Raw genomic sequence first — 64,697 nt, 5'->3', positions numbered from 1 at the left:
GGAAGCTAAATCCCCAGAAGCCAAGTCTCCAGAGAAGCCAGCATCCCCCACCAAGGAGGAAGCCAAGTCTCCAGAGAAGCCGGCATCCCCCACCAAGGAGGAAGCCAAGTCTCCAGAGAAGCCGGCATCCCCCACCAAGGAGGAAGCCAAGTCTCCAGAGAAGCCGGCATCCCCCACCAAGGAGGAAGCCAAGTCTCCAGAGAAGCCGGCATCCCCCACCAAGGAGGAAGCCAAGTCTCCAGAGAAGCCGGCATCCCCCACCAAGGAGGAAGCCAAGTCTCCAGAGAAGCCGGCATCTCCCACCAAAGAGGAAACCAAGTCTCCAGAGAAGCCGGCATCTCCCACCAAAGAGGAAGCCAAGTCCCCAGAAGCCAAGTCTCCAGAGAAGGCCAAGCCTCCTGTGAAGGGTGAGGCCAAGCCTCCAGAGAAAGAAACAACCCCCCAAAAGGAATTGATCAAATCACCCCAGAAAGAACCCAAGATGTCCATAAAAGAAGAGATGCCAAAAAAGAGAGAGGAGAAAGCCCCAGCCAAACCGGAAGTGGAGGAGAAGGAAGACAGCAAGAAAGAGGAGGGGCCAAAAAAGGAAATCCCAGCCAAGGAGACTCACAAACCTGAGCCTAAGGTAGAAGAGAAGAAAGAGGAGGAGAAGCCCAAAGAAGATGACAAGGAAAAAGCTGCCAAGCCGAAGCCCCCTGCCCCTGAGGAGAAGAAAAAGGAAGTTGTAAAGCCTGAAGAGAAAGAGGTGAAGGAGAAGGAGCCGGCCAAACCAGCACCAAAACCCAAAGAAGAGAAGATGGAGGAGAAAGCTGCTAAGCAGAAGCCTGAACCTAAACCTCAGGAAAAGGAAGCCAAGGCCAAGGAGCCCAGCAAACCAGCAGAGAAGGAGCCTGAGAAACAGAAGTCTGAAGAAAAGAAGGAAGAACCTAAAAAGGAGAAGGCTGAGCCCAAAATGGACCAAGAGGAGAAACCCAAAGCTGAAGCTAAACCCAAAGAAGAGTCAACGGCTGCCAAGACAGAATCCAGCAAAGACACCAAGGACACCCCCAAGGCAGAGACACCCAAAGATGCGCCAAAGGCTAGCAAGCCCAAGGCAGAGAAAGTGGAGAAGTCCTCCAGCACAGACCCAAAAGAGGGCAAACCCACAGAGAAAGCTGCTGCTGCCGACGACAAAGCCGAGAAGAGCGAGAAGTGAAGAGCAGAGGCTGGGACGTGCGAGGAGATGGACCACCAAAGAGAACTCGGAGGCTCTCCCTGCCAGGTGGTCAGTTATATTTTTGTTTTCACAAGAGGAGCCTTTACTTAGATGGTGGGTGCCCTCCCACCTCTGAGCTGGAGCTCACGTTAGCAATATGTTTATGTGAAAGAAATCAAAACCCAGTACCTGAGCCTCCACCAATGATGTTATGTTATGATAGCTTCAATAGCAGAATGTGATACATGCAGAATGCCACATTTAAACACTTGAATTATAAAAGAAACCTGCCCCTTTTCCAAATAAGTGCATTTATTTACTGTATGTGCAATAGATGGACAAATGCAATAAAGAATGTACACAGTTAGAGCTCTGTTATACCGCGGAGAAGTACAGTAAGGTAGGAAACTCAGAGTTGTAAATGCCTTTTCATTTTACAAAAGGAAATTATTGAAATCCTCCTTTGTACACTGCACCATCTGTGGTTGACTTAAAGGGAAGCAGGTTAGACACTAGTTGCAGAAACACACAAAGAAATAAGAAGTGCACTATACAAGTCCACTTTCAATTGCTTCTGTGCAATAAGAAATAAAATGCTTACAGACTAACTACTCTCTGTCTCCTATCTGCCAGTTCCTTCCATAGGAGAACAGGACCACAGTTCACCACTGTTGAAAGGCCACTGAGCAATGGAGGGCAGGGCTCTATGGGAATGTGTGGATTGGGAGGATTTGATACAAACAGCTGGAGTTCCCATTCAATCACCCTTAGACACTGGTCCTTGTGACAGGACTTGGGCCCAGGTGCTCAAAGGAATGTAGGCTCCTAACTTCCATTGGAATCAATGGGAATTGGGCACCCAACTACCTGGGAGAATCTAGGCCTTGGTCTCTAAAGAAGGAAGTTCTGCTGTTGAATTAACAGATGGGCTAGATCTAGTCCCTTCCACAGTGCAGTCCAGCGCTCTTAAGCATTCACCAGTAGCACTGGCAATGGTTCCATTGCTCTGCAATGCTCCGGCAAGCCCTCCTTTAGAGTGTGGGAAGCCCAACTTGCAAAGAACGTGGAGCGGGGAGAGGTAGGGGATTCAGTCTGTGCCCCAGGCCACTGGCACTGAAGGAGGTACCCCAGCAAGGAAGCCAGCTGTGTGAAGGGAGTGCCTGCAGGAGCCTACATGGCTCCACAAACCATGGGTTTGAGGCTGCCACCCAGAGAGAGGAAACTAGCGGAAGAGGTTCAGATGAACAAAAGGACAAGGCAGAACCACTGCTTGTGGGAAGAGGCAGCCCATGTGCAGGGCTCGGAGCTATGGCATGTGTGTGCATAACCACAGCATGGGCAGGGGCTGCTGTGGCAGCAGGGGTGTGTTCCAGCAGCAAGGAGAGAGAGGGATTTTTAATAGTGAGAATCCTAGGGGTCGCTGGGGACTGGTCTATTACAACAGCATCAGCGCAGTCCCACACTGCAATGCAGACTGGCTGCTTGGCCTGTGTTCTTCCCTGCCCAGAGGAGACATGGGAGAGCAGAACCGAGAGAGGGACCAGCAAAGGCCAGGCACGAGAGGATGTAGGACAAGCTCAGGAAATGCCCTAGTTTCCAGGCTGTGTGTGCGGGGGGGGGGGGGGGGGAGCCCATGCCATCTGCCTCACACTGCACAGGCCAGCATGGAGCTGATATTAGAGAAGCTGGTGCTGCCGTTCTTGCAGAGGAGGCATCAGAGAACTGGGGGCCTGGAGCACTATGCATTATGGGGTGAAATGGAGGAGCTAGGTCCCACAGAGACACTGGGAACTCATTGACCATCTGCAGGTCACCAGCCTCTTCAGCAAGAGGGGAGTGAGTCCCCGAGGGATTAATAAGACCCTCCTTACAGGCAACCCACAGGGAGGGCCATTATCCCCCCCCCCCCCCACAAGGCCTGGTGGGGCCGCCTGCACTGAGCAACACTGCACATTAGCATGATCTCAAAGCACTTTCCAAAGGTTGGTCAGCACCATTAAACCCTCTTCCTCTGCGCGTTTTACACATGGGGAAACCAAGGCACAGAACAATAAAATCGCTTGCCCAAGTTCCCACATGGCAGTGTGAGGAACAGAACCCAGGACTCCTGACTCCCAGTTCTGTGGTCTGACCCCAGACCAAGATCTGCCACCATCTGTGCCTTTCACAACAGGAGTCCTTGCACGTCTCACAAACCAGCAATGAACCCCCACCCCCGTATGGTGGCAGTAACACAAGTGCTTTGTCATTAAATGAAAGGGAGCAGGGCAGCACTGAGAGTGAGCTGGGATAACTAGAGAAGGCGGAATCCTGGAGCCATGACCTCAGATTTCAAGGCAGCCGGCCAGCCTGGAGTGACAGCTCCACCCACACAGACTTGGTGATGAAAACCAATTTTCATTGGAGGTGCTGGTGCTAGATGGCAGGGATCGGTTTCCGAGGTAGTCTGGTCCCTGTAGCCTCACTTCTCTTCCCAGGGCAGCACCGTGGCCAGGTGGTGAGTGTTTGCCTCACCTGGTTTTAGCAGTAGACTGAGGTGGTGCCAAGCCTGGGCAGCTCTTGATGGGTTCAGGCCACTGATCTGGAAAATCAGCGGCTTTCCTGAACCCATTCACAATGTTTCTAAGAGACTGTGCAAGGCTGGGGCTGGGCTTGCAGAGGAATCTCTCCCCACCAGGCTTAATTTGTAACGAGAGAGGTGCCAGGGCTCACGCAATTTTTCACATTCATAACTGATGCACCAAGCCCAGGGGTGCTGGGGCTCCGCCCTGGCAAGCCCCGCACAAATTAAGCACTGCCAAAGGGGGTGACATCACCCGCTGAGCTCCCGGGGAGCAGTCAGTCATCCAGGCTCTGAGCTGCAACCATACTGCGCTGTAGCTCAGAAGCCCAGGAGACAGCCCCGTAGCGGACAGCTACCCCTATCCCTGCCCACCAGGCTCCTCCTGCCCCCATTCTCTCGGAGGGACCCCTCTTTTCATTGTATAACCCCACTGTCTCCCAGGCCTTGCTCCTGTTCCCATGGGTACCTCCTTCAGCTCCAGGACGGGCCGCCTCTCTCATCATAGAATCATAGAATATCAGGGTTGGAAGGGACCCCAGAAGGTCATCTAGTCCAACCCCCTGCTTGAAGCAGGACCAATTCCCAGTTAAATCATCCCAGCCAGGGCTTTGTCAAGCCTGACCTTAAAAACCTCTAAGGAAGGAGATTCTACCACCTCCCTAGGTAACGCATTCCAGTGTTTCACCACCCTCTTAGTGAAAAAGTTTTTCCTAATATCCAATCTAAACCTCCCCCATTGCAACTTGAGACCATTACTCCTCGTTCTGTCATCTGCTACCATTGAGAACAGTCTAGAGCCATCCTCTTTGGAACCCCCTTTCAGGTAGTTGAAAGCAGCTATCAAATCCCCCCTCATTCTTCTCTTCTGCAGACTAAACAATCCCAGCTCCCTCAGCCTCTCTTCATAAGTCATGTGCTCTAGACCCCTAATCATTTTTGTTGCCCTTTGCTGGACTCTCTCCAATTTATCCACATCCTTCTTGTAGTGTGGGGCCCAAAACTGGACACATCCTCACTTAGGGCTGGAGTGCCCCCTCCTGCAGGCACACCCAGGGGAGAGCACTTGCAGGGAGGAAATCTTCATGGGGTCCTCTCAGCGGGGAGGGCTGTGGCTGGGAAGGCTGTGATCATCAGGCCAGCTCCCCCAAGCCCATGGATCCCATAGACTCAGACCCTCCACACAGAGCATCCCCAGTGCTGCAATGTCTAGCCACCGTGGGCTAGAGCGAAGAGCAATGTGTGGCTGAAGGGGCAGCGAGCAGCAGGGTGTGGAGAGGTCAGGTACCACACCTAGGCTCATAGAAATGGGCTGACTCCAAGCTGGGGCCTTTTGTTTCCTCCTCCCTGGTGTAGTCTGCTCATTTCCAGCCCCTGTGCCCTAAGGGGTGAAGGAATGTTCTGACAGACACAGTAAATTTTCTTCTGCCCAGTCCCCCTGGCCATTCACCCACCTTTAGCTCGTGGACAGTGGCAGGACAGGCCAAAGAAGCTTTTGTTTTGCCCCCTGGCACTCACTGTTAAGAACAGCCCTCGTGCTGGGTGATGTCTGGGACTGGCATTGTCACATCACCATGCCAACAGGATGACGTCCTCCTGTGACGACAGCATCACAACCAGAGGGGCTGTTAGCATCCAGCATCCCAGGTAGCCCCGCCCACAGCAGATCAGCTCCTGGCTGTCCTACATTTGCCCAAGGGTGACACTTCCCTGCCAGATCAGCCCAACCTCCTGGCCAGGGCCCCGGGCTGGGAACCAGGGCTCTGGAAGCGCTGAGCACTGGAAGTCCCGTTGACTTTCCCTGCAGTCCTGGCTAATCAACAGCTCTGAGAATCAGGCTCAGGGCTCTTTCCTCCCCGACACTGCGAGGCCAGTTCAGATCTGCCTGTCCAAGAACATCAGTTGGCATCAGCTCAGGACACGTGGCCCTGGGCAGGGCTGCACCACCAAGGAGAGAAGCACAAGACCTCCCTTTTCTCCTTCCCTCCAGCATCTAGTATTAGACACTTCCTGAGATCCCTGAGAGTCGGCACCTGGGGGACAGACAAGACAGCTCCACCATGGCAGCCAGAAAAGCTTCTAACAGTATGTTGGTTTTCCCCTACACCATCTATCACTGTAGTACGGGAGTGCCTCCCACACATGAATGCATTTATCCTCACCACCCACCTCTGAGGTAGGTCAGGACTGTTATCCTCACTGATGGGAAACTGAGGCATGGAGGGGTCAAGGTCACACAGTCTGTAGCACAGCAGGGAACTGAAGCTAGATCTTCTGTGGCCCAGCCCCTTCCTACTGTTGTTTATATTTGTATTCCAGTAGCAGCTAGAGGCTCCATTGTGCTGGGCACTGCACAGAGACATGCTAAGAGCTGAACGGCTAAAGAGACCAGACAGACAAAAATAAATATTTTCCACCCCCCATTTTACAGAGGGGGAACTGAGCCACAGAGAGATGAAGAGTACACTGCAATCGGAGGTGTAACTGCAGCTTATGTGGACATAATCTAGCTAGGTAGGTCCCAGCCCTGCAAAGCTGGAGGATTCCTCAGGCCCACGCTGTGGCGTTGCTGATCTGGCACTCATGCTCGCTAGACTAGTCTGCTTGAGCCCCGCCCCCATGATCCCTCTATAGGTAGCCTTGGGCCAAGGCCACAAGGGGCGTTTGTGGCAACATTTGGAATTGAATCCAAATTTTGGCAGTTTTTAACAATGTGGGTAATTAACAACTGGAACAACTTATCAAGGGTCGTGGTGGATTCTCCATCACTGACAATTTGTAAATGAAGACTGGGTGTTTTTCTAAAAGCCCTGCTCTAGGAGTTATTGTGGGGCTCATCTCTGGGCTGGGTGATGCAGGTCAGACTAGATGATCACAGTGGTCCCCTCTGACCTTGGAATCTGGGAGTCCAGATCTCCTGAGTCCCAGGCCAGTGCATTCACCCCACAGCCCTCCTTCCTCTTCCACCCCATGAGCAACCAGGCACTTTGGGGCTGCGCTGACTTTTCATACTAAATACAAAGAGCAAGAAAGAGCAAAAGTCTTTGCTGGAGAGCAAAGGGTGCGTGATGCCACTGACCCAGACTCAGAGCTCGAGGCAGCTGCCTCTGCAGACAGGCAGGGTGCTCAGCAATTTAAACAGCAGTGCACAGAAAAGCAAAGCATTTCTGTGTCTACAGCTACCCATGCCACACTCCGAGGCTGGTGTTCTCCCATGCTGAGGAGAAGGGCCGTGGGATCTCACGGCCACACAGAGCAAAAAGGGAAGCGGACTTTGAATATTCATCCCTTGTAATTCATCTGCTGTGAAGGGCTGACTCAGTGCTGCTGGGGTCAGGAATGGGCAGTTCCAGGAAGGCTAGACACTTCAGACCTGATGGTTATGGGATTAAATCATCCCCTTGGGCCATTTGGAATTGAAGTCGAGGCCCATTTCCCATTACTGATCTGGGATCCTACTGAGGTTTTTAATTAATCATTTTATAATAAAGTCACTTTCCTAGTCTCTCAAATGAAGTGGGAAGAATTCCAGGAAGCAAAGCTTTGATTGTCAGAATGGAGGGAAGATGTACTAATTATTTTTAATATTTCTTCATAACCTCCCGCCACCTAATAGAGCTTTAACACATCCCAGCCATCTGCTGCATGCCGGCCTGGCCTGCCACCGAGCTGTCCCCAGGGGTCTCCCAGTCACACTCGCTGAGCTCCTCAATTTGCTTCAAAAACACATCAGTTGCTTTAGAGCAGGGAAATGTGCCAGTCCTACATAACGGAGGCTCTGCTGTTCCCTGGGAAGAGGGTCATTCAGGGGAATCACCACCATCACATCAAAGATGAAACAAAGCAGCAATTTCATGATGGAGATCCAGGACAAATTAAAGGTACACGATTGTTTAACTATTAATTGGTGAGCTGGCTAATTCTCTCCACACTGGTAGACAAATTAAGTTGCAGGCAGCTGAACCGTGTAGGATTGGCTGAGACAAGGAACGAAGTGAGGAAGGCTGGGAGTGCGGACGGGGATTCAGGAGTAGTGGACTCAATTCCTGACTCTGCCCTAGACTTCCTGTGTGATCTTGACCAAGTCACTTAAACTCTGCACCCCAGTTTCCCCATATGTAAAAATAGGGATAATGGTACTTCCTTTGTCTGTCTTGCCTATTTACATTGCAAGCTCTTTGGGGCAGAGATTGTCTTTTACTACATGAAAGTACAGCAATGAGCAAAATGGGGCACAGATCTCAGCTGGCTCCTAATCCCTAGCCTAATAAAGATGGTGTTCAAACAGAGCTTTGACACTACGGCTGCCATGCTGCTTTCTTTCCTAAGGCTCAGAGATTGCCCAGTTTCCTTCCCAAATATTTTACTGCCCCCATCCTTACCCAGTCATGCAACATCCTACTCATGGGGTAGGCCTAGGAGCGGCTGAATCACTGTGGGGTTGGGCCCTAGCCACAGTGGAATAGATCTTTCTTGGCTCCCCACTTAAGCAGTCCCATTGCCTGTGGTGGGGGTTACATGCAAGAGGCAGACTAAGAGGGCAGCACGGCTCAGTTTGTACAGCCCGTTGGGACCGTGGGAGAGTCGCGGCTCTCTGGGAATACAAGCTAAGAGGGCAGGTGAGGATATGAGCGCTCACTGCAGCAGCGCCCCTCGGTGGCTGCAGGGCGCGGTACCATTCAGCACACGGCACTTGCAGTAGCTGCTCTCTCTCTGACGGTACTTACAGATCTTAGTGGGGCTCCTCGAGGCGGTCCATGGAACACTTGCTTGTGATCCAGAGGGAACCGGCTCCCCTCCTCCTCTCAAGCTGCAGGCTCCTGGTTGCAAAGCAGAACCTGATCCCAGGTGGACAACAAGAGGGAACCTAGCTGCCTTTGTTGTCCCTAGCAGAAGGGGAATGAGGCACGTCCATCGGAGAAGAGGACTATGGGAAGGATTTTCAATAGCACCCAAGTGATTTAGAAGTGCACGTCCCATTGAAAGTCAATGTGTCTGGGCAACAAGAGCAGAGGGAGAAGACAACGAGGCAATCAGAACAGCATGTGCAGAGGGAAAGTAGATGGGGCAAAACTCAGCCTGCACGCTTGGAATGGAGAATAAAAGGAGCCAGCGAAAGTTCCCAGGCCAACACACCTAGTGCAACAGACAGCTCCAAAGACACACCCTGCCCTGCTGTCTGCCCTCGTTAGCAATTGCTGCAGGAACGCAACACAATTGCCTGTGGAGCACGGACTGGCCCTACTGCAGCCTTGCCTAAGGCCTTGTCTACACTGGCAGGTTTCTGCGCCGTAAAGCAGCGTTCTGCGCTGTAACTCCCCAGGCGTCACGCGGCCAAGCAGCTGAGCGCGCAGACACTGCACAGCTGCAGGGCTGTAAAAACACCACCCCGACGAGAGACGTGCAGCCTTCTGCGCCGGGGGTACAGACACCCTGGTCGATCACAGCCCTGCGATTGGCCTCCGGGAGGTGTCCCACAATGCCTGTTCTTGCCTCCCTGGTCATAGGTTTGAGCTCCACTGCTCTGTCCTCAGGTGACGAACCGTGAGCCCCACCCCGTAAATTCCTTGGGAATTTGGAAAGTCCCCGTCCTGTTGGCTCGGTGGTGCGTGCAGTGGTCTCAGCGCATCTTTCCAGGTGGCCAAGCCTGCTCCATGCACCAGGCGATCCCCCACTTGGCGCAGTGCCGAGCTGCTGGACCTCATCAGCACTTGGGGAGAGGAGGCTGTCCAGCCCCAGCTGCGCTCCAACAGTCAGAATTATGATACCTATGGACAGATTTCACGATGCATGACAGAAAGGGGCCGTGAGCGGGACACAGTGCAGTGCAGGGTCAAAGTGAAGGAGCTGTGGAGCGCCTACCACAAGCGCAGGAGGCAAACCACCGCTCCGGTGCTGCACCCACGAGCTGCCGGTTCTACAAAGAGCTGGACGCGATCCTTGGTGGCGACCCCACCTCCACTGCGAAGGCCACTGTGGATACTTTGGTGGCTCGCGGGCCAGTCGAGAGTGGACAGAGCCAAAAGGAGGAAATCTTGGACGAGGAGGTGGACCCAGAGGCAGAAGACGACTTGCAAGTCAGAGATGCATGCAGCCAGGAGCTCTTCTCTACCCCAGAGGAGCCTAGCCAGCCACAGCTGTCGGATCTTGGCGAAGCGCAAACAGGAGAGGAGGCCCCTGGTAAGTTGCTTTGATTTTTGGAATTACTGAAGTGAGTTGTTGGGGGCAGGAGGATTGGAGAAAGCAGGCTTGTGTCTGTATGTTGTGGGTACCACCACATGCCTAGTCTGAGCGGTGGAACAGGGTGTTGATTGACTCCCTCACTTCACGGGAATCTGCCTCAGATCTCCAGGAAACTCTCACGGAGATACTGGGCAATCTGCTGCCACAGGTTCTTTGGCAGAGCTGCTTTGTTTCTTGCCCCATTAAGGGTAACTTTCCTGCGCCATTCTGCCGTCACGGGGGGTGGGGACCATGGCTGCGCACAGGTGAGCCAGGGCCCGGGTGGAATCCACAGTCTTGGTTCCGTGCTCACCCTCAGCAGCGAGATCTTCCATAATGAACACAGCCTGTGAAAAATGTGGGGACCATAATGATTAGAAGGCCCCCCTACAATGCCGGCTTTCCCCAAGAGCCACATGCCCAGTGTACAGCAGGGTCCAGGAACAGCGATTTCCCCTGCCCCTGCGGCTACTCACCGTTTTGGGGGTCTTGTGGCTCATGTGTGCTTTCCTGGGGTCAGCCACTTAGTGACAGGTATGTGAATAGTGGCTGTTTTAAATCACTGAATCAGTGGTCTCTGTGTTGCAAACAATGCTGCTTCTGTAAAATGTTGCATTTTGGCTTAACAGATATGACCTTGGGAGGCCAGCCTCCCTCTTTGTTATCACCAGCTGAATGGCTGTGCAGAATTAGAAAGCGACCAAGAAGAACTAAGGAGAACTTTCTGCGTGATGTCATGATGCACTCTGCGGCCGAAAAACAAGAACTGAAGTAGTGGTGGGACAGCGAGAAGAGGGACTGAAAGGAGAACACGGCGCACCAGAACGAAGCCATGGAGCGGCTCTTAAACATTATGGTGCATGAAGCAGACACACTCCAGGTGTTACTAGCAATCAAACCAAGCAGCTCTGCACCCGCCCTCCCCTGCAGCCGCTGTCACAAAACTCTTTCCCATTGCACCCCCCAGACACCACCACCACACTCTTATCAACCTCCTGGCTCCAGTCTGTACCCGCTGCATTCCACTCCTGCCCCGTCACAGTCCAGCCCTGCGGACTCCCACTACCCACTGCACTCAACACCCGTCCCTCTGCAGTTTAGCCCTGCTGAAGTACAGTATCCACTGCACTGTACTCCAAAGGAGAAGGATGGATATGAGCCCTGGACATACACAAATTTTTAACTGTCCCGGGACACCTCCTCCTCTTGAGACCTTCCCTTCTACCATCCCCCTCAGTGCTGAGGTGTTCTTTTGTTTCTCTCTCCCCTCCGGTTGTTGTTTTTTAATAAAAGAATTGTGTTGGTTTGAAAGCAATCTTAATTCTATTAATTGAAAGCAAACCGAGCCCTGCAAAGCAACAGATAATTTTCTTAAACCTTCACAGTGCATCATCTGCACCAATCACAATCACCTCCTAGCATTACAAGCACTGCACTCCCGAGCACAGCAACAAATATTAGTGGCTTTCAGCTTCAAACTGCTGCCTCAAGGCACCCCTGATCCTTATGGCCCCGCACTGTGCCCCTCTAATAGCCCTGGTCTCCGGCTGTTCAAATTCAGCCTCCAGGTGCTGAGTCTCAGCGGTCCAGCCTTGAGTGAAGCTTTCACCCTTCCTTTCACAAATATTATGGAGCGTACAGCACGCGGCTATAAGCATAGGAATATTGTCATCGGCGAGGTCCATCTTCCCATATAGGCAGCGCCAGCAGGCCTTTAAATGGCCAAAAGCACACTCAACAGTCATTCTGCCCTTGCTCAGCCTGTTGTTGAACCACTCCTTGCTGCTGTCAAGGTGGCCCGTGTATGGCTTCATAAGCCACGGCATTAAGGGGTAGGCAGGGTCTCCCAGGATCACAATTGGCATTTCGACTTCCCCTACGGTGATCTCTTGGTCCGGGAAGAAAGTCCCAGCTTGCAGCTTCCTGAACAGGCCAGTGTTCCAAAAGATGCATGCGTCTTTCTGGACCAGCCTGCGTTAATGTCCGTGAAATGCCCATGGTGATCCACAAGTGCCTGGAGAACCACAGAGAAATACCCCTTGTGATTAATGTACTCGGTGGCTAGGTGGTCTGGTGCCAGAATTGGAATATGCGTCCCATCTATCGCCCCTCTGCAGTTAGGGAAGCCCATTTGTGCCTAGCCATCCATAATGTCATGCACGTTGCCAAGAGTCACGGTTTTTCGGAACAGGATGCGATTAATGGCCCAGAACACTTCCATCAACACGAGTCCAATGGTCGACTTTCCCACTCCGAACTGGTTAGTGACAGATTGGTAGCATTCTGGAGTAGCCAGCTTGCACAGTGCAATCGCCACGCGCTTCTCCAGTGACAGGGCAGCTCTCATTCTCATGTTCTTGCACGGCAGGGATGGGGCGAGCACATCACCCACAGTCCCATGAACGTGGCTTTCCTCATGCGAAAGTTCTGCAGCCATTGCTCGTCATCCCAGACGTGCATGACGATGTGATCCCACCACTCCGTGCTTGTTTCCCAAGCCCAAAACCGGCGTTCCACTGTGGTCAGCATCTCCGTGAATGCCACAAGCAATCTCCTGTCGTAGCTACTACGTGTGGCGAGATCAATGTCACACTCCTCTTGCCTTTGTAGTTTCAGGAGTAACTCCACTGCCACTCGTGACGTGTTAGTCAGAGCGAGCAGCATATTGGTCAACGGTGCGGGATCCATTCCTGCAGAGGCAGAGCGCGCAGTACACAAACCGTTGAAAGATGGCACCGAATGCAGACGGAAGCCCAGGGATTGCTGGGATGCGAAGCCAGGCATCATGGGGCATTGGGACAGGACCCAGGATGCCCCGCGACCCCCTCCGTCTTCCCAGAAGTCTTAGCAGCAGAAGAGGAAGAGATGCTCTGTGGGATAGCTGCCCAGAGTGCACCACTCCGAATACCGCTGCATTATTGCACAGGCAGCTGTCAGTGTGAACACACAACAGCGGTTTCCCTTCTGCGCGCTCTGAGCAGTGCTGTAACTCTGCCAGTGTAGACATGCCCTATGGCAGGCAGTCCCTCCATTGGCCACTGGCTGAATCCTGAGCTGAATGACAAATTTCCCCCAATTTTTTAATTTTGAGATTTCTGGAGGCTCAAACCACCTCAGGGATTCTCTCTCTGGGGCTGCAGCACCACCAGATGCACCAGCAGGGCTCGTCTACACACACCAGGACTTTAACTATGCTGGGAAAAAGCAGTACAAGGGCCCAAGACTGACCACAGTTCTCCAGGGGACCACAGCTATTCCCAGACAGGAAGGGGAATGCGCCATACTGGGTTAAGGTGCCTGTCACGATTCCACCTCACCCCAAATCCCCTCTTGCAGCTGGGGGCAATAATGCCAGGGTTACCTCTCCCATTTCCCCTCTCAGATTCCGTAAAACTGCCACATCACCACTACCCTTACCTGGGGTGGCTTATTGTCCAGCCCAGTGCAAACTGGTCCTTGGATGCCCCATCGACAGCCCTTTGAGAGCTTCCGCCTCCCCAAATGCAGCTACAACTCAAAACACAATCCAGCCACTCAGCCCTTTGCTGCCTCCTGGCATTGGCTTTCTGGCTCAGAAAGGTCCACAGACTGGCCCCTCTTCCCTAACGAGGGTTAATCACCCTGTGCCAGCACGTCTGCACTGGTACAACTGCAGCCAAACTAGGGGCTGTATTGGTAATATCTGTATCCAACTCAGCCCCAAACTAATGTGGGCAGAGCAGGCCCAAGATCCAGGCAGGGGCTGGGGGTTTGCAGCTACATTCCCTGACTGCAGCAGAAACGATAACCTCCGTGCTGGCATCCAGGGGGAAATTCTGTCGAGTGGCCAGAACAATGCGTTAAGGTAGCAAAAGCCCCAACTGAGCCAAGTGCCTCAGATCTGCGTGGATGAAGTGTGTAAACCTGGCCTGTCTCAGCACATTTCGTCCCCTGGCAGACAGCTGGCAAGAGCGGCCCTGTCGCCTGCACTAGAGCCGAAGGCAAGTTGCCATCGCCTCGCTGCTCCAGAAGTTTCGATCCAGCCTTCCCCGCTTCAGACGCTGTCCTCAACGGCAGCCTCCATTCTGGGGCGGAGGCTCAGCAACCTCCTCTTGTTCCTGCATGGGGCTGAGATGGGTGTGCTGGGCCCCAGCCTCGGGGGCACGTACCTGCTTGCTCTGATTGGCACTCAGAAAACGCACCAGGCAGAGGAAGCAGCAGTGAGAATGCGGGGAGTGGCTGGAGGAACAGGGCCAGCTGCTGGGTGATCAGGACCCCCCCGAGTGCCACTTGGGAAAAGGGGGCAGAGGAGAGCTAAGGGGTGATTAACACTAACCACCTTTATGGCACTTTCCCTCCACAGCTCTCAAAGTGTGTAAAGTAGCATCATCTCCATTTGACAGATTGGGAAACTGAGGTTAAGCAAGTCAGTGGCCGTCAGCAATAGAATGCAGGTCTCCTGCCTCCCAGTCCAGTGCTTTGTCCACTCTACCCTATTGCCTCCCTGGGACAGAGGAAGGCTGGGAGAGGTGCAGGAGGGCAGAGCTCTGCATATATGAAGTGGGAAGGCAGCCAGGACAGAGGGAAAGTCCCCTAAAGACCCCAGAGATGGAGTTGATGAGACCCCCCCGCCCCCCGCTCTGGCTACCAGGCCGAGTCAGCTGAATAGCTCCACATGGAATCCTAAAGCCTGAGACCAGGTTACCTGAGCTCCCAACCCCCCGTCACAAACTGTAAACTCACAGGAATTGCTTTGGCCCTGGACTGCCGCCTCCTGTGGGATGGACAGGCTCAGCCCCAAGACACAGAGCCAGAAGGGTGGGGAGAGGATGTACATCTGGCCAAGGACATAAGGGAAAGCCCTCCTGTAACAGGCAGCACCATGAGATTTCGAACATCTATGCAGTGCAGACGGGACCCGAGTGAGAACGTGGCAGAGGCCCTCAGCACAGCAAGCAGCATGGGACTCCATGGGCTGCTTTGGAGGAGAGCAGAGCTGAGCCCAGAGTGGGATTAGCCCAGCTGTGCAGAGTGCCGGTGCCTAGCTTTGCAGGTGATTAAATGTCAATGCCGCCAGTGGCAGGCAGGAGCAGGTTCACCCTCCCTTCCCGAAATCCATTTCCTGCTCTGCGAGAAGTGCTTTTTCTCTCTAGTCAGCTGGCACGCTGCCAGCAAAGGAGGGTGAGAGTCCAGGCTGCAGTGCAGGTTCCATTAAGGGGATATTTTTATCCTCTGTCTCCATCTTATTCAGCACAGTGGGGAGGGCAGCTGGGAAGAACAGAGCGAAACAAACAGAGCAGCAGGCGAGACAGGCTGGGGGGAATCAGTGGCATTTCAAGAGCGGGAGAACCAACAGAGCCAGGCAAGGGGCAGCGCATACCAGGAGCCCCCCTTCTGAGACAGCAGATTTGCTGCTAGGTTTCAGAGCAAACCCCGAGCTAGCTCAGACATGCCACCTCCTCTGAGCCCAGCCACACTCCTGCAGCTGTGGGCTCACACATACACCCATTCCACTTGCCATTGCCAGGGGCTCACAGCAAAGGAGGGAAGTGGCTCTGGAGTCAAAGGAGCCGAAGCTCCTCCCACTGGAGCTGGGATAGGATTTTCCATCCCTGATCAAAAGAGCTTCTTCAAGGCCTGGAAGTGCTGGTGCAGGGGTGATCAAAGTCCTCTCTTGGGCCCAGCAGAAGGGCAGGACAGAGGGGCAAATGGGGTCGGGTGGCTGAAAAGGCCCGCATGGGCACAGAGAATGAGAAGGGAGTGACAGTCCAATGACATCTCCTCCATCATGTCTGTGTCCCTAGCGCAGAAGCCTGGGAGCTGCCACTCTTCATGGGCTATTTGCTAAGCCATGCCCTTGGGACATCCACCTGGGACCCTTTAGAGAAGCTGTGAGCATAGCTCCCCAATAGGCATCGCTAGCAATGATCCAGCCGCTCCCCTCAGCTGGGCCGCCTCCAGACCCACCTACCAAGGTGCAGCTGGCATTCACACACATGGATCAGAGACGGACTTTTCTTCATCTACAATTTAATACTTTACAACACCCCTGGGAAGCAACGCTGGAATGAGAGCGCTGCATGGAGGGGCAGGGGAGGTTCCTGGGGGATGTGGTTGACCCCCAACCAGCTGAGAACAACGGTCACACAGAGATTCAAGTGCTGGGGGAGTTCAGTGGCTGGAGGCAGGACAATCCGGGTGATGGGGTCAGCGATGACTGAAGAACCCCTGAGGATGGTTGTACTTGAACGGCTTCATGCGGTTGGGCCCCCTGAAAAAGGGGATGAGAGAACGGGGAGGTTAGGCTGCAGTATGCACTAGACCAGGGGTTCCAACGTTTTCTGAGGCCCCCCAACATGCTATAAAAACGCCACAGCCCACCTGTACCACAACCACTGGTTATCTGCATATAAAAGCCAGGGCTGGCGTTAGGGGTTAGCAAGCAGGTCAATTGCCTGTGGCCCCATGCCACACATTTTCCCCGTGAAGCTAAGTTACTCAGGCTTTGGCTTCAGCCCCAGGTGGCAGGGCTCAGGGCTTCAGCCCCACACAGTGGGACTTCGGCTTTCTGCCCTGGGCCCAAGTCTAATGCTGGCCATGCTTGGAGGACCCTCTGAAACCTGCTTGCGGCCCCCCAGGGGGCCCTGGACTCATGGTTGAGAACCACTGCACTAGAGGGGGATTTTTATCCTATGTCTCAGTCTTATTCAGCACAGTGGGGAGGGGAGCTGGGAAGAACAGAGTGAAACAAACAGAGCGGCAGGCGAGACAGGCTGGGGGGAATCAGTGGCATTTCAAGAGGGGGAGAATCGACAGGGGATGAGGGAATCTCTCAAGTGTGGGTGCAGAGGAAACGAACCAGGAGCCTATGGGCTGAGCCTCATTCGGAGTCACTACTGCAGGGAGCTTCACAGTCTCATTCCAAGAGCCATTTGCCCCAGTGTAAAACTGCCAGGACAATTAGGCTCAAAGGCAGTAGCTGCTCAAGCTGGCCAGGGAGCTGCAGGGCAGGATCACGGAGCAGGGGGAGAGGGATTGGGAGGATGCTCAGACTGGAACAGCAGTACTATCTGGGGGAAGCCTGCCCAGTGACTGTTCTTTGGCTGAGTGTGGACTGGGGCGACTGGTGAGCGTTAGTCCAGTGCTCGGAGAAAGGGATAAAAAGGCAAGAGGCACCTGCCAGAGCAGGAGAACCTGCTTGTTGGAATGAGGTGCGTGTGATGGGTTCAGCAGGAGACCCCTGACCAGGGGGATGCTCCTGAGAAACCATTTCTTGGGGGTGGGGAAGAAGCTTCTACCTAGTGGCAGGACAGACCATGGGAATGCACCGTTTTAAGGTCCGTCACTCATGGTTAAGGGCCAGACCATGAGGCTTTTTTGGAAAGCGTAGGGGACAATTTCCTGGTGCAAGTGCTAGACGAGCCAACTAGGGGGGGGAGCTTTTCTTGACCTGCTGCTCACAAACAGGGAAGAATTAGTGGAGGAAGCAAAAGTGGATGGGAATCTGGGAGGCAGTGAGCATAAGATGGTCGAGTTCAGGATCCTGACGCAGGGAAGAAAGGTAAGCAGCAGGATACGGACCCTGGACTTCAGGAAAGCAGACTTCGACTCTCTCAGGGAGGGGATGGGTAGGATCCCCTGGGGGACTAACATGAAGGGGAAAGGAGTCCAGGAGAGCTGGCTGTATTTCAAGGAATCCCTGTTGAGGTTACAGGGACAAACCATCCCGATGAGTCGAAAGAATAGTAAATATGGCAGGCGACCAGCTTGGCTTAACGGTGAAATCCTAGCGGATCTTAAACATAAAAAAGAAGCTTACAAGAAGTGGAAGGTTGGACATATGACCAGGGAAGAGTATAAAAATATTGCTCGGGCATGTAGGAATGAAATCAGGAGGGCCAAATCGCACCTGGAGCTGCAGCTAGCAAGAGATGTCAAGAGTAACAAGAAGGGTTTCTTCAGGTATGTTAGCAACAAGAAGAAAGCCAAGGAAAGTGTGGGCCCCTTACTGAATGAGGGAGGCAACCTAGTGACAGAGGATGTGGAAAAAGCTAATGTGCTCAATGCTTTTTTTGCCTCTGTCTTCACTAACAAGGACAGCTCCCAGACTGCTGCGCTGGGCATCGCAACATGGGGAGTAGGTGGCCAGCCCTCTGTGGAGAAAGAGGTGGTTAGGGACTATTTAGAAAAGCTGGACGTGCACAAGTCCATGGGGCCGGACGAGTTGCACCCGAGAGTGCTAAAGGAATTGGCGGATGTGATTGCAGAGCCATTGGCCATTATCTTTGAAAACTCGTGGCGAATGGGGGAAGTCCCAGATGACTGGAAAAAGGCTAATGTAGTGCCCATCTTTAAAAAAGGGAAGAAGGAGGATCCTGGGAACTACAGGCCAGTCAGCCTCACCTCAGTCCCCGGAAAAATCATGGAGCAGGTCCTCAAGGAATCAATCCTGAAGCACTTACACGAGAGAAAAGTGATCAGGAACAGTCAGCATGGATTCACCAAGGGAAGGTCATGCCTGACTAATCTAATCGCCTTCTATGATGAGATTACTGGTTCTGTGGATGAAGGGAAAGCAGTGGATGTATTGTTTCTTGACTTTAGCAAAGCTTTTGACACGGTCTCCCACAGTATTCTTTTCAGCAAGTTAAAGAAGTATGGGCTGGATGAATGGACTATAAGGTGGGTAGAAAGTTGGCTAGATTGTCGGGCTCGATGGGTGGTGATCAATGGCTCCATGTCTAGTTGGCAGCCGGTGTCAAGTGGAGTGCCCCAAGGGTCGGTCCTGGGGCCGGTTTTGTTCAATATCTTCATAAATGATCTGCAGGATGGTGTGGATTGCACTCTTAGCAAATTTGCGGATGATACTAAACTGGGAGGAGTGGTAGATACGTTGGAGGGCAGAGATAGGATACAGAGGGACCTAGACAAATTGGAGGATTGGGCCAAAAGAAACCTGTTGAGGTTCAATAAGGATAAGTGCAGGGTCCTGCACTTAGGACGGAAGAACCCAATGCACAGCTACAGACTAGGGACCGAATGGCTAGGCAGCAGTTCTGCGGAAAAGGACCTAGGGGTTACAGTGGACGAGAAGCTGGATATGAGTCAGCAGTGTGCCCTTGTTGCCAAGAAGGCCAATGGCATTTTGGGATGTATAAGTAGGGGCATAGCGAGCAGATCGAGGGACGTGATCGTTCCCCTCTATTCGACATTGGTGAGGCCTCATCTGGAGTACTGTGTCCAGTTTTGGGCCCCACACTACAAGAAGGATGTGGATAAATTGGAGAGAGTCCAGCGAAGGGCAACAAAAATGATTAGGGGTATGGAACACATGACTTATGAGGAGAGGCTGAGGGAACTGGGATTGTTTAGTCTGCAGAAGAGAAGAATGAGGGGGGATTTGATAGCTGCTTTCAACTACCTGAAAGGGGGTTCCAAAGAGGATGGATCTAGACTGTTCTCAGTGGTAGAAGATGACAGGACAAGGAGTAATGGTCTCAAGTTGCAGTGGGGGAGGTTTAGGTTGGATATTAGGAAAAACTTTTTCACTAGGAGGGTGGTGAAGCACTGGAATGCGTTACCTAGGGAGGTGGTGGAATCTCCTTCCTTAGAGGTTTTTAAGGTCAGGCTTGACAAAGCCCTGGCTGGGATGATTTAATTGGGGATTGGTCCTGCTTTGAGCAGGGGGTTGGACTAGATGACCTCCTGAGGTCCCTTCCAACCCTGATATTCTATGATTCTATGACCAGCAGTGTGGATGAGCCCAGGACAGACTGCTTGGCAAGGAGCAGCTGCCATCTACGCTACGCCATGGCAGAGAGCAAGGGGCAGCTACTAGAGAAACAAGAGCCTCAGCTCACAGGGCACCATCCTGAATGGCTCCGCCCAGGATCTCCACTGCTCAGGTGCAGGATTCAATCAAGGGCCTGTGTGGGGCAGATCAGTCGAGGAGGTGGCAGGGAGGAGAGGTATCAGCCACAAAGACCAAGGCCTGGAAAACAGGGAGTAAATGGCATTGGCTGATCTCGGAGCAGCCCAGGCTGGCTCCTGGGTGGAACTGTTCTACATGCCAAGAGCAACAGGAAGAAGCCGGGGGCAGGAGGAACTGCATCTCATGGGAGGTGGGGGAGAGATCTTTCTGCAGGCAGCGAACGAGATGCGCCGAGTGATGCTCAGCTGGTATCAGGTGTATGGTGGGAGGAAGGGAGGAAGCGGTTTGCAGAGCTGCACACTTCAGGGAACAGTGCAGACAGTGAAGCTCTAGAAACTGCCTCATTAGATGGCCTCTGATTCACTTCATGTTAATCGTTTACCTCCCTGGCGTGTCCCCCACATGGAGTCTTGCTGGCCAGAGAGCTATGTACGGTCCCTGTGTGTCTGCCTTGGCTCCAGGGCAGCCCTCTGCCCGTTCCCCAGGGCCTCCTGGCAGTGGGCTGGGCCCTCACCTGACAAGACGCAGGCACATCTTCTCCTGGGGGAACTCCTTGGGCCCTTCCACGCTGGTGTCATGGGATTCTGTTTCCAGGTAGACGTCCAGCACAACGCACAAGCGCTGCAGCTGATTGGTCAGCAGCTGGTAGCCAGGCCTTGGCCCACACAGCTCCTTGTAGCACACGTTGACCTCGCTCTCCATTGCCTGCAAGAGCCGGGGGATGGGATCAGTCTCACAGGGAACTCTGGCTAGCTGATCACTAATTACTTTCCCTTCCTACGCTATGGACAGTGTCTCCTCCAGGGACCCCCGATCTGCTGCAGGAACCTCGCTTTCTGGTGAAGGGGCTGGCTCGACACCCCCAGAAACCCCAGATCTCTCCGTCTTCCCCCATTCCCCTCCAGCAGGCCTGGCACAGTTGCTACCAAGATGCTTCAGCCAGGCTACCTCCAGAAGGCAAGAGGGGAGTTCAGACTCCACCGCCCATTCACCCCCTGGCCTCTGCCGTGCTTCCTGATCTACTCTTTCCAACAGGCCAGCAACTGGCATCACACAACAGTGGCTCTGGCGCTTCCAAACCACATGAGATCTGACCCAGTGAGAGAAGACTCTTCTCCCCTCCAGTTTACCCGAATGTTGTCATCGTTGCTATTGGTTTTCTCCCCTTTCCAGTTCAGACACAGGTTAAAGATGGGTGGCACGGAGGAGTAGCCCGGATTCAGCACGACAGCTGCCTGGAGTTTGGCTGAGACATGCAAGGGAAGAGATCTAGGATTACACACTACCCCTGAACCTCCTCCCCGCACCAGCTCCCTAACCCTCTCATCCAGTTTGGCTTGTTTCCAGCGCACTGGATCTGCTTTTCAGAATCTAGGTTGATGGCCTGGGAGGACTCTGTCTCCCCCAACCAGCCACTCACAGTGATAGAGCCAGAGCATTCTGGAGAGTGACACTGGTGCCTGTCAGGGAGGCAACGATGGAAAGAAAGCCAGCATAGCTTCCAGGCATGGTTATGCCTCCCAGGATTCCAGGGAGAACCCAGGGTGCGGGCTGAGTGAGGGAGGAGGGAAGACAGCTTTGCCTGGCCCCCCAGATGGCAGACTGGAGCTGTGCACTGGCCCAAGTCAAAGTCTAGAAGAGCCCACGCCAGTCACTTATTGGGGGAGGAACAGTGGCAGATTGCCACGGGGCCACTGTCTAGTGAAAGGGCCCAGTTGTCCACAAAGGTTGAGACCCACTGATCTAACTGTCCCAACAGCTTCTGCTGCCGACACCTGCTAGTGACGTCTCAGCCTTTCAAGGACAATCACCACGTGCCAGCCTCTCCTCAGGGCTTGAGGGCTGCAGAACAGATGGCATGAGGACACCACTGGCTGCTTCTGAGTGTAATGTCAGAGGGAACAAAGAAAGCCACACGCGGCACTCCCTGGAGCCTGAGACCAAAGGAGGGGAAACACACCCACCTGTCCCTCTCTCTACCAGAGCCATATAATAGAGGTGAGTGTCTTCAGCCAAGCCAGCCTCCACAACGTCTTTGGTGTAGGACAGCTCCTGCAGGGGGAGACGCCGGGGAATGGGGATAAACAAAGCTGTGTGCTCAGATCTGCAGCGTGGGCACCGAAGACGGGAAAGTGCAGGGTTATTGATCTGCTTCTGCCAGGGGAGTGGGAAGCTGAAGCTGGTCCCTTGCTCTGGCGTTGCACCTAAGGCTATCTGCACCTACCAGGTAATCCTCGTAGGGGAGTGCAGCCCATTTCACCAAGCGTGACACGACCTTGGAAGGGAAGAGATGCTGGCACTCGCTGGAGACCGGCAGGATGCCATGCTCTGAAAGCAACGACAAACCCAGTTGAGCTGAACTGAAAACCCACAGGCAGGATCAAGCCCCACTACCACTGTCTGGAACAACCAAGACAGAACGGGGGAGGGGGGAAGAAGCTCAGGTACAGTCAAATCTGGAGTCCATGGGCCTCTTTAGTTGCAGCTGATGTCTACAGACACTGAATAGAGGGGCATGCGAGAGCATCCGGCAGCTCACCAACCTGTGCCGTGATCCCTCCAGAGCCCACAGGCTGGGCAGGGTGGGGCAGGTCTGCACATGGATGGGAGAAACTTTGGCAAAGTGCAGGCTGTGAGGTGAGCAACTCATCGCTCTCCACATGCCAAACTGATTCCCAGTGTGCTGTTTGAGGGCAGAGTGAACGCAACCCAGTCCAGCTGCTGGGAGCGAGCGAGCTGAAGCAAAGCCTGCCTCACACTTTATCAGTAAAACCGCCAGCTACACGCTATCTGCAGAGCCTTCACAGCTGGTGACAGCACCAAAGGCAGAAAGAACAGCTGGACTTTCTGAAGCCAGGTGGAACTTGCAGCACTGGCCAGTTCGACCAACCTTCCACTGAGTATACGGGGAGTTCGATCTGGCCAGACACCCCCACGGGGCCATTTGTACAGAGCCACTGTAAGCAGAACTCCAACAAGGGGGGTCAGAGACAATCACTACAGGGACCAGAGTCTCGCTTTTCTGCTCTGAAAGCAGGAGCCGCGTACCATGTCTGTTGGAAGGACGAGGGCCCTGGAATCCCTTCAAGGAAACATTATTGTCACCTCTTCTAAACAGGATTCAAATGGACAACCCTGCCCTGATGGCCAATGTCCTACGCTCAGGGGAGGAGGGAGACCACTGGGAGGGTGCAGTGTCCTTACCAAGTGAAGCAAACTGCTTGTGGAGAGCCAGGCGGGACTGCAGCCTCGTCCTGAGCAACTTCATAGTCATCTCCATGTGGCTGGCACTCAGCGAGTTATCTGCGGTCACTGTGTGCTGCGGACAGGAAGGACTGTGACCTAGAGCCTGGATTTCTTTCCTTACCCACTAGCAGGGGCCGACAGCTGGTTGTACTGGAATCTGTTAAGCATAGTATTCCACAGTGCACAGCACACTGGGAAAATACATTTCCCTCTGGAACATGCTCATCTTCCTCCATCTAATTAGCCTGAAGGAGACTAACGCCCACTTGGGAAGAGGAGCTAGATTTGGCTCCCAGCAAACTAAGAAAGGCTGGGCCATTGCCAAGCCAGACTGTGGTAAGACCAGCCTGTCCTTGCCCCAATTCAGCCCCTAAAGCTGCAGTTAGATTCCTGAGCTCAGGAGTGACTGCCTTTTGATACTGCAGGAGCCACCAAGGCTGGCTGCACCTGGCTTTGGAGCCTAAAGAATGGCAACCATTGGCTTGAGATCCCAAGTGTGAGAATAGCCATCGGGTAGAGCAGAGGGGATGACAGCCTGGCAGGGCCTTAGGAAACACCTTCCGTCACTAGGGTTTTGCTTTCCGGAGGCTGTGCCTCAGACATACCTGAGGCTGATCTTTGGGGAAATGCAGGCCACCCAGCTTCTGCACCCACATGTAGGGGTGCCCCAGATCTGTCACATAATCACTCAGGGTCAGGATGCTTAGGAGACAAAAGGAAAATATCACAGTGCCACCTAAGACAGAGGGGGCGGTCTCCCCAGTGTGTGAGAGCCAGACCTGAAGTGCCGGAAGCAGCAGACAGACCCACCTCCCCGATACTTACCAAGAGTATGACTCCAGCTCCTGATGCAGCCATGCACACACCAAACGGGCAGGCATGTGTGTCCCGAACTCCAGGTATCAGAGTTCTTTTCCCAGCTAAACAAGGCTTCCGTTATAGACGAGCCACCATCTCACCCAGCTGTTCCAGAAGCAGCAGTCCAGCCGAGTGTAGGATATTGCCATCTGGCCTGGCTGCCCCAGCTGTCCTGGGCTAGAAAGCTTCCCCACAGCACACACTGGCAGAAGAAGCCCTTTAGGTCCCACATCGCGATGGGAACAATGCAAGCATCCTAGTCTCCTGCTCTAGGCTGCCCTGCCTGACTGGCCTCCATGGATGGTGCTGGACACGACTAAGGGCAGGGGCAGGCGTGCAGCCGACTCACCCGACTTTATCGAACTGGAACTGGTTGGCTGGATTTGGAGTTCTCCTCCCATGATCCCCAGGATACAGGCAGTTCAGCAGGGAGCCTGGAGACAGCAGATCTCTGGGGGAGAAGGAAGGCTAAAGTCAGCCACAGAGTTTCCAGAATGACAGTGCTCTTTGGGATCATTAAGAGCAGAGTGCACTGGCAACGGACGAGGCGCATTTCAGGGCCCCACAGCCACGGATTTCACCCCTGGCTGTAGAACTGGAATCAGAATCTCCTTTTCCTGGAAGCTGTTTCCCCTGTCCAGCTGTAGCGATAACTGAAAACACAACCCACGTGTAACCTGATGCACTGATGTGCCGAGTTTGTGGGAACCTGGAGGAGCAACTGGGGGGTGAGCTTCGCCAAGCCATCTAAATGGGTTGACGCTGAAACCTAAAGACGGCCAATCTGTGGGCTGCTGAAAACAAACTGCAGAGCTGGTGTAAAAGAAATGGCTGCTAATCTCCCCGCAGACAAGAGGGGCAGCTGGCTGATCACACCATGCAACAGAAACCTTTGTCTGAAAGGTGTTCTGCACTTGCCACAGAATCAGCACCACACCCCAAACCACGACAGAACACGGGGCCGGCTCGCTGCAGAGCACATGGGGCCCTGAGGAGGGGAGGCAAGTTGGTGAAGGGCAGCTGCAGGCGACAAAGGACCCAGCGGGGAGAGTCTGTAGGCAGCCTGCTGCCAAGTACGACTCCAGCAGATGAAGCATTTGCTGCACAGGAACATCCCTCCTCCCTGCCCGGACCAGCAAGGGGGCACTGCCATGGAGAAAGCACTCCAAGCCGGGGGAATCTGTCCACTGCCATGTGGAAGCTCATGCTATGAGATGCACAGACAAGCAGCTCCCACTTCCCATCTCATCCCTGGAGCTCCTTCAGAACTGGGCATTTTCTACTGAATTAACGTCCAGGGCAGGTTTTTGCAGCTGCAGTTTCAGCCCAGTTCTCACACTAATCAAACTTGGATGGGTTCTCCAGCAGAAGGCATTATCCACGGCTCTTGAGACAAGGTGACCTGGAGAACAAGGAGGTGGAGGGAGAGTGCCAGACACAGGCCTGGGGAAGGGAAGGAAACCATTCATCTGCAAGATGGTAATTAAATGCGACAAGCAGATGAGATGCCCCAGCTCCTCCTCTGCCTGTGCGCTAACCTATTAATCTGGGCCCGCTGGCCGTGGCAGCAGACACGCGGTACTCCAAGGGAAGCAGATTTGTTTTCCCAATGATCAAAGCCACGTGACCGTCTCCTTTTACCCTGATCCCTCAGTCTCACTGCAAAGGATAAATCAGATTAGAGAAAGACTCTGTCTCTGTACCGACAACTCAGTCCCTCGCCTCCCGAACTGTAGCTGCGTGAGCAGCTGCATCACCCTGGCGGCTGGCCGACAAAGGGCTGCAGGACGGGTCCCCCTTGCTGAAGGGAAGGACGCTGCATGAGCAATGCGGCCCACTGCCTCGTTCGGGAGGGTTTTCAAGTCTCCAGCTCCCCTTGCTGGTGGGCGCTTCACGCTCTGCCTCACGCAGGGCAGGCTGAGATAAAGCCGCCAGGTCCCAGCTCCGCTGGGTTGCTCAAGCGGAGCAGGAGAAATGCAGGCAGCATTTCAACGGAAAGTAGCTTGTAGCTTTTCAGCCAGGGAAGGGAGGAGCGAGGCACATCCTGACAACAGCTTTCACTTCGCAGCCCCGCGGCTGCTTCTTAGAGGCCAGGGCGAAGGAGTCCTGCTAAGCACTCTGCTGCGCTCAACCCCAGTCAAGCCTCTGTCAAGCGGGGGGCTTGGCACGTCCCCCTAGGGTCACTTTGAACAGAGAATGCGGAGGACAGCAGCTCCTCTGCGGTGAGATCAAGGTCAGACAAATTCCATCCCCAGTGCAAGGACTGGGAACAGACTTGGCCTTGACACCTCTGTGGGCTTGGCTTACCCAGCACTGATGGGCGTGGTCATCTCCGTAGCAGTGGTCACCTTGGTTTTCACCGTCATGACATTGAGATTTATCAGGTAGTAGAAGATCAGGTGGAGCACGCTGTCGTCTGCGTGGTGACATTGGCGATGGCATGGGAAAGAAAAGCCATTTGTGGGGATGAAGGAGCAGGGCAGACAAGAAAGGAAGAAAACAGTCAAGAGGAGCAGAAACCCCATGCTGCTTTCACTGGTTCATGTGGCTGCTGACTCTGACTGGCCAGATGTGGACATGGACACCAAATCGGGGGAGGAAACTATGTACAATTCTAAGCTAGAAATCTGGGGAAGGAAACTTGAGATAAGGGAGTCAGTGATCCAGGTGAACTGAAAGTGCAGGGGCAGCATACAATATCCCAGCCTGGGATCTGGCCAGGCCACTGGAGTGAACACCCCTTCTCTAACGAGATGTGCTGAGGATCTTGAATAAGCATAGGTGGGAGGCCTGTGGTTCTAGGTCTCCTCTGAAAGGTAGTTTGATCCCCTAGCCGCAGGCCAGAGCCCTGGGGCAATGCTGACGCCAAGCAAAGTGTGCCCCTTGCTGAGCTGCCAGCACCGCTTTTCCTTGGAGCCTTCCCATCCAGGTACTGACCCGCCTCATCCTGCTTCGCTTGTGGACGCCTGAGACTGGAGAGCTGTAGAACCTACATACTGCTACCCTGGGAATCCCACACATGTGAGAAGAGTGCAACACATGGCCAAGGAACCCCTCTCTCCCTGGCCCCTCATGCCAACAGGACAAGCACTGCCACATCTGGAAATGGCACAGAGGTGCCCTCTGAAATGCGTGCACCAGCACAGCCACTGTCCTGTGGTAGGCCGTACCAACTGCAGGGCGAGGTTCCCCTCAGAGGTGGTCTCACAGGCTGTCAAGACTAACAGTGCTGCAGAAGCAGAAGCTCCTGAATTCTGGTGTCGCAGGTGCCAAGCTCCATGCAGAGGAGTCTCTGCTGGAGGAGGCAGAGCCAAGCACTTCCCTGCAAGCCCGGGAGTGCAGAGCTGCTGGTGCAGAGGCCAAAGGGCACGGCCAGAGGGCCCTGATTTCTGCACCAACGGCTCTATGTCCTCAGAACCAACAGATAAAACTCTGCTCCCTCTGTGCCTGAGAGCAGAGAGGCAAACAAAGAACAGCCTAGAGACTACTGAGGAACAAACACCCCGGCCCATCCAGAGGGCATGAGAATACCATACAGTAGAAAGCCAGACAAGTTTCTCTCCCCAGCACAGCTGCGCCAAGGCACTCTGGCAACTCCACCAGTACCACAGTTCAAGTTCATTTGCCCCTTTGTTTGAGAGGCCAGGGCACTGGTCTCTCCTGTCTTTGTCCCCCCCTGCCTACATGGAATGGTTTGGCTCACTCTGGGCCGACCTGCCGTGAAGATCATTGTTCATTCACGTAGGGGGAACTCTTGTGTGACTCACCCCCAGCTACTCAGAAAGGTGGATCTTTGAAACTCGACTCCTGGGGCCACATTCTGATCTCACAGGCACCGGTGTACATCCCATGGCTCGCTGAAGTCAATGGATTTACACTGAGATCAGAACCTGACTCTTGGAGTCTAACGCCCTTGTACCTTTGCACTTGAGGTCAATGGTAACAGACAGTGGGTGTCTCTTCAGCATCTCCTTGCGCTTGTCGTCCAGCTGCACGCCCAGCGTGGGGCGGCGACGCTTCTGCAGCAGGGGAGAGCAGAATCACAGCACCTGAAAACATGTCACATTCTTCCCACCCCACGGCTATGTGTTCACAGCAAATGGGGCAAGCTTCTCTGTCTTTTGCAGGAAAAACAATGCTTAGCACTTACACAGCAACTTAATTATAACTACTCCATGCAGCATCCTGGGTGCCAGGTAGAGAATTTACAGAGAGGGAAACTGAGGCACAGAGCTGTGACTTGCCAAGTCCACAAAGGGTAATCGGGGTCAGATCTCAGGAGTTGCTGAGTGCTCTCTCCAATAGCATCTGCACGTCTGACGGCCCATACTCGGAGTGGACCTTCTCCCAAAGCACTAAGAACCTGAACCCTGCCAGAGCCAGCTGTGAGCAATGCTTGGCATACACATACCCCAGTCATGCAAACCTCTGAGGAGGAGATTTCGAAAGGCACTTAGGGCAATTCAGTGCTCATCTCTCACTGCCTTTGAAAATGGATCCCCTAAAGGGCTCTGCAAACATTAACCCTCACATCCCCTTCTTGGGAGGTGTGACAAAGGGAGAATTTTGGTAATATTTTTATTAATCCTCTGTATGCCTCTGTTTCCCCCAAGCTTTGCATTGCTATGCACGGAGTATAAAGGGTTAAAAAGCTGTTCATGGGGCAGAGGAGGGACAGGAGGTGTTGGGCCATGTAACTGCCTGGGATGGTATAAATGGGTGTGTCAGGACTGGCTGAAACTGACCCACATCAATGGGGGATCTGGAAAGGCAAAGGGAACCCCAATAGCCAGGACATTCACATCTAGAAACCCACAGCCAAGAGGAAGCAGATCCCCCCCTGCAGGGAGAAGCAGAGCAAAGGCCTGGAGCTGGAGAACAAAGGGGAAAGGAGCTATGAGCTAAGAGCTCGCCTTTGGAGGCAGACAGACACTAGGGACTCAGGAGAAAGGGACAGATGGCAGTGTTGGCCAGGTTGAATTCTACCCCAACCTTTGCCTCTCCACACCAGGGTTCAGAAAAATCAGTGAGGCTTTTTTTTGAAAAAAGAAAAAAAAAATTAAATTAGATTTTATTTAAAATCAGATTCTTTTTGATGTTGTTATTCCAGTCATAGTAAGTTTTTCTTGTAAACCAGTTTAAAATGAATGAAAACGAGGAGGGAGGGAGGGTATGAAATCTACTAGTTTTGAAAGTCTGAAGGACAGCCCAGGTAACTTAGGAAATGGTATCCTTTTTATGAGACTTAGGTGAGTAAGAACTTAAGCTCCAGTCACTTTCCCATCGGCATATTTGAAAATTTTCCCAGGCTGACCTGAAATAATCAATTTAATTCACTGACTACAATTAATCCCTATTTAGTTGTAAATGGGAAACACGTTTTGGTAAGAGAAGTTTATGTATCCAAAACATTTAAAAGTTGTTTTGTATAATAAAAATAAATCTTATTATGCTGTTCTGTGTGTTTAATTCAATTCCAGTTACCACCCTAACGCAGAATGACACAAATCAGGAGCAAAAAGTGAATTACCTAGTAAATAAGCAATATGTCATTCACCCTTTTCTAACTTACCGAACGTGTACAATTAATAAGAATTTGAAACTATTAACCTATATAATTATTTAAATAAATTGATATAATTACAGTTTATCCTCCAAGGTAACAAAAAAATGTATCAAATCTAGTGTACAGGCTCTATTTACTTGTAAATCAACATGTTTTCATGGTTAGATCAACCAATAAAGTTGCACTTTTCTTTATAAAAATCACTGAAGTACAAATGGAAAAGGTGATTAAAATCAATGATATAAGTTATGTTTTCCATTGGTTGATTTAAATCATGATTTACATTGCTGATTTAAATAAACCCTTCCTGCTAACCAAAGGACTTTCCGATTCTGGAGGCCAGGAGACTAAGAAATCGTTACCTTGGTTTGGAAAGGCTGCCTGGTGGTACTGCAGATACTTTAGGAGCACAATATAAGCCTCCTGCAGGAGTCTGGCTTGGCTGGATTTGCTGCAGGGAGTCAAGGAGAAACAGGAAATGCCCAGTTTTGGAGTCGTGGAGGCCACAGGCCTGCCCCTGTGGAACTGTGAGGGTCCTTGGGGCCCAGTGCACTAAAGGGGTCACTCCCAAGGGACTGGTTATAGGCTGGGCATGGACTAGACCCTGTGGATCTGTGACAGGAGGCATCATTGGTCCTATTTTACAGATGGGAACGTTGAGGCTCAAGCTCACACATCAGATCAGTGGCAGAGCAGGGAAGAGAAGCCCCAGCCCTGCCCCCCACTCTAAGCACTACCCAATGCTTCACTGGGAGAAACAGAAGTGGGTCCACCCATGCGAGGAGATCCCAGAATTTCAATATTGGGGCAGTGCTAGTCCCTTACCGTGGTCTGCTCCTCTTCAGCATCAGAATCACTCTCGTCATCTGCACATTCAAACAGAGGGATAAGCAAGAGCCAAGCGCAGGGATCCATTTGAGAGACTGTCCAAACAGTCATGCCCCATGTCAACCCCTGCACTGCAGTGTTATTCCTAGAAGACACTGGTGCCCACAAAGGGGCACTTAGCACAGCTGAGGCCCTCGATGTGTTACATGCCTTTTGGCCCCTTTACAGCCTCTACATGACCGAGATCCCCCACGTGCCACCGGGCAGTGCTGGAGGGACTCTTCCTAACACTCGGCCGCCCGTCTCCCCAGGAGGGTGAGTCGGGTGTGAGGGAGGAGCCAAGGCTATTTAAGCAGCCACTGCACAGAGATGAGCTATAGAGCTATTGCAGCCCTGCCCAAGGAACAACACTGCTCCTCAGATCCTTCCCCCTCCACCCCCCGTATCAGCTTTCAGCCCCTAGGCTGGGCCAAGGCAGGCGGGGATGCCAAGTTATAACTTACCTTGGGAGTCCTCTGGTGGCTTGTAGAGGGCCTTGGCTTCTTCCACACTCCCTTCGATTGCCACAGCCAGCTTCTTATCTGTGGAGGGCAAAGCGCCATTCAGCACTTCTTGAGGGCCATGCAGTTAAAGGGAAGGTTGCTGCTGCCAGCCACCTAGAGAGGCATCAAGCTTGGAAGCAAGGATGCCAAAGAGTTTGTCAAGTTACTTTTGTAGCCTCTTTCCCACTAGCAACAGGCAGATTCAGTGCCTAGTGGGCAGCCAAGATGCAAGACATTTTGTTTGTAAGCATGCTCCAGAGCTGTGGTGAGATCACATTCCCATCCAATGCTTTGTGCACCTCTCCACAGGTGGAACAGCAGTAATGACACACGGACACTCTAGTGACATTGTGGTGCGAGGGGGATCACAAATTTCCCACTCCGACTATTGTTTCACATTACCCTCCATCAATATGCCCCGTTCCCCAAATGCAAGGTATCCCCTACGTCAGGGGCAAAATGCCAGATGGGTTGTGATCCTGTCTTAAATGGCTTTTGTGCAATGCAGCACCCATCAAGGTATTTTTACCAGGCTCATCGCTGTAGCAGGTAACTGCATGTGGGCTGAGGAGCCTGAAATGAGACATCACAAGAAGAAGAAGAACCAAAGATGAAAGCTGGCCAGCAGCATTTGGCATACACATCTCTGCATGTCAGCAATTGGAATGAGTGAGTAAAAAGAATAATTCAAAAATGATCAGAGGACATCCTTTTCCACACATTTAATTAAGACTATGGAACTCAGTGCCACTGGAAGTTGCTGAGGCCAAGAATTTGGCAAGAGTCTAAAAAAGGATTGGTCATGCATATGGATAACAAGAATATCCAGTTATATTAATAATAGTTTTGGGTGCTCCAGGACATAACTATTAGAGATCAGGTTGAGACCTAATATGGGGGCCCATTATCCCACATTTGCTACTGCAGGTTTCTTACACCTTCCCCGAAGCATCTGGTGCTGGCCACTCTTGGAGACAGGATGCTGGAGTAGACTGGCCTCTGGTCCAATCTAGGCTGGCAACCCCTAAGGAGTCTCAGCCTCAGGAGCTCACTGTGGGACTGGTTTAGGGTTTTCCAGGGTGCCCATCACCACAGTATCCAAACACTGAACAGAGAATTAGAGAGGGCCACACACTGGGGTTCTACATTGTGCCCTGTCTGGGCTCTAGGAAGCTCTAAACCCAGGGGTGGGGATTTGGCTATTTTAAAAACAACCACCTTCTGCTACAAAGGGGGCTTCTGGCAGATTTCAGACGCAAGGAAAGAAAGGTACACACCCTGCCTGAGGGGCTGGGAGAAGGGTTTCATGTTAGCTAATGGGGTGGGCCGGAAAAGGACAGGAAGGAAGGGAGGGAGAGAGGGGAAGAAGGGAGAGGAAGAGTGAAGAAGAGAAGTGCTATCCCCTTGCTGTGTGTGTTGAGAAGCAGGTGACAGTTAAACAGGTCTCAGCGACAGTGAATTTGCCAGGCAAGGAAGGGGGCCCCTTGACTGGCAGATGAAGTTGCAGGAGTGCACTGAGCCACAGGAAGCACAGAGGGCATTAGTCTGGGCTCTCCTGGGAGCTGCCAACCCATATGCTTTGACAGAGGACTTGAGGGGTTGGATCACCTCCTCACTGCACACGAGCCACATAAAGGATAGGAGCCATGTCAATTTCAAGGCTCTGCCCTGGACCACGTCTCCCTGACAAGTTATGGGCTTTGTCCCACTACAGGAAGCCATGCAGGAGCTGACACCCCCCTCAGCACCGTACCCAGCAAGCAGTAAGGCCTGGTCCAGGCTGCTACATCGTTCAGGGGTGTGAAAATCCCACCCCTCCGAGTGCCGCAGCTATGCTGACCTAACCCATGGTGTAGACACAGCGAGATTGACAGAAGAACGCTTCCATTGCTTGGGGCACTGGAGTGCTGACACGGATGGAAAAACCCCTCCCACCATGGGGGTATGCCTGCATAGCGCCACCAACACAGCTACGCCGCTGTTGTCCGAACAGCGCAGACATGGCCTTTGACAGCCGGTTCTGAATGGTCCCGGATCACGACAGCCCAACAGCCAGGAGTGCCGAGTGCCAGCGCCATACCGTGGGGGCTGTGGACATAGCATATTTGAGCTAGGCTGCTGGCTTTAAAGCCATCACTGCTGCAGTGCCCACAATCCCTTGAGTGGGGCACAGGTTTGAAAAGAGCTCTCAGAGCAACTCTTCCAGGAGAGGCGTGCGAGGGAGGGAGGGGCAAGGGGCTCAGCCGCAGCAGCCAAACGAACGAGGTTCTCATATGATGCTGCTTCATCAGGCCGGCTCCCAGGCTGTGGCTGCCCCCAAGCAGGCTCCAAGAGCAGCGGTGGAGGAGCTAAGCAGAAGTGGCGGAGGCAGAGTGGATCGGATGCAGCAGAGTCATCCGCACGTCTCACAACAGCAGGATTTTCTGCAGGCAGCTGTGAAATTTGGCCCATGGGGGGACAGACTCCCCGCTCCACTCACATCACAGCTTTCAGTGACACAGGTGACCTTACTCCCCTCCCCCGACATTGATACTCACCACAGGCCTGGCCATAGGCATTGGCTTGGACAAAGAGAACATAGAGAGGTGGTGGCAAGTGTCTAGCTGTCTCGTACTGCTTGTGTGCCTGGTCAAAAGGCATGAAGAGATACTCCTGGACAGGAAGGGAGGCCTGGCGGGACACAAATCACACACACACGATTGGTACTGGAATTGTTTGCACACCAGCCCAGTCACCGAGTGGTTTGTGCTCGATGCGGCTGTGCAGGAGACCTGGAACCTGCGCCAGGAGCATACACAACCCTCTGGGCAGAGATGCCCCTTGGGATGTTCAGCAGCAGCCACCGGGAAGCTCAGCTCTCCTTAGGGGGAGGACTAACGGCTCTGCAGACGGGAGAGAACCTACTTCTTTCACCCGCTCTTCCCAGCCAAGTCTGACGCAAGGGGAGGAAGCTACAATTGCTCTCCATGGAAGGTCCCATCTAACGAGTCTTCTGCCAGCACCTCAGCAGGGGCCGCTGCACAATGAGATTGCACAGGAAATCCTCGCCCTGTGAGGATCTGGAAGCACAGGTAAAGGAGCAGTTCCAACACCTCCGAACAGCCTCAGTCCCCATGCTCCCAGTGCTCTGAACCTCCCTTACTGTGGATTTCGCCAGCCTGTCCCCACACCATCTACCTCCCAACAACTGTGGGTTAGAGGGCAGACAGGCAAGGGCCAGCACAAAGGGCTCTGATCCATCTAGCAGGAAACATACAGACTCTCACTGCAAGCAGCCAGTCTCCCAGGCAAAGAGGAGGGCTTTCTTAAGCTCAGGAAGTACCTGCATGATGCTGTTGAGCCGGGGCTGGAGGCTGCTCAGATATTCCTTCTTCACTTCTATCTCCTTCAGGATCTTCTCCTTGTTGGCCAGACACTCCTTATACTTCTCCGCCAGCCTGCACAAGAGAAGCTCATTTACAGCACCGCATTCACAAAGGAGACAGATGTCAGATCAGAATCTCTGCTCCCTATTGGTGCATTTCTAAACCTCAGGATCCAGGGCTCCGGATTCCACTGGCAGGAGCCCCCGAACTGAGTTAGGTCACTCTGTGCTTTGAAGTCAGCTTCAGAGCCTATTTTGATCAATATCTGACCTTACTGTCACCTCTGAAGTGATGTGATAGATGAAGAGTCCATTAAAATCCAAGGGAAAGGGAAGACAAACCGCAAGAAACCTAGCAGAGCCGGAAAACTGGGAAAATCGAAAAGAATTCTGAAGAGCGTTCAAGAGAGCGCGAAACTGTTAAGAGATAACTGTTGAGGTGGGATCTCTGCACGGATCTTCTCAGAGTTGGGTTGCCTGTGGAAGCATCCCAAAGCAGGTAGTAAACTCCATTCCAGACTAGCTGGTCCCTTCTGGCTTTGGAATCTATGAAAATAAAACTGAGGAGAAACTACTTGAGAAATCTGAAGAGTAAATGTGCCATTTAGTAAACACAGCAACATATTCCAAGCACTCTTCTACTCTAAGAAATGAGGACATACGAATGGCCCCTCCTTACTCCCCTGATCTGCTCCCATATTCGCATCTCAACTGCTGACTTCAGCGACAAAGTACATTCTTCATGCTGCTTTATTGGGTCTGTTAGCCCTGTTGAGCTAAAACAGCTACAGGAGAGTCTTTTCCATCTTGTGCTGTCATCAGAAGCATTTTGGTTTTTTAATTTTTATTAAGTGCCTATCAGTAATAGCTGTGCAAACCCCTGAAAGACGATGAGGTTTCACATAACACTGAGGGACTTATTTGACCTAAAGAATCTTTACTACTGGCTCTGATAAATGAGAGGGAGACCAGCTTAACTCTGAGAGCCCAAGAGGGGAAACCTCCCTCACTATTTTTAATTGTGAACTGAGGACAATTGCTGATCAGAAAATGGTTCTTTCTCCCTGTGATTTTTTTCATCAGAAAACAGAAAGCCTGAAAATCAAAATATTTTGATTTGGGAATGCCACCGCAGTGTCTGATGGGAGTTGTACTGTGGGTGCCTAATGCTTCCATTTTGCTCTATACAGGCTACTTAATTGGTCTACATCTCCTAGAATGTACCATGGTCTCCCCTCTTGAAGAGGGGTGGCATGTATCACAGCAGTTTTGCATCATGGCAGATGAAGTCCAGCAGGGGAACCTGGCCCATAGAGAAGAATGGAAGCATGGGGCAGCCAAACCACAACTCCCATTACACGCTGTGGTGGCATTTCAAAATAAAAAATATTTCAGCTTTTGAGCATTCAGTTTTTCACCCGGAACAAATGGAGTGGGTGAAACAGACAGGGAAAGCAGAGCCATTTGTGAAAAATTCTGATTGTGGAAAACCCAATTTTCCATCAGAAAAACAGTTTAGACAGGAAGGCTAAGGCTGTCTGGAATGGACCTGCTGAGACAAACACAGAACCCCACGATGCCAGTTTTACACAGGCCCTCACTTAGAAGCACAGCTTTAGCTAAGAGGCATACTCATAACTATCAAATGATGTTATGGGAGGCTGTGTGACTGGCTGGAGAAGGCAGAAGTGGAAAAACCACAAAGCTTCCAGTCAGAAGAGTTCTCATAAATAAAACCTACTTTTAAGCTAGTTCAAGAGACAACACCCCACAAATTAGAGCTGCCAAGTGAGGGGAAAGAGACCATGAACACTGTAGGCACTAGGGCTAGGATTTGCACAGATGACTAGTGATTTAACCACACACCTTCCACTCACTACTGTGGGGAAACCTCATCCTAGCTCTTCTTTGCTTTTTAAAGTCGGTTTCCAAGGTGCAGACATTTTTAGTGGGACATTAAAGCAATCCTTTGGCAGGACGCTCCTCCTGTGGTTACCGATGATTTCGGATTGGTGATGGTTGAGCCCCTGTTAATGACGACTCTTTGGAATGGAGCAATGGACAAAGAATTGCATGCTCTCAGCTCCACCCTGTGGTGCGTATAATATGTGGGGGGAGGGATAGCTCAGTGGTTTGAGCATTGGCCTGCTAAACCCAGGGTTGTGAGTTTAATCCTTGAGGGGGCCATTTTAAATGCAGAATTACACCCTTCACAGTCCACTTCTGTCAAACAATGGGTGTTGTTCCTCTGGGAAGAGACCAGGGCATAGCTCTGGCTCCCTTTAATTAGCCACATAAGAGAAGACTCCCTGAACTGAAAAACAGGACCAAGACACTGTTCAGAATAAACAGTAAAAACAGTTCTGAGAGACAGGCCCATCTGTGTGTTAAAAAGGGATCTGCCATTTGTCCTTTAGTAACTAGTTTAAACTGACTGTGTAGCCTTTCTTTGCTGTTACTGCATTGTTTGTTTCATTTAGTGATTGACAAGTGAAATACAAAAGGTTATTTTTAAAGTGCATGTCCCTGGGCTGTGAAATATACACCAACAAACGCTTGGTGCCAGGTAGAGACAGGACTGATCTGAATGGTGGCCTGTTGGCTTACCTTTTGCGCTGCTCCAGCTCCCAGTCGAGGCGGGCCAGGGTCTGTTGGTGCGGCTCATTGAGGGTAATGTCAGGTTTGCTGATTTCTGGAGGAGCCTCTTTGTAAAATTCATCCACGCTCACTAGATCAATCTCCTCATGTTTTGACCTGCAGGGATGGAGAAGGGATGAGTCTGGGGGAGGCTGAGAATCCCAGTGCAGAGCTGCACCATTACCGGCAATCTCACAACCTCAGCATTCACTATTTGTTTCCCGATTATGAGACCCACCTTGAAACATGAATTACTACAGTTCCAGAAAGCAAAATTGCAACAGGCCCCGCTAAGCGCACAGTTCATATCTGAACAGGGCCATTCCTTTCCTGGGTGTTGCCAGTATGTGTTCCCTGCCTGTCTGTCTGTCCTGGGATTTATTCAGAAGTCAGCCGACGGACAGTCGCACTTCGTAAGAGCTCAGAGACTTGACTGTGGAAGGTGCAGCCTCTGGAATAACTACACTGAAGCAGTTCAGCTAAGCATTTTAGAAACTGATCCAAAGAAAACATTGTTAGACCAGCACAATTCCTATCAAAAACCTTCACAGTATTTATCCTGACTGTCCTGACTCTTCCCTATGCACCAGTCTCCTTCCACTTGCCCCAGGAACCACCAGGATATCCAGACCACATGCCAGATTCCCAGCCCTGGTATGGCAGGATTCTTATGATCTTTCAGTGATGGGAGCTAGGCTCTCCTTGTGACTCTAGGCATTACACCCTCCCTAAGACCCTTTGTATCTGACACATGCAACTCAAGTTACAGCCTCCTTCTCTCTTGCTGTACTCACTTAAACTCCAGGCATTTGGTGATCTCCTTCTGCAGATGCATCACCTCGTACAATAGGTTCTGGAGTTGCAGGTGATAGGCGTCTACTTTCTGCTTTGCCTGAAAGAAGAATGTGATCAGGTGAGCGTAAAAATAACAGTGCAGATAAAACCGGAATTAATAGAGCAACATGCCCAACAGATGGCAAGGACCAAGGGCTGCCATTTGGAGATGGCAGATTTTATGGAATGGCCATGGTGAAACCCAGGAGGTATCATGGACACTGGTTGGCACTCCACCACCAGCCTGTACAAAATGGCCTTGAGTTCATTACTAGTGGGGAGATCAGGGCATGCAAGGTGAGAACCAAATCAAATTGGATGTTCTTCTAAAAGATCTGCTCTAGTTCAAAGAATAATTAATTCTCTGGCCTGTGTTAAATAGGAGGTCAGGGCAGATGATCACAGTGGTCCCTTCTGAATCTATAACCACTGCAAACAAAAGCTGTCAGATCAGAAGAGAAGCTGGCTTTGTAACTCTATGTGCCTGCTATAAGGACACTGATAAGGCTTTTCATTCCTGTGGGCACTACTCACTTCAAAAAAGTTTTGCAAAATTGAAAACCAGTGACTGGGTTAGAGCAAGCATGCAGGTATGTAGGGTTCCAGGAGCTAGCCAGTCTGGGAAGGTTCTAAGGCAGTAGTCCCCAAACTTTTTACCTCATGCCCTACTTTACCCCTGTCCGCATCTCCCCACACACACTGGGAGTGGGGCCGGAAGAGAAGCTGTGGCTCCAGGAGTGGGGAGGCCACAGACAGGGGTAAGGGGGCAGAGGCTGGACTGGAAGCCAAGGCCAGCAGTGGAGCTGAGTGGCACTTCCTCCCAGGCCCCAGCCGCACCCCCCAGTTTGTGGACCCCTGTTCTAAGGAGTTCAGTAGTATCAACTCAGCTTACTTGGAGGTTTATGAGTAATTAATACAGGTTTATCTTAAACACAGTGTTTGGGATTTACCAGTTACTTCTACATTGATATACTATCAAGATGACAATTACTGGTGCTATGGTAATGGGTGAATTAGAAATACCTAGAGAGAGGATTTTGATCCCTGCAGAAATCTGGAATCTGAATAATCAACTTGATTCTCCACCTTAAAAATAAAGACTGCATGGCTGAATCAAGGGACAGGCCATGCCACGTTCTGGGGAAGAGGCTGCAGAGATTAGCAACAACACAGCTTCTTAGCTCACTACGTGCGTATTTACTTGATAAGAACATAAGTCAAGTTTTTTCAGGAACACCCATCACTGTGTCTTTATCTCCCTCACCGTGAACGATCTGATTGTACCGACATGGATACTTCCAAGCAGGATCTCCAGATAGAACAGGAGGGAGAAAATGCAGGGCAGCATGGACTGGTACTTGAGAGCCCTGGGGCCTATACCCAGCTCGGCTGGGTAACCTTGGGCCAGTCAATTCTCCTCCCTGTACAATGGCGAAAATGATACTCACACCTCCTTTGTAAAGTGCTTTGAGATCTAGGGATGCAAAGTTCTACACAAGAGCAAGGCATTATTTTCTTCTCAGCCCTGCTGTACATCAGATCAACAGCAGCTTCTTGACTGTTAAATCACGTCAGACATTAAGAGGGTGCTGCTGCTTCTTCATTCATTCTAGTTATTAGATTATCTGCTCCACTTCAGTGGAGTTTCCCTGTAAGCCTCTAACTCAGAGACCACTTGGACCTAATCCAGTGTGTACTAAGGTACCAGACAGTAACCCCCACTTCCCCTCTGCCATTCCAGAAGATTCCTAATCCCTCTGCCATTCCAGGTAGCATCCCTTTCAATCTCTGGCATTGTACCTCATGGGTCTGATCTCTCCCCTTCTTTAGTCGAATATGAGCCAAACGGTTGAGTTTCTTCAGGGTCATGAAGTGCATGCAGCTCTGGATCCGACGCTCTTCTATTGCAACAGCCTGACAAGTAGGAAGGAGAGCTGGGGTAAGGAAGTTTACTCACTAGTAACTGTTGCTTGCGTAGATTGCCACTGCAGAGACACTTTGTTACTGTGCATGGGAGAAGTAACTAGAACAAGCAGGGATCTGCAGAGACTGGAAATAAAGCGTACATTTTTGGTTGTGAGGGTACCAAACCATTGGAACAATTTACCAAGGGTCAGGTGGATCACTGACCATTGGTAAATCAAGATTGGATGTTTTTCAAGAAGCTCTGCTCTAGGAATTATTTTGAGGCAGGTCTTCAGCCTGTGTTATACAGGAAGTCAGATGGGATGATCACAATGGTCCCTTCTGGCTTTGGAATCTATGAGACAATTCTCAAACGTGAAATACTGGTTAATATCTCTAGGACTTCCTAAGGTGCCACACATTTCCAGGTTCAGTGGAAATAAACATGTAGGTTTTTCCCCCACACTCTTTCCTTAGTCCAGGAAGAGATCAGAATCACAAGATTCCCCATGGGCTCAGTACAGGGCTCTTTTTCGCTCAGGGGGCCAGTTTCATGACATCCTTCACTGGGATTTAAACCTTTCAGAGACCAAGCGTGTTTACCCTTTGGTTAAATCATGAAACAAGCCTGACTATTACCAGGTGGATCTACCCTATCCTGGAGGCACACAGACTTCAGTCAATGACTCACACCCCTGTTTCCATGGTCTTCGGTGTAGTGAGAGCTGCTAGCCTGACAGCCCTGGCTGAAGTTCTCCTCTCAGCCACAGAACAGGCAGCTGCAGTGCAAGCTTTCCCTAACAGTATGTCTCAACTCTGAGCTGATGTGGCCATCCCGTGCGGGCCAGAGGTGCATTCTATCTCCATGCTCTTCGCTCTCTAAACAACAGTCACTAGAGTCAGCTTGCTATGTGAACACCTCCCTAGCCGGAACTAGAACGAGACCCACCAACTTGCTTCACACAGGCCCCCAAACAGGCATCAGGCAGGGGTAATCAATAATTTGGGCTGGATTCTCTTGCTGGTAAAAGGCCGCCTGTCCCCACACCAGTCTCCTGAGCTATTCAGTCCTCATATTTTGTTTGGTTTTGCTGAGACTGTAATAAACGCCTTCCCCCTTTGTGCATCTTGCTAGGATGCCATGTGGACTTCAAACCCACGGCTTTCTTGGAGCAGCAGAAAGGTATTTAAAAATGCTCAGGGGAAAGGACTCTAGGGGCTTCTTCCTACACTGTCTTTGCTGCCTTTGCTCTTCAGATCCTGGATTTCTGCCATGAGCCTCTGAAGTTCCTGGCAGGTTTGCTTGTAGAGTTCATAGTCTTTGTTGGGATCTCGGAGTTCCACCTCTGCCTCTTCACTGTAATACTTCACATCCTGCAAAGAGCCAGAAATACAGAGTAGCACACAACACTACAACTCATCCCCCCGCCCTCCTCTGAAAAGGGCCCCGTGGGGTCTCTCAAATCGACACTCCCTCCATTCCAAGTTTAAAGCAGCTTTACGCATCCTCAGAAGATCTAACTAATTGCTGGTGCGGCAAACTCCACTGGGGATCTCAAAGTCTAGTGAGCTCAGACTGTCTCTTACACTGTCACCAGACGCCAGTATCAGTTCCCACCCCACGTAATTTGACAATCAAGAGAAGAACAAGAGCAGTGAGTAAAGTTCTTTCAATTATCAGACAGGATGGAAGACAGTTCGTTAGCACTAGGCTCCAGTTTAGTTGCCACCCTCACCCAATCCCCCCTCAATCTTTTCAGGGCTTCTTAAAACACCCCAAGATCTTTTCGGGGGCCAGTGCAAACTTGTGACACAGCAAGAAAATTGCTCAGAGAGCACAAGGCGCAAACTCTGGCTCCCAGAGTCATAAACCATCTTTTCTCAGGACGCTGGCGATTGCTACTGGCAATTGTTGCTAAAATTCCCATTTACTTCAGTAAGAGCAGCGTAAGACCAACCCTGAGTGCTTTTGAAAAGCTCACCCTTATAACACAGTGTACATATGGGGGTGATATTTTTCTGATGTCAAGAGCTTTCAGAACAAAGCACTGAGCTGAGCGACAGCCTCTTCTTCTGCATTCCAACCAGCCCTACAGGTGTCTGATCTGCATGCAGAATTGTCACAGGCTTAGAATCACTCTACCCCACCTGATCAGGGTCAGCCCTGCTCCGCTTGCTCTCCTGCGGGGCCCCATCGGTGCGGATGACCTTGGGTTTCCTCTTCTTGCTTGAATCAGACGACATTTCTTATTTCACAGGCTGTGGAGCAGGAGAGGAATACAAAAATCACTCATCTCCAAAGGGGAGTCCCTCAATTCCTTTGGAACAAACCGGAGCTACTGTCAGAGCACTAGTACTCCAGTGGGAGGGTAATCCAACCCCTCCCTTCCTATCCTAGTCACTATAACTTTTGTCCTAATCATCTCCCCTCTCAACTCCTCAAATCAATGTCACCCCCCTCAGAGCGTATCTGCTAAAATGAGACTCCTCACGTGATCTGCCCACATCACTGAATCCTTTCACTGCTTCCCCATTTCAGTGTCAAACCCCTCCTGCTCACTTCTGAGGCCCTCCAGCACTCTGCCTCATCTGCTTATCCCACCTAGCCTCATCACATCATATCCCCACCCCCAAGGATGCGTCAGTGCCTCATTTGTTTGTCTGCTTTGCCCCACAGCCATCTCTATATTGTTTTCCACACTATGTCTTATGCATGATCTTATGTATGTCTTATGCATGATGGATCACTTGATGATGACCTGTTCTGCTCATTTCCTCTGGGGCACCTGGCATTGGCCACTGTCAGAAGACAGGATACTGGGCTACATGGAGCTTTGGTCTGATCCATTAGGGCCATTCTTATGAACGCCCTCCCAGCTTTGCCTTGCCAAGCCATTCCCTGTCCTCATTCAAATCCCTCTGCCTCACTGCCCACAAGAAACAGCCCCAGATGTAACCAAACCCAAGCCAGCTGCTTGATCTAATTGCTGCAAGAACCTCATTCCCTCTCTGAGGTCTGTTCCCCCAGTGCTTGGGCACATCACAGCTAAAATTACATGGCTAGCTCTTTGGGGTAGGGTCCTTGTCTTTCTATCTGTCCCATGAAGAACTCAGCACACCTGTGGGCGCTGCAGTTACAGTCACCATCAGTACAGGGAATGAGAACCACAACCTCACTCCCATTCCTTGTCTCTGTTCTTGGGGATTCACTCAGCCAGCGCCCCCCCAGACCCAGACAGCCTCCTTCCAATGGCGGTGAGACCTAGCGCACAGGATCCCGCATCAGACCCACTGGCAGTGGCCACGGCGTGACCGCCTGGCGCCCAGCAGCATGCACAGGCAGGGAGCGCGTCTCGCCCTGGGGAGCGCAGCACCCGGGAACAGCTCTCCCCAGAGCAGGGCCCCAACAACGGCCTCAGGGGCCCGGGCCCAAAGCATCCAGCACCGCCGGCCACCTGGACAGAGAAGCCTCATCACACACAGCCCAGCCCCCCCCGAGCGGCCTGGCCTCGCCCCCCACCCCGCACCCCTCCCCCCGGAATGAGCAGCCTCGCCCCCCCGCCCCGGAGGGGCCTGGCCTCGCCCCCCCCCGCGCCCCCCGCCCCGGAGGGGCCTGGCCTCGCCCCCCGCCCCGGAGCGGCCTGGCCTCGCCCCCCACCCAGTACCCCTCCCCCCCGGACCGAGCAGCCTCGCCCCCCCGCGCCCCCCGCCCCGGAGCGGCCTGGCCTCACCCCCCCGCGGCCGAGCAGCCTCGCGCCTGCGCCTGCGCCCCCGCCCCCGGACCGCGGGGCCCCGCCGTGCTCCCCGCCCCTCCCCCGCTGCCCCGGGCGCTCACCTGGCTCCCGACCCGCCACCTCCAGCCTCCGAGCGGAAGTGCCGGGGCAGGAGGAGACGAGTCCGCGGTCAGCGAGGGCTAGAGCGTCTGCCGAGCTATAGCGCCCTCTGCTGGCCCTTGGCGGAGCTGCAGGAGGCCAGGGGCCAGACAGATCCCTCCACCCACAGGACTCCCCCCCACGCCCCATACACTTGGGGGAGGGGCACCATTCACCAGGGGCCCTGTCCCTTCCATCCCCTATTGGAGCCCAGAGATCCCTGAGTCGCTGCCCCTCATCTGCAGCGTGTGGGGGTGTCTCCCCTCGGCCGCTCCCCGCCGATGGGGCACCTGGGGGCCAGGCAGGTAAATGCCCCAAGGGGGCTCTGCCCCACACAGAGGGGGTTCAGGGAGGAGACGGGGGTTATCAGTATGGGACATGGTACTGGGGCCCAGCTGGGCAGCGCTTGGCAAGAGGAATCAGACTTGCTGAGGTCCCCGGGGCTGTGAGAGTGGGGGGTCTGGCTGGTTAGCCCCTGCCCCCCAGCACACACGGCCCACTCCCCATCAGGATGGAGAGGGGTCTGCACCTGCCCTGACAGCTGATGGGCTGGGAAAGCAGGGGTTAGAGCAGGGGTTCTCAACCTATGGATCATGGTGGGCTGCATATGCGGCCCACAACGCGTTACGTGGGCCACAAGTTGAAAACCACAGCACCACCTCCCGCTAAAGCTCCCCTCAGACCCCAGGCTATGCCCAGCGCCCCGCACCCAGAGGCCAGAGGTGCTGGAACTAGCCTGAAGGGGTTTCCATCATATACAGGGTTTACAGTTTGGTTCAATGGCTCTCAGCCCCCCCACTATAAAAATTGTTCCAGCCCCCCGCCACATCCCATGCCAGAGACCCCTCCACAGAGCGGGGCCAGGAGCGGAGCCCTGTGCCAGGCTGGGCAGCCAGGGCCTGAGCCACGACACACTGGGCCGGGTAGCCAGGACCCGAGCCCTAGTGTGGGGCTAGGAGCAGAGCCCCGGGGCCAGGGTTGGCAACCAGGACCCCAGGCACAGGGCCAGGAGCGGAGTCCCATGTAAAACCTGGGGGTGCTGCACAGGGCTGGCCTTACCCTGAGGCGAACTGAGGCGGTTGCCTCAGGTGCCAGACTGGGGGGGCCACTAGGACCCCAAGTGTAGAAAATGGTGTCTGCTGCTGGTGCATCTGGATTCTCTCTGCGCTAGATGCACAGAGATGGGGGAGTGCTGGGCTGGATCCAATGTAGGAGCAGGGCAGGGGTCGGGAGCAGAATCAGGGAGAGGGGCAGAGGCAGGATCCTGGGCCCCAGTAGCCAGGCCGCTGGAAAATGGCTCCTCTCAGGCAAGCTCAGGGATCTGGGGGATGGGAAGGGGGCCCTCCGTGATGCCGGGCTCTGGTTCCATGGCCGGCATAATAGCCACGGCATCGAAAGGTGGACAGTCTTCACTAGGGTCCCCGCCCAGGAAGGAGGTCGGTTGCCCCACGCTCACGAGGGACATCCCATGGGGAGGAGGGCACAAGAGACAGAACAGGCAGGCAGGAGAAAAGGGGAGAGGGAATCACAGAAAGCAGCAGGAGCTGCAAGGGGAGAGAGGAGGAGGAAACTCTTATGTACCTTTCTAGCCCCCCCAGGGCCTGGACTGATTAACCCCAGCTTCTCAGGGAGCTTTCTGTTTCCTGCTGCTTCCCTGAACCCACTTGAGGGGAACAGGCAGCCAACTGAAGTAGTAGGAGCCAGTTAGGCCCTTAAGATGCTGACATCTTCCCTCACTCAGGCCCTGCTACCAGCCTGCTTATTTGTCCCCTTCAACTGAGTGCTGGGAGCCACTAAAGCTGGCACAGAACAGCAGTCATGAGTGAAAGAAGAAAACGCCCCTCTGGGGCAGCATTCAGTAAAAGCAAGCAAGCAAAGGAAGCTTTTCTATCTAAGCAGGAAGGAGCTCTCCTGAGATACATAGACACAAATGTTCCTGGTGAGCCTTCCGGCCCCAGTGAGGATGTGAGTGGTGAGGAGAGGCCTGATCTTCCAGTCAGTCAGAGTGCAGGTGACCTGGCAGCTACTGCAGCATCCGTATCTCCCTCTCAAATGGATGTAGCCATGCACATTCCTGAAGAAAAGTGTAGATCAGAGAAGGGTGTGGTGGAGCCGCAAGAAACAGCTGCTGCTGAGTTTAGTTCCTTAAGTCTAGATGATCCAGGACTGTGGATCCACTTGAGCAGTAGCCTGAGGGACTTCCTTGTACTGCATGGGCCACAGCAAGTGAAAAACTTCATGTTCCCCAAAGACAATGAAAACAGAAGTTTCCATCCAACACATTACTGGCGTGAAATCCCCAGTGGTGACAAAGTAGAGAGGCCATGGCTTATGTACTCAAAAACCCAGAATGCTGCATACTGTTTTTGTTGCAAACTCTTCCAGTCTAATGTTCCAGCCACATTGGGTTCTACAGGAACAAAGGACTGGAAAAATCTGGCTAGAAATCTAGCATGCCATGAGAAGGCAGCAAATCACCAGAGAGCATTCCATAGGTGGAAAGAGCTTGAGATGAGACTAAGGTTAAAAGCCACCATAGATGATCAGCATCAAAAGAAGATTGCATCAGAGTATCTTTACTAGCAAAATGTTCTGAAAAGGCTCATTGTATTGTGAGAATGCTTGCGACCCAAAACCTAGCACTGCATGACACTTCAGATCAGCTGTATGTGCCAAACAATGGAAACTTCCTTAAGATTGTGGAGCTGATGGCTGAGTTTGATGCTGTACTCCAGGAGCATCTAAGAAGAGTCACTACCCAAGAAATGTACACCCACCACTACCATGGAAAAACAATTCAAAATGAGATCAGACAGTTACTGGCAACAAAAGTCAAACAGAAGATTGTGGCAGATCTGAAGTCAACAAGACATTACTCTGTTATTCTGGACTGCACACCTGACATCAGCCATACGGAACAAATGACTTTAATGGTGCGTTTTGTAACAACAACAGAACCTAGTGAAAATGTCCCTGCAATGGTGACTGTCAGAGAGCATTTTCTAGAATTTATTGACATTGATCGTACTACAGAAGCTGGTATGACAAATGTGCTTCTTAAAAAGCTGGAAGATACAGGAATTACGATAGCTGACATGAGAGGTCAGGGCTATGATAATTGTGCCAACATGAGAGGAAAGAACAGAGGAGTGCAGACACGGATCCGAGAATTAAACCCTCGAGCTTTTTTTGTCCCATGCAGGTTCTCATTAATTGAACTTGGTGGTCAGTGATGCAGCATCAGCTTATAGTGAGCATCTGCTGAATTTTTTAATGTAATTCAAAGCATCTATGTATTTTTCTCTGCATCAACTCATCGATGGCAAATTTTGAAGCAACATCTCAAGACATCCTCTCTGACACTGAAACCACTGAGTGCCACACGATGGGAAAGTCGAGTGGAGGCGATAAAGCCTATCAAACACCAAGTTGGGAAGCTAGATGATGCCATAGTTGCCATTATGGAGGATAATGCTGTGACAGGAACTGTTCGTGGGAGAACAGTGGGGGAGGGAAATAGAATCACCAGAAACATACATAACTTCACATATCTGTGTGGCTTAGTGCTGTGGCATGACATACTGTTTGAAATAAATGTTGAAAGCAAGAGACTCCACGGTGTTGACCTTGATATATCTGGAGCAATGGAACAACTGGACCAAGCAAAGTCAGACCTACAGTCTTACCGCTCAGATGAGGGATTTCAAAACATTCTGAAGAGTGCATAGAAGTTGGCAGGGGAACTTCACACTGAAGTGATTTTCCCACCCATTCAAGAATACAAGAGTTCACCGAAGAAGAAAAGATTTTAATTACAAGGCACGGGATAATCCCATAAGAGACCCCAAACAACAATTCAAAGTTGAATTTTTTTAACCAGGTGCTAGATTGTGCAATACAGTCAGTTGAAGAACGTTTCATGCGGCTCAAGGAACACAGCAGTATATTTGGGATGTTGCATGATATTCCAAAACTCCTCACGATACCTGAAGAAGACCTACACCAGCAATGCAGGGCACTAGAGACAGTGTTGACACATGATGACATGCGTGATATTGATACGAGTGATTTAGGTGATGAACCGAGAGCCCTTTCAAGATACATTTCAGCAGGATCAACTCCAAAGGCTGTTCTGGAATATATGTGCACAAATAAGATGACCACCCTCTTTCCAAATGCTTTTGTTGCTCTGCGCATACGTCTAACACTTCCTGTAACAGTTGCCAGTGGAGAACGCAGCTTCTCCAAGCTGAAGTTAATAAAAACACATCTATGCTCCACAATGACACAGGAGAGGCTGGTCGGCCTTGCAGCCATCTCAACAGAGCATGAGCTGGCCCAGACTGTGGACCTTCAGGAAGCAGTTCAAATCTTTGCAACCAAGAAGGCACGGAAAGCACCACTTTGATTATTCAAACAGATAAAAATGCCCGTGTTTACTAGGCAGACAAGAAAAGTTACATTTGCTGTTCAGGTGTTTGAAAGTTAAGTGTTACTTAAAATTTTTGAACAAGGCATTTTAAGTTGTTAATTCTCCTTTATTGGGGTAGGAATAGAGCAGCACCATGAGAGGAGTAGAACAGGAAGAAGGCAGAATTGAGACCTTTCAAAGTTTTGGCCCAAGCGAGGGGACATCATTTGAGCTCCGCACCTCAGGTGCCAAAATGTTGTGGGCTGCAAACCTCATAGTTCCTTCACCTTTGCTGCCCAGCCCAGCCCAGCCCCTCACTGCCCAGAGCCCACCCGCAAACCTCTCCAGAGATCCTGTCAGGGTTCCCTCCCCACTCTGAACTCTGGGGTACAGATGTGGGGACCTGCATGAAAGACCCCCCTAAGCTTATTTCTACCAGCTTAGATTAAAAACTTCCCCAAGGCACAAATTCTTCCTGGTCTTTGGATGGTATTTCTGCCACCACCAAGTGAGTTAGACAAAGATTCAGGAAAAGGACCACTTGGAGTTCCTGTTTCCCCAAAATATCCCCCCAAGCCCCTGCACCCCCTTTCCTGGGGAGGCTTGAGAATAATATACCAACCAAATAGGTAACAAGGTGAGCACAGACCAGACCCTTGGGTTTTTAGGGCACTAAAAACCAATTAGGGTCTTAAAAGCAGAACTTTATTATAAAGAAAAAAGTAAAAGAAGCACCTCTGTAAAATCAGGATGGAAGGTAATTTTACAGGGTAATAAGATTTAAAACACAGAGGATTCCCCTCTAGGCAAAACTTCAAAGTTACAAAAAACAGGAATAAAACTCCCTCTTTGCATAGGGAAAATTCACAAGCTGAAACAAAAGATAATGGAGCTAGGTTGTTCTCAGTGGTGGCAGATGACAGAACCAGGAGCAATGGTCTCAAGTTGCAGTGGGGGAGGCCTAGGTTGGTTATTAGGAAAAACTATTTCACGAGGAGGGTGGTGAAACACTGGAATGGGTTACCTAGGGAGGTGGTGGAATCTCCTTCCTTAGAGGTTTTTAAGGCCTGGCTTGACAAAGCCTTGGCTGGGATGATTTAGTTGGTGTTTGTCCAGCTTTGCGCAGGGGTTGGACTAGATGACCTCCTGAGGTCTCTTCCAACCCTAATCTTCTGTGATTCTTCTATGATCCCCAGGGCAGTTCTGACACAGCTCACTCTCACAGCATAGACAGGACCAAAATGGGTTTTAACCACGGTCCCATTGCCACAGCTAAAGCATGCTGCTGTCCTGGCTGCTCTACAACACTAATCATGGCAAGGGGTTACTGGCTTGTAAAGAAGTCCCCTAGCAGAATAGTTTTGACAAGACAAATGGGGCCTTAGGTTGGTTAGGGAGGCCAGTGACCTGGCTAAAGCATAGGGCAGGGAAGCACATGATCCGGCTTCTATTTTTGACTCTGCTGATGACACACTGCACACAACATTTCCCCTCTCTGTGCCTTGATTTCCCCCTCAGTAAAATGGGGATAATGCCTTCCAGGCTTCATTCATTAACATAAGTAAGACTCCTTGAGAGCCTTGGATGGAAAAGGAGAGATGCATAAGGAACATGAAGAAGCATGTACTGGATATGCAGACTGTCACCCTACATATTATCATTGATATGACATGTCCCATGTATCTGTCACACTCATGCACATTTAGCTCTGTCTTTGAACCTCAATGGATTTCTCTACAGCCTCACATAAAGGGGTTGATTGACTCTCACCATAAGAGAACATAACTCTCAAAGCGGAGCTGTGCTGAGATCCTTTCTCTACATAGTGCCATCCTCTGCTCAGCACCCAAAGGTCGTCGAGGCAGCACTAGCCATCTTATTAGGACAGGGGTACTTGGTGCCTTTTCCATCTTCTCTTGTCCCCTGTAACCTCATCGTTGATGGTACAACCCCCCCTTCATAGCCTCTGCCATCTAAAAATGTCTCCCTCTATCATTCTTCCTTCTCAAGTCTATGGATCTTCTCTTCCTTGTTCCTCTCAATCCTTTGTTTAAATGGCCTTATGCCTGAAAGCTATAGAGTATCCATACAATGACTATACAACAGCACTGTCTGTAACTGACACCAGGTACTCATCACCATCTTACATGGTTCTGAGCATGCTTTGGGATAGTTTGTACCTTGAACAAGCCAGCAGGTGCTCATTCTGCTGAGAAAAATGAAGTGGTTTCTGTTGACTCTCCGAGGCAAGTGTCTCATTACCCCACTTGGACATGAGAGAGGTGGGAGTGGCTCTCTTGGGGACAAAGGACCTAGGGTGTGGGCTGGGCAGTCCTGAGAGAGGAACCCTAGGAGCAGACAAGTCTGAGCAGATATTATGGCTGTGATAAATGAAGGTGGGGGCGGGGTAGCTCCCGTTGATGGACAGCCAGCCAGTTAGCTGTAAAATCCCTCTTGGTAGCTGTTCTCTACTTGCTTTACCTGTAACGGGTTAAGAAGTCCTGCAGGTTAAAAAAAAAAAGTGGGCAGCTGACCAAAAGAGCCAATGGGAAGGTATAACTTTTTAAAATTGGGAAAGAAACTTTCCCTTTGTCTGTTGTTCTCACACAGAGCAGCAATGCTATAAGCAGGAATACCATGTAAGGCTTGAATCAGGTATAAAAATTCATCTTCCATACCTAGAACAAATCATTGGACAGGGCATGTTTAAATAGACGCGATCAGGTTTATTTCTGTTATTTTTTAAGGCTTGTGGACTCCTCTGTGCTAACCCCAGATGCTTTTGTTTGCTTGTAACCTTTAAGCTGGACCCCCAAGAAAGCTAGTTGGGGTGCTTGATTTTTGGAATTGCTCTTTTAAAATCTAGCAAAAGTCTAGGTTTCAGATGTATTTTCTTCCTTTTTGTTTTTAATAAAATTTACCTTTTTTAATAATGGGATTGGATTTTGGGTGTCCTAAAAGGTTTGTGCATGTTGTTGATTAGTTGGTAACAACAGCTAATTTCCTTTCTCAGCTCTTCCCCGGGGGGTGGTGGGGGGGTGGTGGTGTGTGTGTGTGTGCGTGTGTGAGAAAGGGCTTGAGGGTGCCCCACAGAGAGGAATTCCCAAGAGCGCCTTCCTGGGTCCAAGGGGGGTTTTTTGTACTTGGGTGGTGGCAGCGTTTACCAAGCCAGGGTCAGAGAGAAGCTCTAACCTTGGGAGTTTAATACAAGCCCGAAGTGGCCAATATTAATTTTTAAAATCCTTGCGGGCCCCCATCTTCTGGGCTCGGAGCGACAGAGGGGGGTTCAGCCTTGACAATGGCTTTACTAACAAAAATTAGCAACCCCCTGGAAGGGGGCAAGTTTGGACTTTACAGCCTGCTTTACATACGATGGCTGTAGAGCAAGTCGGAAAAGGCGCCCGCTCAAAGATCCCATCCCACATCAGGCTGCATTGTATTCCACACAAGGAGAGAGACCAGGGCTAGCATATGAAATATTTAGTTACATTTGCGATCAGACATACACAAGTTCCCGCAAGGAAAATGCTTCACACACAAAACAGATCTTTTTTGTTTTTTGCCACATAGCCATTAGTCATAAGTAAGATAAATAACGCACAGGAGGAATTGACCTCTGTCAGAAAGGCCCATGTAGAACGATGACCACCTCTCCACTCATTCAGGCTATCTCTCTCTCTCTCTCTCTCTCTCCCCTCCACACTAGGGATAGGTACAAACACCCCTGTGACTGAGGGCTGCACACTCAAGGAAGAAAGTAAGTCTTCAAGAAAGAAACATGGCTCCTCTCTAAACGCTATGGGCCCAATCCTCCAATCAGATTACATTTAGCAGGGAGGCCCACTGAAGTCAAGGGCATTCTGCATTGGTGCATGGATTGGATTGCAAGATCGGGCCTTAAGGCGTAAGAAAAGTGATTAAAACTGGCACCTCACTTCCTGTATCTGCTCCTTGGGCCTGTGCATGTGCGGAGACAAATGGCCCCTCCATTCACACCCACTGCAGCTCAGCAGAAGTCGTAGCGTGGAAAGGGCTCATGGCTCTTAGTCTTGGTTCTGAACAGCACTAGACCACAGGGCAGCAGAAGTCCTGGCTACATGGCTCCTGCTCCCGCTGCTGGAGTATTGCATGCACTATTTTTGCCAGAGTAGGCAAGGTGCAGATCTGTTGACACAGCTCAGCGTGTACTTTTCACGTCAGCTGAGCCAACGCCACTCTGGAAGATGGCTTCTAGTGCTCGCTAAACCCCAGTTAGTCACAGGGATAACGGAAGGCGGAGAAGGACTCTGCTTCATCTGCAGTTTCTGAACCAAGGACTTAATCCTGCCTGCTGTTACATGCCCTCTGCTCCCACCAAAGCCTCCAGGATGCACCACCCTGTATATCGAACCTTCCCAGCACCCAGTACCATGGTGTCAGGCCAGGAGAGGGCAGCAGCTGCTAGGTAAGGAGGACTTGTGGCACCTTAGAGACTAACCAATTTATTTGAGCATAAGCTTTCGTGAGCTACAGCTCACTTCATCGGAGGCATACTGTGGAAAGTATAGAAGATCTTTTTATACACACAAAGCATGAAAAAATGGGTGTTTACCACTACAAAAGGTTTTCTCTCCCCCCACCCCACTCTCCTGCTAGTAATAGCTTATCTAAAGTGATCACTCTCCTTACAATGTGTATGATAATCAAGTTGGGCCATTTCCAGCACAACAGGAGAGTGGGTTTGTGTGTGTGGGGGGAAGAAAACCTGGATTTGTGCTGGAAATGGCCCAACTTGATTATCATACACATTGTAAGGAGAGTGATCACTTTAGATAAGCTATTGCCAGCAGGAGAGTGGGGTGGGGGGAGAGAAAACCTTTTGTAGTGGTAAACACCCATTTTTTCATGCTTTGTGTGTATAAAAAGATCTTCTACACTTTCCACAGTATGCATCCGATGAAGTGAGCTGTAGCTCACGAAAGCTTATGCTCAAATAAATTGGTTAGTCTCTAAGGTGCCACAAGTACTCCTTTTCTTTTTGCGAATACAGACTAACACGGCTGTTACTCTGAAAGCTGCTAGATAAAAGCCTTTGGACTTGTAAGGTCAGTTAATTGGATCTGGGTGCCATTACGTGAAAGGGTGAATGGAAAGGACATGCTGGGCTCCACAGCCACTTTCCAGCATACACCTCCCTACAAAGGAGGGCCCTGGCTCAGCAGATGTCGGGCGGTTCACCCTGGTTCCATCAGCAGGCTGGAGGACTTCCTGTTCCCAAGGATAGCGCCAAGATTCGCTGGGAACAGGACACCACAGCCAGGAACTGGAATTCCAACCTGGGCAAGGAAGGAGGGGTGGAGTTCTCCCTACACCAGGCTAGCCATGTGCTGACAGTCATGGTAACAGACACAACCAGGCATGATGAAGGGTCCCTCCCAGTGGCATGCTGGGAAGGAGACCAGCAGCAGTCCCTCCCCAAGTGGCGGGAGGAATGGCTTGCAGGGGAGTGGGGCTTAAAATTTCAGATGTCTGAACATTGCCTCGGCACCCAGAGAGCAGCACGCACTGGTCTAGCTAGCTCAGTGTCTGTTCTGCTCACCACAGGGGCACAGCTCAGCTATGCTGCGCTCTATAGTCATGTCTCCCCAGAACAGCGTTAGGGCAAAGGGGACTTCAGTCTCCATGGCCCATTCATACAGAGCTGGGGACCCACAGATAGGAAACCATGCGCAGCCTTGTGCTGGTTCAGCCAACTTCATCCATGTCCCACCAGTGCTCCCGACAGAGCCGAGCAGCCTGGGAATAGGGAAGCACCTGGGCTAAGAGCATGGCCTCGAACTGAGAGAGACAGAAAGAGGGACAGATTCCTTCATGGGAACTGCAGAGACACCCCAGTGAGTCTCACTCCTGTCTGTTCGCTGACTCCTGTGCTGGCGGGGTCACTGGAGGGGGGAGATCTTCAGTGGGATCATGATCCGAGACTCCATGTTCCGAACCAGGGGGACTGCAAATCAAAAGGAACAATCACCACTGCGCATGGGAGCCCTGGGCAGAGGGGGCTGTACACACTGCTCCAACTTTGGCCCCTGAGGAGCTCACAGCTACTCCGCTCTACCAGCAGGAGGCACTGCAACACACTGATTCCAGGAGAGTTCTCGTTTACACTGGTTCCAGCCCCTCCCAGGAGGCGGAACTGAAAAGGAGGACCGGTGGAGTGCTGGCTGTAGAGGAGATAGGGTGTGCCACAACAGAACAGACAGACAGTCCAGCTGCTCCAGTGTCCTCTTTCTGGCCGTGAGCAGCCAGTACTATTTCATAGGAAAGCGGATAATCCCCACAATACACCTCACTGGGCAACACTATATCAGCGGGGGCTTTTCTTCCTGACCACAGCTGACAACTGGCTTCGGCCCTGGAACATGAGGATTAGAGCTCACAGCAGCAGCCACTCCAGAGAAGCACTCACCTGTGTAGTACACATTCTCATCCCAGCCTCGCTTCCTCCAGGCAGCGTTCCTTGTCTCCTCTCGGGACTGTAGGTCCTTGTAGGCTGAAAGAAGAAAACGCCAGGTGTGGAGGGGGGAGCACCCCCACATTTGCTGAGTTCTCCAGTGTTTGCTGCCACCAGCAGCTTAGCAAGAATTCCAGGCAAAAGGGAGCACTGCTGTGCGGGGCGGGACAGCCTAAGTCTTGGTGTGTCTCCACGGTGTGCTTTAATGCTGGGGGGGGGGGGTGTGGAGTTCTTTGATAGGAGGATTGTGTACATGAATGCAGTGGAAGGGTCACTCTCCAGGAGCAATTCAATCCTACCAAGGATGCCAATGTTAATGGTGGGTTTTGTGATGAGGATAACGGTCCACTTCGAATTAGGCTGAGACCCACCAAACCCATTGCACATGGGTGATCTTCCACTGGAGAAGCGATGCAGCAGTGGCAAGGCTGGCCACGTACACTTTGTTAGCTGTTCAGAAGTGGTTCGTGGCCATCTCAGCTGATTGCTTTTTGCAGGAGCTAGGGATTCTCCCCAGTGTCTTTCCATCAGATTTCAGTGCGAATAACAGCACTCTACCTCCCTGCACTTTCAACTGGAGACAGAGTTATTTTCACTCCTTGTCCTAAAGTATTGTGTATGCTGCTGAGCATTGTTAAACCAAGCTACCATGTTCCACCCCAGAGTTGGCTGCATTTTGTTGGCCCTCCCTTTGGAAGCAGTTTGCAAAACACACAGGGATCCTTCCAGATGAAAGGTACAAAGGAAATGTACAATGTTCCTATTTTAAAAATCACAAGTGTCTGCCCTAGTCAATTGGGCTGTGGTTGCCAAGCAGCACGGGTAACTAGACCTAGTAGGAAAATTTTGGATTAAACATTTTTTCCTTGGAATTTATGTTTTGCGGGACTGTGTTGATTTTGGTGGAATTCCACCAGAAACCAGCAAGAACCTGATGGAACCCTGCCTGCCATTGCAAACCTGGCTGTCTTCCTGCCAGCCTGGAGGACTGATAGAGAGCCCAGAGCCTGGGGATAGGTAGGTCTACACTGCAATTAACCACCCCTGAGTGGCCCGTGTCCGCTGACCTGGGCTACACGGCTGTAAAATGGCGGTGTCGACTTTCAGGCTCAAGAAGGAGCCCGGGGCAAGGATCTCAGAGCCTGGGCTCCAGTCCAAGCCTGAATGTCTACACTGCAGTGTTTGCAGCCCCGCAAGTCAGCTGACACAAGCCAGCCGGAGAGGTGTGTGTGTTAATTGCAACATAGACATACCCAGAGAGTTCAGACTCCCAGTTCCTCACTAACCAGGGTTGGCAGGGCTGTCAGGTCCCTGGCTCCCCATCAGCCCACCAGAGCTGCCCCAGAGCGGTGTGGAGATCGGGAATACAACTGTGTGGAGAATGTGTCTTTTTGTTCTGCGTTTGTACAGTGCCTAGCGCAATGGATTCCTGCTCCATAACTAGTGCTCCTACATGCTACGGCAATGCAGTATCAGAACTGAGCAATAACTGGGAGGTGTTTTGAACTGGAATCAAACCAAATTTTGAAATCTCAGACCCCGCCCTGAAATGGAATCCCTGCTCAGCTCTCATTGCTATGTACAAGTCAGGAGATACAAAATGTAATTGATGGGGCAGGAGCTTCTTTAAAGGCACTTGGTGATAATAAACCATCTTACAATGCTTTCAGCACTGCGATAAGGACCAGCCTCTAAAAGCAGCCAAGAGGGTAAAAACAGAGGCATGAAGGTAAAGGGGAGATGGTGTGTATGTGTTAGGAGGGTATCAGGGGAGGGAATAAGGGAACAAATTTAGGGCCAGCAAATCAAACTAAATCTCCCTTTTGGAATGGCCAGGGTCTGAAGTTGATTAAGTGGCGAGGGAGGGCACATGGGAGTTTTATGCTCTAGGATGCATCCTCACAAAGGTGGGACCCTTGTGCTGCAGTGCTGGCAGAGCACAGTTACCCACCAGCTGAAGTTCAGGCCAGATAATGGCTAATAAATACTCAAAAGGAAAAAGAAAGCCACCTACCCCAGAGGTGATGAACCACGTAGAGTTCTCCAATCTGGGAGAAGAACCCGCCCACAGCTTCCTGGTTTTTCTGACGGTATTTAATGGCCCGAGCCCTAGCAAAGACATAGGAGGAGACAAGCAATCAGGTGGCATTGCTCTGGGACGCAACCAGCATTGCAAGAGGTGTTTTAAAATTTCCGTCAAATCCTAATTATCCAACCTCCTGCTATGCAAGTCTCCTTTAATGACCCCAGACTACTGGCTAGCTAAACATATCTGTCACCCATGTGCAACAAGAAGTGGTCACGTGCATATTGCCAAGGTCAGCAGCAGGGCTTGAACTAGGAGACTTCAGCACAAGACGCACAGGCCTCGACCCTTAGAGCTACAGGAGAATCAACATCACCAGGGAAGAAGTAGCGGGCTGTTCTTGTCACCATAGCTGGGCACTAAAGGGCACCGTTCTCACACACACAGCGTGTTATACGTACTGTCAGAACAGGTCAGGCTTCTACCTGGCTCCTCCAGCTAAGAGGAAGAAATTAACATCAAGAGAGAGAGAAAACAGAGCACAGAAAGCAGAGTGAAAATCCAACTGAGATTCGATGGTTAGCCACTTAAAGGTGGAAGGACGGTCTAATGGCTCGGGGACTTGCCTGGCCTAGGTCTCAGCAGACCTGAGTTCAATTCCTGGCTCCATCGTAGACTTTGGGCAAGTCACACCAGCTAGCCTGCACCTCAGATCCTGTCTGATGGGGCTAACACGTCCATACCTTGCAAGAGGGGTGGGGGTGGAGGGGATGAAATCTGTTACCGATTGGACGGTGCTCAGATGCTACAGGGATGACAAGGACAATCTAAGCACCTAGCTAGAGTCTTACACATGCCATATCTTTGATACAATAGCAGCCCCCACCTTGATATTAGTCAAAGAGATGCTTGTATCTTATTTTGGATACATGTAACTAAGACATGGCCAATGCTGGCATGAAAAGATCAGACTGCTTTTGCCCAATGCAGACCCCCTTTATACACTACTACTGTCCATTTCTGCATCCAACAATAGTTCAGACCGTACAATACAGATACTCACCTCCCACTATAGGCCCAATCCTGCAGCCTTCCCTTGTGTCAGCTACCCACACTGGGACCGTCACCACAGGGGCAGGGTGCCTGCTAAGTTCTTTGTATCTACATTACAGTGGCTGCTAGAATTTCCAGCTGAGATCCAGGCCTCCGTTGGGCTAGGCACTGTATGAACACACAGTAAGAAACACTCCCTGCCCCAGAAAGGGTCTTTTCCAAATACCCATCCGAGGTAGGGAGGAAGCATTGTCTCCACATTACAGATGGGGAAACTGAGGCCCACAGATGTTACGTGTCTGGCCCACGGTTGTGCTGAGAGTCTGTGACAGAGGCAGGAAATGGACCCAGCTCTCCCAAGTCCCAGTACTTTAACCACTAGGCAATCCAGAAGTCAATGGGGTCACTCAGGAGTCTAGCGGGACCGGGCTTTTGATCACACTGATCTTCAGTACAGTGGTCCGTGTTATTTGCCACAGAACAGTGAGCAGATGTTACCCGTAGAAGGCCACTGCCTCAGCTGGAGCAGCAGCCAGCATCGAGCAAAGAGGTGAAAGGAAAGCTCGGTGCAGGGGAAAGAAAGAAGAATGCAGTGGGCGTTTATTGAGGGAATTTCCTTCAATGACCTCAGAGCACATATACAAAGTGGGTAAGGCTCCCAGCTGGGGAAACTGAAGCATGGAGAGATGAATTGTCTTGTCCAAGATCACTCAGCAGCTTATCGTGTGACCTTGAGTGAGACACTAATGTGGCTCTGATCACATGCCAGACTGGCGACTTCTTGGGGAAGGGACGCTTTAGTACACACATGTACAGTGCCAAGAACAATGGGGTCCTGCTCCCTGTTTGGAGCTGCCTTTGGATTTTACCACGTTACAAATAACAAACAACATACAGCATCATCAGGACTAGAACTCAGGTCTTCTGACTCTGACCCTAGTGCTCTAACTTCCAGCATCCCACTGCTTACATTCTCAACACAAGCGTTTAACGTTGTCTCCTTCAGCCTAGGTTGATACAAGGTGCTGGCTGCTCTGCTTTGGGCCTCGCTTATGGGGCTCATGGCATTCAAGATGCAGTTCCAGGGAGGTTAGATTTCAGTTAAAGCTGGATGGACTGGTACTACATAAGAACGGCCAGACTGGGTCAGACCAAAGGTTCATCTAGCCCAGTATCCTGTCTTCCAACACGGGCCAATGCCAGGTGCCCCAGAGGGAATGAACAGAGCAGGTCACCATCAAGTGACCCATCCCCTGTTGCTTATTCCCAGCTTCTGGCAAACAGAGGCTAGGGACACCATCCCTGCCCATCCTGGACCTATCCTCCATGAATTTATCTAGTTCTTTTTTGAACCCTGTTATAGTCTTGGCCTTTACAACATCCTCAGGCAAAGAGTTCCAGAAGTTGACTGTGCATTGTGTGAAAAAATACTTCCCTGTGTTTGTTTTAAACCTGCTGTCTATTCATTTCATTTGGTGACCTAATTCTTGTGTTATGAGAAGGAGTAAATATCACTTCCTTATTTATTTTCTCTACACCAGCCATGATTTTATAGACCTCAATCATATCCCCCCTTAGTTGTCTCTTTTCCAGGCTGAAAAGTCCCAGCCTTATTAATTTCTCCTCATACGGAAGCCGTTCCATACCCCTAATCATTTTTGTTGCCCTTTTCTGTACCTTTTCCAATTCCAATATATCTTTTTTGAGTTGGGGTGACCAGACCTGCACACGGTATTCAAGGTGTGGGCGTACCATGGATTTACATAGGGGCAATATGCTATTTTCTGTCTTATTATCGATCCCTTAATGATGCCCAACATTCTGCTGGCTTTTTTGACAGCCGCTGCACATTGTGCAGATGATTTCAGAGAACTCCCCACAATGACTCCAAGATCTCTTTCTTGATTGGTAACATAGAATCATAGAATGATAGAATATCAGGGTTGGAAGGGACCTCAGGAGGTCATCTAGTCCAACCCCCTGCTCAAAGCAGGACCAATCCCCAATTAAATCATCCCAGCCAGGCTTTGTCAAGCCTGACCATAAAAACTTCTAAGGAAGGAGATTCTACCACCTCCCTAGGTAACGCATTCCAGTGTTTCACCACCCTCCTAGTGAAAAAGTTTTTCCTAATATCCAACCTAAACCTCCCCCACTGCAACTTGAGACCATTACTCCTTGTCCTGTCCTCTTCTACCACTGAGAATAGTCTAGAACCATCCTCTCTGGAACCACCTCTCAGGTAGTTGAAAGCAGCTATCAAATCCCCCCTCATTCTTCTCTTCCATAGACTAAACAATCCCAGTTCCCTCAGCCTCTCCTCATAAGTCATGTGTTCCAGACCCCTAATCATTTTTGTTGCCCTTCGCTGGACTCTCTCCAATTTATCCACATCCTTCTTGTAGTGTGGGGCCCAAAACTGGACACAGAACTCCAGATGAGGCCTCACCAATGTCGAATAGAGGGGGACGATCACGTCCTTGATCTGCTCGCTATGCCCCTACTTATACATCCCAAAATGCCATTGGCCTTCTTGGCAACAAGGGCACACTGCTGACTCATATCCAGCTTCTCGTCCACTGTCACCCCTAGGTCCTTTTCCACAGAACTGCTGCCTAGCCATTCGGTCCCTAGTCTGTAGCTGTGCATTGGGTTCTTCTGTCCTAAGTGCAGGACCCTGCACTTATCCTTATTGAACCTCATCAGATTTCTTTGGCCCAATCCTCCAATTTGTCTAGGTCCCTCTGTATCCTATCTCTGCCCTCCAGCGTATCTACCACTCCTCCTAGTTTAGTATCATCCGCAAATTTGCTGAGGGTGCAATCCACACCATCCTCTAGATCATTTATGAAGATATTGAACAAAACTGGCCGCAGGACCGACCCCTGGGGCACTCCACTTGACACCGGCTGCCAACTAGACATGGAGCCATTGATCACCACCCATCGAGCCCGACAATCTAGCCAACTTTCTACCCACCTTATAGTGCATTCATCCAGCCCATACTTCTTTAACTTGCTGACAAGAATACTGTGGGAGACTGTGTCAAAAGCTTTGCTGAAGTCAAGAAACAATACATCCACTGCTTTCCCTTCATCCACAGAACCAGTAATCTCATCATAGAAGGCGATTAGATTAGTCAGGCATGACCTTCCCTTGGTGAATCCATGCTGACTGTTCCTGATCACTTTTCTCTCGTGTAAGTGCTTCAGGATTGATTCTTTGAGGACCTGCTCCATGATTTTTCCAGGGACTGAGGTGAGGCTGACTGGCCTGTAGTTCCCAGGATCCTCCTTCTTCCCTTTTTTAAAGATGGGCACTACATTAGCCTTTTTCCAGTCATCTGGGACTTCCCCCGATCGCCATGAGTTTTCAAAGATAATGGCCAATGGCTCTGCAATCACAGCCGCCAATTCCTTTAGCACTCTCGGATGCAACTCGTCCGGCCCCATGGACTTGTGCACGTCCAGCTTTTCTAAATAGTCCCTAACCACCTCTTTCTCCACAGAGGGCTGGCCATCTACTCCCCATGCTGTGCTGCCCAGTGCAGTAGTCCGGGAGCTGACCTTGTTTGTGAAGACAGAGGCAAAAAAAGCATTGAGTACATTAGCTTTTTCCACATCCTCTGTCACTAGGTTGCCTCCCTCATTCAGTAAGGGGCCCACACTTTCCTTGGCTTTCTTCTTGTTGCCAACATACCTGAAGAAACCCTTCTTGTTACTCTTGACATCTCTTGCTAGCTGCAGCTCCAGGTGCGATTTGGCCCTCCTGATTTCATTCCTACATGCCCGAGCAATATTTTTATACTCTTCCCTGGTCATATGTCCAACCTTCCGCTTCTTGTAAGCTTCTTTTTTATGTTTAAGATCCGCTAGGATTTCACCGTTAAGCCAAGCTGGTCGCCTGCCATATTTACTATTCTTTCGACTCATCGGGATGGTTTGTCCCTGTAACCTCAACAGGGATTCCTTGAAATACAGCCAGCTCTCCTGGACTCCTTTCCCCTTCATGTTAGTCCCCCAGGGGATCCTACCCATCCGTTCCCTGAGGGAGTCGAAGTCTGCTTTCCTGAAGTCCAGGGTCCGTATCCTGCTGCTTATCTTTCTTCCCTGTGTCAGGATCCTGAACTCAACCAACTCATGGTCACTGCCTCCCGGGTTCCCGTCCACTTTTGCTTCCCCCACTAATTCTTCCCGGTTTGTGAGCAGCAGGTCAAGAAAAGCTCCCCCCGCCCCCCAGTTGGCTCCTCTAGCACTTGCACCAGGAAATTGTCCCCTACGCTTTCCAAAAACTTCCTGGATTGTCTATGCACCGCTGTATTGCTCTCCCAGCAGATGTCAGGAAAATTAAAGTCACCCATGAGAACCAGGGCGTGCGATCGAGTAGCTTCTGTGAGTTGCCGGAAGAAAGCCTCATCCACCTCATCCCCCTGGTCCGGTGGTCTATAGCAGACTCCCACCACTACATCACTCTTGTTGCTCACACTTCTAAACTTAATCCAGAGACACTCAGGTTTTTCTGCAGTTTCGTACCGGAGCTCTGAGCAGTCATACTGCTCCCTTACATACAGTGCAGCTCCCCCACCTTTTCTGCCCTGCCTGTCCTTCCTGAACAGTTTATAACCATCCATGACAGTACTCCAGTCATGTGAGTTATCCCACCAAGTCTCTGTTATTCCAATCACGTCATAATTCCTTGACAGCTAATTTAGATCCCATCATTGTATATGTATAGTTAGGATTATGTTTTCCAATGTGCATTACTTTGCATTTATCAACATTGAATCTCATCTGCCATTTTGTTGCCCAGTCACCCAGTTTTGTGAGATCCTTTTGTAGCTCTTCGCAATCTGCCTGGGACTTAGCTACGTTGAGTAGTTTTGTATCATCTGCAAATTTTGCCACCTCACTATTTACCCCTTTTTCCAGATCATTTATGGGTCCCTGTCCAGCCAGAGACCCCTGCAGATCTGGGCTTTGTTCCCACTCTGCACAGCACTGGGATTGCTCTTCAGGAATACAAAGAGGCTTGAAGGTTCAATGCTTACCAGTTATTCCCCCACTCGATCATGGTCCCTGGCTGGAAACAAAGAGAAGGAATTAAAACCATGTCACGACTGCTTTTATCCTCTGTAAACTGGGGATCAAGGTCATTCTCAGGCTCTGCTTACCCACCTGGGCCAGAAAGGAATCCCACACCCTCACCCACCCTGTACAGCAGGGCAGAGCTGACGAGCTGCAGTAACAGAGGTGCTCATTCCCCCAAAACATCAGGCATAGGCCACTGCCAGACCAGGATAGCAGATCAAATGGTCAGCGCCAGGTGGGCTCACCTAGCTGCTCACCCAGTGCTCTGGACTATTGCTGTTGCATATGTGGGGGTGCTGGAGACTCAATAAAGAAGGAGCTTTGAGTGAAAACTCTCCTGTTTGTACCAGTCATTTGTCAGATGGAGGAGCTGGGTCCCCCATTGATTTAGTTCCTGACACTGTCTGGAAGACCAAGATGAGTCACCAGGGTTTGGGGTTCAGCTACCCCTGGGTAACAAGGCCTGCTCCGGGTACCTGCCTGTGTACAGGTCTAAAGGCAGTGCTGCTTCATTGCTCTATTGTCCTCAGCCCAGCTGCAGGGTTAGCAGCCCTGGGCACTGCTCCCCCACGTGGCTCAGGAAGGAGTGATTCACCTTTAGCTTGTACGTTCTCAGCTCGTAGATGTTGGGCCCGACCCGGGGCAAAGGCTCATTCCAGAAACTGAATTCCAGGAGTAACTGGTTCCTGCGAGACAGCAGCATTTTACTCCTCTCCTTGCGGAACTCCAGGTACTCCTGCAAAGAACAACAGCTGAGGGAAGCCGCTGCCCCCAGGGGCTGGGAGCATGAATCCCAGCAATGGCGCACTAGGGTTCCTCTGAGCCCAGGGGCTCGGAGTGCAAATCCGGGCCTTAGTGCATCATGGGTGGGAAGGAGCATTGCCTGGAGCACCTGCAGGGGGAAGAAGGGGAGGCAGGGGGCTGCCAGCTGGGGAAGTGACATGGTGCCCATGGCAGGGAGATTGCAGTCCCTGGGCAGGGAGCGAGTGCATAAGCAGCACCGTGGGGGGGTCACATGGCAGAGCTGAGGCGGAATTATGGTTAGGATGAGTTGCGGTGAAGCGTGCGGTACCTTGTTCTGTTTCAATTTGTTCATACAGTCCATGAGTGCCGGGTACCCGCCGGAGAAACGCCACAAGTGCACTGCAACGAGAGAGTCAGGCCTGGCTGGGAGTCCTTGTGAGGTGAACACGAGTGGTCAGCGGTTTTCCAGGGACCCAGGCACTCCACCCAAGCTGCCTCATGCTCCAGGGCTAATCCCACCTGACTTGCAAATTCCACCCTATCTCTCAGCCAAGGTCAGAGCTGCTAGGCGACCTGCCCAGCAGGATCGGAGGAAGTCAGAACATACACACTACGACCCACGGCCATCTCTCCAAAGCTAGGCCTCCTTTCTGGGCTAGTCTGGAGCAGTGCTGCAGCCCTGACCTTCGCCACCAATTTCACCCTCCTTGGCCCATCACTGATTTTCTACCGCATGCTGGGCAAGGAGGATTTTCTGCATGACTTTACTTTGTTGCTTCTGATTTCATCTGTGCTATCAACCCTAAGCACAAGAGGGGCTGATGGGAGCTGTGGAGAAGGGGTGCTGGGTTAGCTTCTCCTTCTTTACAGCCAGAGACCTAGGTTCAAGACCCAAGTGACAATGAGTCAGCTGGACCAAAAGCCGAGTTTGCCCACATCAGAAAGCCACCCATATGATTTGACAAGCCTGACAGCGTCTGCTCAAGATAAAGCCTGGCAGTAAAAGAGCAGGGGGGATTCTGATCAGCAGAGCTGGGGCGAAGAGAACCGAGACTGGAATGGCAGGGAGTGGGCAGGTCAGGACTGAGGTGCGTTGGAAGAGCTGTGTGCAAAACAGACCTGGAAAAACAGGGGGAGCTATGCGTGGGGCTGGGGTGCATTGGCAGAGCCATATGCAAAGTCCTTGTAACATACGTGGCTCGCGGCAACATGTTTATTCCGGGAACATCAAACTCCCATGCTGTGAAGAGGAGATTAACTTCTAAAACCTGAGAGGGGATTTTCAATGTATTTAGCTACACACAGTTCCCAGATGTTTCACCCGGTTAGTTTAATTTGAACCCCTCT

General features: G+C 51.4%; 3 protein-coding genes across 3 annotated transcripts in view; 1 reads left to right on the top strand and 2 right to left on the bottom strand.

Annotated features, from left to right (window-relative positions):
• NEFH (neurofilament heavy chain) overlaps window positions 1–1,753 on the top strand; it is a 9,431-nt gene extending 7,678 nt beyond the window's left edge. The window contains exon 4 of the mRNA XM_074973231.1: window positions 1–1,753. This exon is cut by the window's left edge and continues 384 nt beyond it. Coding sequence (XP_074829332.1) covers window positions 1–1,195 — 1,195 coding nt within the window. The 3' untranslated portion in view covers window positions 1,196–1,753.
• A 14,223-nt stretch (window positions 1,754–15,976) lies between these two features.
• On the bottom strand, window positions 15,977–43,598 carry THOC5 (THO complex subunit 5). The gene is made up of 20 exons (XM_074972380.1): window positions 43,503–43,598; window positions 41,816–41,926; window positions 40,898–41,041; window positions 39,563–39,676; window positions 37,723–37,820; window positions 36,899–37,045; window positions 34,250–34,364; window positions 33,465–33,597; window positions 30,889–30,966; window positions 30,383–30,423; window positions 27,911–28,010; window positions 26,299–26,407; window positions 24,341–24,442; window positions 23,739–23,835; window positions 23,092–23,206; window positions 22,112–22,215; window positions 21,852–21,939; window positions 21,018–21,133; window positions 20,402–20,592; window positions 15,977–16,227 (listed from the first exon to the last, which is right to left on the bottom strand). The coding sequence occupies exons 2-20, from the start codon at window positions 41,909–41,911 to the stop codon at window positions 16,164–16,166; spliced, it is 2,052 nt and encodes a 683-aa protein (XP_074828481.1). The 5' UTR covers window positions 41,912–41,926; window positions 43,503–43,598; the 3' UTR covers window positions 15,977–16,163.
• A 9,436-nt stretch (window positions 43,599–53,034) lies between these two features.
• Window positions 53,035–64,697, bottom strand: part of NIPSNAP1 (nipsnap homolog 1) — an 18,260-nt gene continuing 6,597 nt past the window's right edge. Inside the window, exons 5-10 of the mRNA XM_074973271.1 lie at window positions 63,679–63,749; window positions 63,202–63,342; window positions 62,567–62,598; window positions 56,455–56,549; window positions 54,396–54,479; window positions 53,035–53,933 (exon numbers count right to left, since the gene is read on the bottom strand). Of these exons, the coding sequence (XP_074829372.1) occupies window positions 53,869–53,933; window positions 54,396–54,479; window positions 56,455–56,549; window positions 62,567–62,598; window positions 63,202–63,342; window positions 63,679–63,749 (488 nt within the window). The 3' untranslated portion in view covers window positions 53,035–53,868. The remainder of the gene's footprint in view (window positions 53,934–54,395; window positions 54,480–56,454; window positions 56,550–62,566; window positions 62,599–63,201; window positions 63,343–63,678; window positions 63,750–64,697) is intronic.

The sequence above is a fragment of the Natator depressus genome, chromosome 15 (genome assembly GCF_965152275.1).
Source record: "Natator depressus isolate rNatDep1 chromosome 15, rNatDep2.hap1, whole genome shotgun sequence".
NCBI lineage: Eukaryota > Metazoa > Chordata > Testudines > Cheloniidae > Natator > Natator depressus.
The sequence above is the reverse complement of the archived record's forward strand: the minus strand, read 5'-3'. Positions and strand labels throughout refer to the sequence as shown.

What these genes read in the sequence shown, in the direction of transcription:
- THOC5 (XM_074972380.1), bottom strand. Translation starts at nt 41,911, where the DNA reads ATGTCGTCTGATTCAAGCAAGAAGAGGAAACCCAAGGTCATCCGCACC. An exon ending in CAAGCAGTTTGCTTCACTTG is followed by an intron (nt 22,216 to 23,091) that starts GTAAGGACACTG and finishes CGTTGCTTTCAG; the next exon opens with AGCATGGCATCCTGCCGGTC. An exon ending in GCAACGATGACAACATTCGG is followed by an intron (nt 20,593 to 21,017) that starts GTAAACTGGAGG and finishes CGGCTCTTGCAG; the next exon opens with GCAATGGAGAGCGAGGTCAA.